General features: G+C 46.1%; 1 protein-coding gene across 4 annotated transcripts; it reads right to left on the minus strand.

The window, feature by feature from the left end:
• Nucleotides 1–11,121: 11,121 nt before the first annotated feature.
• ERICH1 (glutamate rich 1) lies at nucleotides 11,122–56,350 on the minus strand. 4 transcript variants are annotated; one of them, XR_005721514.1, is made up of 7 exons: nucleotides 56,255–56,350; nucleotides 47,505–47,651; nucleotides 36,080–36,214; nucleotides 28,884–29,378; nucleotides 26,306–26,500; nucleotides 22,944–23,073; nucleotides 11,122–11,953 (listed from the first exon to the last, which is right to left on the minus strand). XR_005721514.1 is itself a non-coding variant. In XM_040243196.1 (6 exons), exons 1-6 carry the CDS (start codon nucleotides 56,274–56,276, stop codon nucleotides 23,000–23,002), a joined length of 1,068 nt encoding a protein of 355 aa, XP_040099130.1. In that variant the 5' UTR covers nucleotides 56,277–56,350; the 3' UTR covers nucleotides 22,650–22,999. The 4 variants fall into 4 exon arrangements, 1 of the variants encoding a protein (XP_040099130.1); XR_005721515.1 differs by lacking the exon at nucleotides 36,080–36,214 and having other exon boundaries at nucleotides 56,255–56,349; XR_005721516.1 differs by lacking the exon at nucleotides 47,505–47,651 and having other exon boundaries at nucleotides 56,255–56,344.
• Nucleotides 56,351–72,089: the final 15,739 nt, after the last annotated feature.

The following is a 72,089-nucleotide window of genomic DNA, read 5'->3' on the forward strand; positions in this document are numbered from 1 at the left end:
ACTCCAGCTCTCCCCATCTATCATGGCCACCCAAACACACCCACATCCCCTGTGATCCCTCCCCTCCATCGAGGCCTTCCCCAGGCTCCACCCCAACAGGGCTAACACAGAACAAGTGCAGGAAAGGTTTCTGGAGCACCAAGCAAACCTCTGCAAGTTGGATGAGAGGGGAAAGCAGGCAGCACAGAGCTCAGAAAACTCAGGAAGGATGCCCCAGGATGCAGCGCAGCTGCGCAGCTCATGTGGGCCTCTCAACAAGATGTCTCTGCAACGTCTGACTCTGCCCTCTTGCTCAGGCACTAAAGCCTGGGTTCTTGCTCCCCTTTTTAATGCTGGCTAGTAATTTTATGAAGAAAGGCTGGATCTCCTAATTCAAAATTGGGGCTAATTCAAAATTCAAGCATTGGGACTTCCCTGGTTGTCCAATATTTAAGACTCTGACCTCCCCATGCAGGGAGTGTGGTAAGGGAACTAAGATTCCAAATGCTGCAAAAAAAAAAAAAAAAAAAAGTTATGTGCATAGATAAAACATATCTTATTAAAAAATAAGAATGCACATTGGAAACATGAGTGGCATCTGAAGGAAATTAAAGAGTCAACAATTTACCAACTTGGCCAACTTGGTGTTTTAATTACTGTTAGTTTCAGATTCCCTTCAGCCACGGCTGCAGCAGCTGCTGAAAAGGCAGAGGAACCAGGAAAGCAGATGTAATCTGCTCATGGTCCCCAAAGAGCCTGGGCTACAGCTGGGCTGCAGCAGGAGCCCTGCCGGACACGTGTTCATCTTCAGGGCGACAAGCAGAGCTGGCCTGCTTCTCCTCCAGGCCTAGACCTTCTAATAGACAAGGCCTCTGTGGTCTCTAGACAGGAAACGACACGCCACAACTTACAGTGATAAACCCTGTTTTATTCTCACACTCAAACCTCAAAGCTGCAGGCATGCTGTAAGGGCATCAAACATAGCAAATAATGAAGCCTGCAGAGAAATGTATATGTGTGTTAGCACAGCCAGGAGTCTCAGGATCTTCTGACATTTAAAAAATCTAGCATGAATTTCATTAGTGTTCTTTTGCCCTTTGCTCACATGGACTTCAATTTTTATAAAAGTATGGATTTCATGTTTCAAATTACAAGTGCTCTGGTGCACCAAATACCCACGCACATTGAGTAGAAGATCTTTTCTTTGTTGAGGTTGGTTGTCTGGTTGTGCAGTTGGTTGTGCTGTTGGTTGGTTTAGTTCATTGTAAATTTGGTTGTGTGGTAGGTTGTTTAAATGACTGGCTGGTTGAATGGCTGTGTTATTGATTGCTTTAGTTGGTTGTGTGGTTGGGTTGGTTGGTTGAGTGATTGGCTGGTTAAGTAACTGTGTTGTTGACTGGTTTCACTGGTTGTGTGGTTGGCTGAGTCGTTGGTTTGGGGGTTGGTTGGTGAGCAACTGGAGGGCTAAGTATCTGTATTGCTGATGGGTTTAGCTGGTTGCATGGTTGATTGGTTCTTTTACCATCCCAGCTGCTGAATTAATTGTGCTGCTCACTTTTCCCCAAACGACCTCTCCTGATCTGCACATGGTTGATCTCTGGTGTGCTTTCTATCCTCATTCATCCTCTTATCTCTACTCCCTCTCCCCTCTCTCTGCCACGGGCAGTCTTTCTACCATGGGCCTTTTTACATAAATACATTCTTGCAAAATCTCTTCTATTGTTTTATGGGCATGGATTTTTGTGAAAATGTTTTATTGGCCATGTCATCATCATGTTTCTTACTTTCCCCCTGAGCATGTTCTTTTAGCACTGCACCTGTGAGGCTACATGTCCATCTAATTTGCTGCTTCTAACACACACACTACATCCCCATCCACAGGTGGACACCAGGCAGCCTTCTGCTTGCAGACACCACAAGTGATGCTGACATGAGGACCTCTGTGGCAAGCTTGAGGACCTGTGTGAACTTCCCTGAGAAATGTGCCCAAAGCAGAGTTGCAGAGCCACAGGTGAGGCCCACGCTTGACTAAAGTGGTTCTTGGGTCCTCTCCAGGCTGGCTGCCCTGCCCACACCTCCTCCAACACCTGGTCTGAGCCTGCTTTCCAAACTCTCCTGGTTGCTTTCATTTGTTCTCCCACAAGACTTACAAGTTCTGTGTGCTCAGCTCTGGGGGGTTACATTTGCACCGTAGGACCCCCTGTGCAGTTTTCTTCCTGTACTTCAGAAGCTGGAGGTCCTCCCAGGCTCAACCGCCCATCCTATTTTTGGCACTCCCGTCTCTCACTTCTGGTCCATAGCAGCCTCAGACCTGCCTTCCCTCCTCACGCTCTGCACTGAGTCCCTGGCCATCATCCACTCTTCCACTCAGGAAGCGTTCACTGAGTCCCACTGTGTACCGAGCCCTGACCCACTGTCAACAGCAGGTGACACACTCCCAGCCCTCCTGGAGGATCCTGGCACCTGCAGGCGGGCTCAGTCACAGGTCACACAGACACACAGCAGGCTAGCCTGCATGGTGAGAGCCAAGAAAGATGAGTTCAGAGGCTGGCAGAGCTGGGGACTAGCTGGGGGCCCAGGCGTGTGAGGAGGAAGTGGCCTGAGGGATGAGCAGTGAGTGGAGAACGGGGCAGACACCCCCAACACCCACTGTTGGGAGGGGAGTCCTGCTCGAGCTGCACCTGGCCCCATCCAGGGAACCTCTACTGTATCTTCTCCAGAGACTCAGGAAAGGCACAGATGCTGGGCGGGGCTCAGGGCTCAGAGCTTCTTAACTCATCCTCATTTCAGCCATGACATTCACCTTCTTTGTAGGACCTGATGTGGCCAAGTCCTGAGCATCTGGGCTTAGTCAGCATGGGCTGTCAGTTGCTCAGGCCATGTAACAGTGGACCACAGACTGTGGGCATGTAAACCATAGACATCTATTTCTCAGTCCTGGAGGCTGGACCTCCAAGATCAGTGTTGGAAAGGTATAGTGATTAAGAGCTTCCTGGTTCACAGATTGCATCTCCTCACTGTGTCCTCATGTGGAGGAGGGCCTGAGAGCTCTGCAGAGTCTGTTATCAGGGCAATGATCCCATGCATGGGGACCCCACCTTCATGACCCTATCACCTCCCAAAGGTGCCCATCCAAAACCATCACTTGGGGGTTAGGATTTTTGGAGGGTCACAGATCATAATAAGTTACAGTAACGAGATACATAGATGAATTTGGGTGGGGGGACGGCAAACGTTCAGTTCACAACACTGGCTACTCTTCCAGATAAATCATGTTGGTTCCTGTTTCTTGTACCAATAGACCAGAATTAGAGCTTCCAGTTCTGCCTTCCCCATTGCTGTAGGTCATGAATTCGTGCCTTTAAAAAGCCTCTTCACTGCGCTTTGCATGGGGTGGGGGTGGGGTGGGGGGATTCAGAAGGGGGAGGGAAGAGAAGGAGGGGGAGCTGTCTGAACACCGTTTCCAAGCTTCCTTCCTAGCTTCCTTCTGCGACACCTATTCCTGGCAGCCTTGTGTCTGTACTGAGTGCAGCTGACCGGTCCACCTGCTACACCAGATGCTCACGTCTACCTTGATCACGACCCAGTCGTCCTCACACCTGGGATCCAATCAGGCCTCTCAGAAGCCCCTCCTGTGAGAATAGATCCCCTGAGAGGGGGTGCCCATCATGCAACACTCCCTCAAGCAGGCCTGGCTCTGAGGAGGAACCCTCTCTGTTCTCTATGTCGAGGGCAGGGCGGAAACTGCTACTGACCTTTGGTCACATGGGTCTGTCCTGCCCCAGAGCCCAAGAAGGCGGGGGCTGCTGGGGTGGTGACACTGATGTAATTTAAACTTGGTTTCCGTTCCAGGTTCCTGACACAGAGCCTCCAAGACCCTGGATTCTCCAGCATGACATGTGACTTTTTATGTGCAAGGAGGTGACTCTTGGTGAGGTCCCAGGATTGCGATTGGGCTGGTGGCCATGGGACCGTCCTGTGACTAGAGGGCTGGGCTTTTCAGCCCTAACCTGACCTCCCTGAGGAGAGCAAAGAGCTCCTCCCCCGCCCTCCCCATCCTGTCCTTAGTGCCACTGGTATTACTATTCATCTGTTTATATCACTGTTCTCTTGAAAATTTACATTAGTCCCAATCTGCTGAGTGGGAGACTCTTGAAGCTGTTTTGCTTTCACTACGATATGTCCTTTCACAGCTGTGAGCATCTACTTGCTTCAGGAACAAGATACTCCGCACTCACCTCACACTTGTCTCCACACCTGGAACTGGCTGCTTCTCCAAGGAGCCTGGTTAACCGGGCAGAAGTGGGGGCGGCAGCGGTTCTTAACTCTGCCTCTCAGGGTCCTGGATACACTGGAAAGGTGCTGAGGACACTGTGAGTTGTGCTTGTGTGTATCAACATTTACCACGCTAGAAATTAAACAGAAATTTTAAAATACACATTTATTAATTTTAAAAGAACAGTAATAAACCCCTCATATGTTAACAGGAATAATACACTTAAGTAAAAAGTATAATTTTAAAAACAAAATTTTTAGCAAATTTACTATAGAATGGGAAAAGAGAAGAGTATATTAACATTCTTGCCTGATAATTACGGGTAATTTTTATACAACAGCCAACCTCAACAAGTGGAAGTTTCTTAAAGGCTGACTGTAATTGGAATATGAAAATCACGTCAAATTCAAGCTTTCAGGTAAAGATCTGAATTTTGTCACAGGCTACAAGTACTGTCAGTATGTATTATATATCACACAACATATAACATTGTATATATCACACAACATGTAACACTACACACATGGCATGTGATACACAATACTGCATATGACATGCAATGCATGTGTGTGCATACATACATATACACATATATACATGTGTTTGTATAACCTGTCTTTAACCTTTGCAGATGGAAACTTCGGCTGGGTTCCAGGTGGTGAGGGCTTGCTAGGTTATTTCAAGACCTTCCGTGGTGCCCACGTCTCCCACCAGCCACCCCTCTTCCCTCACAGCTTTACTGGCAAAGTTTTGTTTGTTGTGAAGTGTTTGAATTTCTTTGTAACCTGACTTGGGAGGACAGTTCAGGCACTTTCGTCCTGTGTGTTTCCCTTCACCCAGCCAGCCAACCAAAAACTTGTCACAATTTTGTTTTTTATCGTTTTCCTTCTCATCTGCGTTGATGACACCAATGAGACCCTCCACCAAGCGGCTGCCCAGTTAGGCCGCCCAGTTGGGCTAAAAGAGGCTCAGACCTTTGAGAACAGGACAACAAACCTTCTCGCAGCATCTGTGCCCTGCCCCGCTGGGAGGCCTGAGCGCACCGAGCCCTCCAGCCTGGGGGCTGCGTCCATCCTGACACAAGTGTCTGGCCCGGAATGCAGTCAGGTGAGCTACGTCCACATGCACGGCTCATTCCTCCTGCTGCCCCTGTGACCTCTCTCCTGCTCAGGACTGGAGGAAGCAAGGAATTCTGCTGGCCGATCCTTCCTCTTCTTCCCAAGAGCACAATTACCCCTCACTTCTCAGTCTTCTGCCTGGAATGCCGTATTTGGTCTAACGGCAGACACTTGGGACCCCTGACCCTCCACACCCCACCCAGGCCCTGACCCCACACCCCTAGACCAAGACCAGGCACTAAAGGCAGATAAGCCTGTGCTCTTGGTTGATCCCCCTCACAACACCATGGACGTGGAGGGAGAGGGGCACTCACCATATCTCCAGGGACTGTGCTTCCTCAGGCCCAGGGTGCACAGGCCTCCCAGAACTAGCCTGGCTTGCCTTGACCTCTGGGGGCACCACGTTGCCACCCGTGGGCCCCAGAAGTGTGGGGGCCAGCACCGAGAAGCACCTGTGTCCCCTGCCCAACCTGTGTTAGGTACCTGGGGCCCTTCCAAGCCTCTCCGACCTCCAGGACCAGACATCTCTTCCACAGGCCCCTCCTCACCTCCTGAGCCTCACCTCTCTGCCTCTCTCTTCTCTGTTCTCCCCACAAACCCCAGATGAACACACCTGGGGAGACCTCGCCCTGGTGGGCTTCTCAGGAGCTGGGCCTTTGGAAGTAGATTAAGGTCAGAGGAGGTCACAGGGCATACCCCACTCTGAAGGGGTTGCGTTCCCCTCTCCCCACAGAGGAAAGGCCAGGTGAAGACCCAGAAGGTGCGCCTGCAGGCCAGGCAGAGGCCCTCGGCACCCAGCAGGCCTGGGTTGGGACTCCAGCCTCCAGGATGGAGGGGTCAGCGTCCCCCTGACATCATGCAGCTGCAGGTGCACATGGCTCTTGGTGAGGTGTCCCAAGGGCTGCCCACTGGCCCCCGGCCCTGCTCTCCAGCTGTGCCACCTCCTCATCTTCTGGCCACCACTCTGCTCACGCCAAGTAATCACATGTGGGCCAAGTTCTACTGATGACCCGGGCAGGCAGGAAACCCCCTTTCCTACTGACAGTTTGCTAAGGCACACTTCAGCCAGATTGAGATGCTTAACTCCATCAGGTAACAGGAGCTGAAGTGGGGTGTTTACCAATAGCCTCCTGGGGTTCACACTCAGCCTTCAGGGGACAGATAATCAGGAAAGGGAATCACGGCGTTTTAGGAGGGCTTCTTATAGCATTTCATTGGCCGCTGCAGTGCTGGAGATGTGGGCCTGACAAGCGACCTGGGATCCACCCTTTAGCTCTGGACCTGGGCCAAGGGTCAGGGTCCGTATAACCTGAGTCATCCCATGTGGCACTGACCCTCCACACACTGCCACCCAAACAAGCACAGCTTCTGCCTAAAAGCAGACATTTCCCCTAAAAAGTAGCACAGACACTCCTCCTCAAGGTCTACAGGGTGTGGGATCCCCAAGGCTGCCCCGATGGGCCAGCACCAGGGAGCTCAGCCCACACAGGATGGGCCATCTGCATGCATTGGGTGATCTGTCTGTCTGTAGCATCCAGCACAATCATCTTCCTACTTCAGTTGTGCTCTCCTGGTATCTTCCCCTCCCCACCTGATGGTGACTTAGCAACACAAGTTGCCATGGGGACTGATCTGCAGAGAAGGTGAACAGTTCTTGGTACAAAAGTTACATGTGCCATGTGTATGATAGACCATGGCAATCCTGAAACCTGCAGGGAACACTGCAGTTGTGTGAAAACTGCCTTGTGTTCATACATGAAACAGAGGTGGTACTGAGCTCAGATGGGGTAAAGAGCTTTCTCACCTGCATACCTGTTGCTGGAACACCTGCAGGTCAGGTGACACCTGGGAAACTGCAGGATGGACTTCCAGCATGGGGGCTGGTCTCCCCACTCTCCTTTAATGCAGACTGACCACCCGATTTCTCTGATGTCCAGAGTCCCCCAAATTATAAGGCTCCTCTTTGGAGTTTGGCTTCCCCAGAGAGAACAACTGTAAGGACCTTTAGGAACTATATTCTTTGGGAGAAGTGTTTTTGCCAAGCTCAGCACCTCCTTTAATATGGTTTCAGTGTCTTTCTCTTGAATATACAACCTTTTACTTATTGAATCAAGTAGAAGGAAATGTAATGCCTGTTAGTTTTAACAGGCCCATCTTCCTTTGAGTCTTTTACTATAAAATTCTTCCCAACCGTCAGCATGGCTGTCATCCTCCACTATCTCCTGGAATTTGCTCAAATTCATGTCCACTGAGTAGGTGATGCCATCCAGCCATCTCATCCTCTGTCCCCACCTTCTCCTTTTGCCCTCAATCTTTCTCAGCATCAGGGTCTTTTCCAGTGAGTTAACTAGAAACATGAGATTATCAGGTGGCTGAAGTATTGGAACTTCAGCTTTAGCATCGGTCCTTCCAATGAACATTCAGGACTGATTTCCTTTAGGATGGACTGGTTGGATCTCCTTGCAGTCCAAGGGACTCTCAAGAGTATTCTCAAGCACCACAGTTTCTTCAGCACTCAGCTTTCTTTATAGTCCAACTCTCACATCCATACATGACCACTGGAAAAACCATAGCCTTGACTATACAGGCCTTTGTCAGCAAAGTAATGTCTCTGCCTTTTAATACACTGTCTAGGTTTGTCATAGCTTTCCTTCCAAGGAGCAAGGGTCTTTTAATTTCATGGTCATAGTCACCATCTGTAGTGATTTTGGAGCCCAAGAAAATAAAAGTCTGTCACTGCTTCCACTTTTTCCCTTTTATTTGCCATGTGATGGGATGCCATAATCTTAGTTTTTTGAATGTTGAGTTTAAGCCAGCTTTTAACCCTCCTCTTTTACTCTCATCAAGAGGCTCTTCAGTTCCTCTTGGTTTTCTGCCATTGGGTGGTATCATATGCAGTATATCTGAAGTTGTTGATATTTCTCCTGGCAATCTTGATTCCACCTTGTGATTCATTCAGCTTGGCATTTCACATGATGTACTCTGCAAATAAGTTCAATAAGCAGGGTGACCAATATACAGACTTGACTTACTCCTTTCCCAGCTTTGAACCAGTCTGTTTTTCATGGTCAATTAAGGTCAAGCAAACATTTCTTCATCCACAAAGTGGGGATGATAATAACTGTTAAATTCTTGATAGATTGTGAGAACAGAAGAATATTAGATGTAAGGGATTTATCACATACCTGGCAGACAGTAGGTGCTCAATAAATATTAGTTCCCCTCTTCTTCATTCTCCATTATGAATATAATAAAAAACTGGATGAGCACCTAAATCTGCAATGAGAATATTGCAGAGAAGAAAATGGATTATACTGTGGAGTCTGTGAGGACAAACTGATGAGGCTGCTCTCTGATTTCTGCAGACATATTTACTTGATGTTGGTTCTGTGATCACTGCCTTGATGGCAGATTCCTGGCAGTTGTTGTCAGTTACTGTCTACAATCATGTTGGAATGCCCCAACCCCTTAACAAAACATTTATTATTTTAGGACATTTCTAGTAAGGGTATTGTTTGGTTGCTAAGCCATGTCCAACTCTTTACAATCCCATGGACTGTAGCCCACCAGGCCCTTTTGTCCATGGGATTTCCCAGGGAAGACGACTAGAGTGGGTTGCCATTTCCTTCTCCAGGGGATCTTCCCAACGCAGGGATCGGGAACTCACGTCTCTTGAGTCTCCTGCATTGGCCGGCAGATTCTTTTACCACTGAGCTACCAGGGAAGCCCTAGAAAGGGTAGTGGTGACTAAATCTGAAGAGGATATTCTTGGGCATAACTGCCAGTAAAAATGTATCAAAATTTTGAACCAACAGCATAGCTGCTGACTGAAATATCTCCTTGTTGGTGCAGACAGAAAATAGCCACAAGAAGGTGAAGCACCTCCCTCTTTCATCTGCTCTCACCTCCCAGCATTTCTGCCTTCCTCTGGTATTTCCAGACATCCTCATCCTATCTCTTTTAGCTCAGGTATCACCTTTATGAAGCCCTCTTTCTCTCTTGATTCTTCCACGAAGGTAATTTCTCTCCATCTAATTCTGATAACATATCACCTATACATTCTCACCTACACCTTGCTCATCTCACTTTCTACTTTCTATCTTTAAAAGTGCTGTATGATACTAAGCAAGTCCCCTAAGTTCTCTGGTCATGAGAGAATTCTCTCTTGCAAAATGAAAGGAGATGAATGATTCCATCTGAAAATCCATGGGGCCTAGAAGGTGAAGGTGACCAAGGGCATCTGGTCTACCCTGGTGACTGAAGACATCTGGTCTATGTAGGACATGGACCTGAAGGGCTGGCAGCAGCTAACCACACTAACAGCAGGTCCTTTGGAAGGAAGACCTAAGTAGTCACCTTAAGTGGCCTATTAAGTGACCAGTGCAAGATCTGTGCCAGGTGCTATGGGCCAGGATGGTACCAGAAGGGTCATTGCCAGTGGCTGCATGCAAGGACAAAGGACTTGAAGCCCCGTAACCAGTTGGTTTTAAATGAAGCTGAAGGGAGACAATCCTGGCAGCTTGACTCTACCAGGGGAAGCCTTCCAGACCCTGGTCTTTCCCAGGTCTTCTACTGGCCTCCAAGGAATTGCTGGCAGGTGGGCAGAGGCTCAGGGGGAGCTGGGGCTTGTGAGGGCCTCAGGGAGGTGAGAGTAGCCTCCACTGGCAGTCAACATGAAAACCAGGACCTTGGTCCCATAGCCACAGGAACAGAATCCTGTGCACAGCCTCTAGGTCCCAAACCCAGGACACAGCTGGCCAAGCCTGGGCCTGACCCATGGGCACTGGGAGGCAATGAAAGATGCTGTTTTAGCCACTAAAATTGTGGTAGTCTGTCATGTGGAGTGGGTTTTGGGGACCCTGCAACTCCTCGAGTTGTGCAGTGTCTCCGTGTGTGGTGGGGAAGCTCTGTGCACCCTTCATACTTTGGAGGGGACCCAAGTTTTCACCAGATTCTCTGAATGAGAAGACAAGCGCCACAGAAAAACTGGGCACTGACAGTGCTGGACAGAGAGGAAAACCCAGAGCCGGCCAAGTGGGGATGAATGAACCCAGGACAATTTCTTCTGAAAACACTGAGCCTCCGGGTCTGGGGGACAGTGGCAAGACTCGGCCACCTCTTCCATTCACTGAGGCTTTTGGGTTTAGGAAAGCCTGGGGGTTTGCCTGGCACACCCACCTCACTGTCAGCAAGCATCGATGAGCACTCCTCATATTCTTGAGAGCTTCCTTTGTCTGCATTAATTGGTATGGTTTACAGAAAACAAGTGGCACGGACTGAATAAGCATCCTGCATGATTGTAAAAGATAAGTTGATCTAATTATCGTCCAACTGCAATCATGGTGGGAGAATCAGATTATTGTATTTATGCTGACACAGAGACATGATTTATTTGTTTTTGTGTTCTAGATGAGGCATTTTTCTTCTTGAAAGTAGGATGATCCACAAAACTGATTAACCCCGACTACCCTACCTGTTCAGTTACACCCTTGTTCCTCTGTACCTCTGGGGTGTGTTCAGAGAGACTTGTCCTGGTTGGTGACCTGTCCTGGTCTACCAGTGAGCTGATAGAAGGGTTTACAGGGATTCTGTGCTGACACCAGAAAGAATCAAGTAAAGGTCAAGTCCTATCTGCAAATAACTTTTCCCTGGAATCCATCAACAGTGTGTCCACCTGCTGGGCATGGAAAAGATATAAATTGTGTATAACTAAAAGATGCAAATTGGAGGTGGAGAAATAACAGGAAATTATGAATCAGCCAATAATTTATTTTCATACCGGCAAATGCGTCATTAATTGGGAGGCATCTTAATAGAGGAATTACAACCTGGCGAATCAGAAAGCCAGGTGTCCCAACCAAGGCAGTGGGATGTTCTGGAGAGGAGGCAGCAGGCTGACATCACCTGCCTGCCAGTGACCTCTCAACCCTGCGGTGAAGGGGACATGATTCCCCGGCCTCTGACCTCACCAATGTGATGTCTGAGGGAAGGAGGAAGAGGCAGTGGCAGCAGCTGAGTATGTCTCCATTGAGGGGTAAGTGACGGCTGTTGTGGGTGTAGACAGGAAGCTGCCACAGCTCCTACTTCAGGGTGTGGCTGTGTTCTTTTTCCATCTCCATGGGGAAAATGGATCATCATCCATTATCAAGGAGGCAGCCCCTGGGGTACAGTGGGCCCATCCTGCTTGGTGGCCCACCCTGAATGATGGACCTCTCCTGGTTGGTGGCCTGTCCTGGTTGGTGGATTTGTCCTGGTCGGTGGACTTGTCCAGGCTAGTGACCCATCCTGGTCAGTGGACCTGACCTGGTCGGTCACCTCTCCTGGTTTATGGCCCTGTCCTGGTTGGTGGCACATCCTGGTTGGGCCTGTCCTTGTCCAGGCCTGGTTTGCGGCTCCACTTGCCAACTTTTATTAAGCCTGGGGAGCTTCACAGAAACCAGTCTTAAGTTGACAAATCTCCAGAACCAGTAGGGCATCCTTGCTGATTCATCTGCCTCTAGGAGGTTGCACTTAGTGGGACAGACACCTCTTAAGAACACAGTGAGGTGAGGGGGAAAAGGAGCCCTGGAGAATGGTGCATCCATGGTGGAAGCAAAGAAATAAAATTATCTTTTCCACAGATGATATGATCTTATATGTAGAAAACTCTAATGATTACATACACTCACACACACACACACACACACACACACACACACACACACACACAGCTGTTAAGAGCTAATACATGAATTCAACAAACTAGTGGGATACAAAATCAGTATGAAAAATCAGCTGCATTTCAAAAAATCAGTTGCATTTCTGTATACCGGCAATGAACAATCTAAAGAGAAAATAAAAACAATTCCATTGATGGGACCATATCTCAATATAATAATAGATATTTATAACAAACTCACAGCCAACATAACATTCAATGGTGAAAAGTTGAAAGCCCTGTCACTAAAATCTGGAACAAAACAAGGATGCCCACTCTTACTACCATTTCTATTCAACAGTGTTGAAGGTCCTCACAATAGCAATCAGACCAGAAAAAGGAAAAGTATACAAACTGGAACAGAAGAGGTAAAATTATCATCATATGCAGATGGCATGACACCATATACAGAAAATCCTAAAGACTCCACACAGAAACTACTAGAACTGATAATTTCAGCAAAACAGCAGGATGCAAGATTAACATATAGAAATTGGTTGCATTTCTTTAGACTCACAATGAAATGTCAGAAAGGGCAAGTAAAACAAACAATTCCTTTTTAAAATTGCATTAAAAAAATACTTGACAGAAAACAACAAAATTCTGTAAAGCAATTATCCTTCAATTTAAAAAATTAATTATTAAAAAAAAACTTAGGAATAAAACTGACCAAGGAGGTGAAAGACTTATATGCTGAGAATTATAAAACACTAATAAAGGAAATTGAAGATGATTCAAAGAAATGGAAAGATAACCCATATTCTTGGATTAGAAGAATTAATATTGCTAAAATGGCCATACTACCCAATCTACAGATTGAATGTGATCGCTATCAAATTACCCATGACATTTTTCACAGAACTAGAACAGATAATCCCCAAACTTATATGGAACCATAAAAGACCCAGAATTGACAAAGCAATTCTGAGGAAAAAGAACAGAACAGGAGGTATAATCCTCCTGGACTTCAGACAGTACTACAAAGCTGCTGCTGCTGCTGCTGCTAAGTCGCTTCAGTCATGTCCGACTCTGTGCGACCCCATAGATGGCAGCCCACCAGGCTCCTCTGTCCATGGGATTTTCCAGGCAAGAGTACTGGAGTGGGGTGCCACTGCCTTCTCCAACTACAAAGCTACAGTAATCAAAACAGCACAGTACCAGAACAAAACAGATATATGGATCAATGGAACAGAACAGAGAGCCCAGAAATAAAATCCACATACCTACAGTCAATCTTCAGCAAAGGAGGCAAGAACATGTAATGGAGAAAAGACAGTCTCTTCAGTGTTGGGAAAGCTGGACATCCACATGTAAATCAATGAAGTTAAGGACACACCCTCATACAAAAATACACTCAAAATGTAAGACATGACACCATAAAATTCCATGGACAAAACATTCTGTGACATAACTTGTACCATTCAGTCTCCTAAGACAATAGAAATAAAAGCAAAAATAAACAAGTGGGACTCAATCAAACTTATAAGCTTTTGTACTGCAAAGAAACCATCAATAAAACAAAAAGATAGCCTATGGACTGGGAGAAGATATCTGCAAATGATGTGACTGACAAGGGCTTAATTTCCAAAATATATTATACAAACAGCTCATACAACTCAATATTAAACAACCCAATCAAAAGATGGACAGAAGACCTAAACAGACATTTCTCCAAAGAAGACATACAAATGGCCAACAGGCATATGAAAAGATGTTCAACATCACTAATTATTAGAGCAAAGCAAATCAAAACTACAATAAGGTACCACCTTACACTGCTCAGAATGGCCCTGATTAAAAAGTCGACAAATAATAACTGCTGGAGAGGGAATGGGAAAAGGGGAACGCTCCTACCTTGCTGGTTGGAATGTAAGCTGGTACAGCCACTATGGAGAACAGTATGGAGGTTCCTCAAAAAACTGGAGTTGCCATATGACCCAGTATAAAGAGCTCATAATTCAATGACAAAAAGCTAATAATCTAATTCACAAATGGGTAATAACTTCAAGCATGTCTCCAAAGAGAAGAACAGCTAATGAGTACATGGAATGTAAACTGAAACTACCATGAGATGCCTTTACACAACCACGAGGATGACTGTTACCAGAAAAGTGGAAAATAACAAGTATTGGTGGGGACGCAGAGACTCAGGACTTCTGTTTGGCTGGTGGGGATGAAGATAGCACAGCTCCTGTGGACCACAGCACGGAAGTTCCTCAAAAGGTTAATGAAGAATTATCATCTGACCCAGCTATTCCACTCCCAAGAGAACTGAAGAAAATGTCCACACACAATTTTGTACGTAATGTTCACAGCAGCATTATTCATAAGAGGAAACAGGGGCAACAACCCAGTGTCCATGGACAGATGGTAGATAAACAGTGTGGAACATCGTTCAGCCTAAAACAAGGGAAGATAGTCATGATGACCTCATGATGCTGTGAATGTACTTAATGCTACTGAATCACACACTTCAAAATGGCATATTTATGTTACATGTATTTTACCACAATAAAAAATGTATATTTTTATAGATAGAGACAATGTTGTCCTATAACACTACTGGTGTTTTTAAAACTCAATCTCACTGAAAACTGGTGTTTTTAAAACTCAGTCTCACTGAAAACTGGTGATGGCTTCCACAACAAGAGGAAACAGGGGAACAGTCCTAAGATGGCGGAGGAATAGGACGGGGAGACCACTTTCTCCCCCACAAATTCATTCAAAGAACATTTCAATGCTGAGTAAATTCCACAAAACAACTTCTAAATGCTGGCAGAGGACATCAGGCACCCAGAAAAGCAGATCATTGTCTTCAAAAACAGCTAGGAAAAATATAAAAGATGAAAAAAGAGACAAAGGATGTAGGGAGGCAGCTCTGTCCCAGGAAGGGAGTCCTGTCCTGGGAAGGCAGTATTAAAAAGAGAGCAGTTTCCAAACACCAGGAAACACTCTCACTGCCAAGTCTGTGGTGGGCCTTGGAAGCACAGAGGGGAACATAACAGGGAAGAAAAATAAATAAATAATTAAAACCAATAGATTATGAGCCCAACGGTAACTCCCCCAGCGGAGAAGCAGTGCAGACGCCTGCATCCACCACTAGCAAGTAGGGGCTGGGCAGGGAGGCACGGGCTGCAGTGCTTTTTAAGAATCGGGCTGGAATGCCGCGAGTGTAACCAGAGCGAACTAACTTGGGCTAGCATACCAGACTGTGGGCTACCACGCGAAAAGCTCTAACATAAGACACAGCCAGGACCGCACACCAAACAAAGGATGGAACAGAAATAGCCGGCTGTAGACCATCCCCCTCTGGTGACAGGCAGCCAGAGCCGTAAGGGCTGGAAGGGGGCAATCGCAGGCCTGGAGAGACTTTACTTACGAAACTGCAAGCAGGCTTCTTTGGTAAGACTTCTTGGGGTCCTGGACAGTCACCATCTGCCTGACAAGGGGCACTAGCGGTACACCCAGAAAACTGAGCAGCAAGGACGGGAAAGGCAATAAGTCGCAGCGACTGTGCTCACCAAACACCTGAGCTACTCGGTTCTGGGAAGGGCACAAAACGCAGGCCCAACTGAATCTGCACCTCTGAGGGCTACCTGAGAGCCAAGCCTGAGCGGCTTAGACCTGGGAGGTGCATGCAGCCTAGGGCCGGCCTGACGGTTCCTGGCGGAGCAATGTAGAGCCTGAGTGGTATGCACCGTGTGCAGGGGCATGCCCAGCGTGGCTGAGACACTGCGAGCACACACCAGTGTTATTTGTTTGCAGCATCCCTCCCTCCCCACAGCACGACTGAACAGTGAGCCTAAAAAAAAAAAGTGTCCACCACCGCCCCCCTTGTGTCAGGGCAGAAATCAGACACTGAAGAGACCAGCAAACAGAAGAAGCTAAACAGAGGGAACCGCCTTGGAAGTGACCCCACACTGCCCACATCACCAGAGGAAGTAACAGAAATATCTTTACTATTTTTATGACCATTCTCTTTTTTTTGTTGTTGTTGACCTTGTTGATTGTTTTTTCTTCTTTTCTTTTTCTTTTTTTTTAATTTTTAAAATTTTTAAGTCCTCTATTTCTCCTTTAGTTTTTATAACCTACTATTACTTTTCAAAAAAAAAAGACCCTATTTTTAAAGCAAACACCGTATATATACTTTTTTGTGGTTGTTGTTGTTGTTTTTCAATAATTCTTGTGACTTTGTTTTTCTTCTTCTTCTTCTTTTCTTTAATATTATATATTTGAAAATCCAACCTCTACTCTAGATTTTTAATCTTTGCTTTTTGGTATTTGTTGTCAATTTTGTACATTTAAAAACCCAATCTTCAGTACCCAATTTTACCTGAGACCGAGATTACTGGCTTGACCACTCTCTCCTCCTTTGGACTCTCCTTTTTCTCCACCAGGTTGTCTCTGCCTCCTCCCTCCCCCTTCTCTTCTCTACCCAATTCTGTGAATCTGTGTGTTCCAGATAGTGGAGAACACTTAGGGAACTGGTTACTGGCTGGATCAGTCTCTCTCCTTTTCATTTCCCTCTTTTATCCTTCTGGCCACCTCTATCTCCTTCCTCCCTCTTCTCTTCTCTGTATAACTCCATGAACATCTCTGAGCGGTCCAGACTGTGGAGCGCACATAAGGAAGTGATTACCGGCTAGCTTGCTCTCTCCTCTTTTGATCCCACCTCATCTCATTCCAGTCACCTCTAACTACCACCCCCCTCTTCTCTTCTGCATGTAACTCAGTGAACCTCTCTGGGTGTCCCTCAATGTGGGGAAACTTTTCATCTTTAACCTAGATGTTTTATCATCGGTGCTGTATAGATGGAGAAGTCTTGAGGCTACTGTAAAAATAAAATTGAAAACCAGAAGCAGGAGGCTTAAGTCCAAATCCTGAGAACCTCAGAGAACTCCTGAATCCAGGGAACATTAATTGATAGGAGCTCATCAAATGCCTCCATACCTACACTGAAACCAAGCACCACTCAAGGGCCAACAAGTTCCAGAGTAAAACACACCACGCAAATTCTCCAGCAACACAGGAACACACCCCTGAGCTTCAATGTACAGGCAGCTCAAAGTTACTCCAAAACCATAGACATCTCATAACTCATTACTGGACACTTCACTTCACTCCAGAGAGAAGAAATCCAGCTCCACCCACCAGAACTCCGACACAAGCTTCCCTAACCAAGAAACCTTGACAAGCCACTGATACAACCCCACCCACAGCGAGGAAACTCCATAATAAAGAGAATTCCACAAATTCCCAGAATACAGAAAGGCCACCCCAAACGCAGCAATATAACCAAGATGAAGAGACAGAGGAATACCCAGCAGGTAAAGGAACAGGAGAAATGCCTACCAAACCAAACAAAAGAGGAAGAGATAGGGAATCTACTTGAGAAAGAATTCTGAATAATGATAGTGAAAATGATCCAAAATCTTGAAATCAAAATGGAATCACAGATAAAAAGCCTGGAGAAGATGCAAGAGAGATTTAACAAGGACCTAGAAGAAATAAAAAACAGTCAATATATAATGAATAATGCAATAAATGAGATCAGAAACACTCTGGAGGCAACAAATAGTAGAATATCGGAGGCAGAAGAAAGGATTAGTGAAATAGAAGATAGAATGGTAGAAATAAATGAGTCAGAGAGGAAAAAAGAAAAACGAATTAAAAGAAACGAGGACAATCTCAGAGACCTCCAGGACAATATGAAATGCTCCAACATTCAAATTATAGGAGTCCCAGAAGAAGAAGACAATAAAAAAAGACCATGAGAAAATACTTGAGGAGATAATAGTTGAAAACTTCACTAAAATGGGGAAGGAAATAATCACCCAAATCCAAGAAACCCAGAGAGTTCCAAACAGGATAAACCCAAGGCGAAACACCCCAAGACACATATTAATCAAAGTAACAAAGATCAAACACAAAGAACAAATATTAAAAGCAGCAAGGGAAAAACAACAAATAACACACAAGGGGATTCCCATAAGGATAACTGCAGATCTTTCAATAGAAAATCTTCAGGCTGGAGGGAATGACAAAACATACTTAAAGTGATGAAAGAAAATAATCTACAGCCCAGATTACTGTACCCAGCAAGGATCTCATTCAAATATGAAGGAGAAATCAAAAGCTTTACAGACAAGCAAAAGCTGAGACAATTCAGCACCACCAAACCAGCTCTCTAACAAATGCTAAAGGATATTCTCTAGACAGGAAACACAAAAAGGGCGTATAAACCCAAACCCAAAACAATAAAGTAAATGGCAAAGGGATCATACTTATCTATAATTACCTTAAACATAAATGGGTTGAATGCCCCAACCAAAAGGCAAAGACTGGCTGAATGGATACAAAAACAAGATCCCTATATATGCTGCCTACAAGAGACCCATCTCAAAACAAGGGACACATACAGACTGAAAGTGAAGGGCTGGAAAAAGATATTCCACGCAAATAGAGACCAAAAGAATGCAAGAGTAGCAATACTTATATCCGATAAAATAGACTTTAAAACAAAGGCTGTGAAAAGAGACAAAGAAGGCCACTACACAATGATCAAAGGATCAATCCAAGAAGAAGATATAACAATTATAAATATATATGCACCCAACATAGAAGCACTGCAATATGTAAGACAAATGCTAACAAGTATGAAAGGGGAAATTAACAATAACACAATAATAGTGGGAGACTTTAATACCCCACTCACATCTATGGACAGATCAACTAAACAGAAAATTAACAAAGAAATGCAAACTTTAAATGATACAATAGACCAGTTAGACCTAATTGATATCTATAGGACATTTCACCCCAAAACAATGAATTTCACCTTTTTCTCAAGTGCTCATGGAACCTTCTCCAGGATAGATCACATCCTGGGCCATAAATCTAACCTTGATAAATTCAAAACAACTGAAATCATTCCAAGAATCTTTTCTGACCATAATGCATTAAGATTAGATCTCAATTACAGGAGAAAAACTATTAAAAACTCCAACATATGGAGGCTGAACAACATGCTTCTGAATAACCAACAAATCACAGAAGAAATCAAAAAAGAAATCAAAATATGCATAGAAATGAATGAAAATGAAAACACAACAACCCAAAACCTGTGGGACACTATAAAAGCAGTGCTAAGAGGAAAGTTCATAGCAATACAGGCATACCTCAAGAAACAAGAAAAAAGTCAAATGAATAACCTAACTGTACACCTAAAGCAACTAGAAAAGGAAGAAATGGAGAACCCCAGAGTTAGTAGAAGGAAAGAAATCTTAAAAATTAGGGCAGAAATAAATGCAAAAGAAACAAAAGAGACCAAAGCAAAAATTAACAAAGACAAAAGCTGGTTCTTTGAAAGGATAAATAAAATTGACAAACCATTAGCCAGACTCATCAAGAAACAAAGGGAGAAAAATCAAATCAATAAAATTAGAAATGGAAATGGAGAGATCACAACAGATAACACAGAAATACAAAGGATCATAAGAGACTACTATCAGCAATTATATGCCAATAAAATGGACAACATGGAAGAAATGGACAAATTCTTAGAAAAGTACAACTTTCCAAATCTGAACCAGGAAGAAATAGAAAATCTTAACAGACCCATCACAAGCATGGAAATGGAAAATGTAATCAGAAATCTTCCAGCAAACAAAGGCCCAGGTCCAGACGGCTTCGCAGCTGAATTCTACCAAAACTGTAGAGAAAAGCTAACACCAATCCTACTCAAACTCTTCCAGAAAATTGCAGAGGAAGGTAAACTTCCAAACTCATTCTATGAGGCCACCATCACCCTAATACCAAAACCTGACAAAGATGCCACAAAAAAAGAAAACTACAGGCCAATATTGCTGATGAACATAGATGCAAAAATCCTTAAAAAAATTCTAGCAATCAGAATCCAACAACACATTAAAAAGATCATACACTATGACCAAGTGGGCTTTATCCCAGGGATGCAAGGATTCTTCAATATCTGCAAATCAATCAATGTAATACACCACATTAACAAATTGAAAAATAAAAACCATATGATTATCTCAATAGATGCAGAGAAGGCCTTTGACAAAATTCAACATCCATTTATGATAAAAACTCTCCAGAAAGCAGGAATAGAAGGAACATACCTCAACATAATAAAAGCTATATATGACAAACCCACAGCAAACATTATCCTCAATGGTGAAAAATTGAAAGCATTTCCCCTAAAGTCAGGAACAAGACAAGGGTACCCACTTTCACCGCTACTATTCAACATAGTTCTGGAAGTTTTGGCCACAGCAATCAGAGCAGAAAAAGAAATAAAAGGAATCCAAATTGGAAAAGAAGGAGTAAAACTCTCACTGTTTGCAGATGACATGATCCTCTACATAGAAAACCCTAAAGACTCCACCAGGAAATTACTAGAGCTAATCAATGAATATAGTAAAGTTGCAGGATATAAAATCAACACACAGAAATCCCTTGCATTCCTATAGACCAATAATGAGAAAGTAGAAAAGAAATTAAGGAAACAATTCCATTCACCATTGCAACGAAAAGAATAAAACACTTAGGAATATATCTACCTAAAGAAACTAAAGACCTATATATAGAAAACTATAACACACTGGTGAAAGAAATCAAAGAGGACACTAATAGATGGAGAAATACACCATGTTCATGGATCAGAAGAATCAATATAGTGAAAATGAGTATACTACCCAAAGCAATCTACAGATTCAATGCAATCCCTATCAAGCTACCAGCGATATTTTTCACAGAACTAGAACAAATAATTTCACAATTTGTATGGAAATACAAAAAACCTCAAATAGCCAAAGAAATCTTGAGATAGAAAAATGGAACTGGAGGAATCAACTTGCCTGACTTCAGGCTCTACTACAAAGCCACAGTCATCAAGACAGTATGGTACTGGCACAGAGACAGAAATATAGACCAACGGAACAAAATAGAAAGCCCAGAGATAAATCCACACACCTATGGACACCTTATCTTCGACAAAGGAGGCAAGAATATACAATGGAGTAAAGACAATCTCTTTAACAAGTGGTGCTGGGAAAACTGGTCAACCACTTGTAAAAGAATGAAACTAGATCACTTTCTAACACCATACACAAAAATAAACTCAAAATGGATTAAAGATCTAAACGTAAGACCAGAAACTATTAAACTCCTAGAGGAGAACATAGGCAAAACACTCTCCGACATAAATCACAGCAGGATCCTCAATGATCCACCTCCCAGAATACTGGAAATAAAAGCAAAAATAAACAAATGGGATCTAATTAAAATTAAAAGCTTCTGCACAACAAAGGAAACTATAAGCAAGGTGAAAAGACAGTATTCTGAATGGGAGAAAATAATAGCAAATGAAGCAACTGACAAACAACTAATCTCAAAAATATACAAGCAACTTATGCAGCATAGTTCCAGAAAAATAAACGATCCAATCAAAAAATGGGCCAAAGAACTAAATAGACATTTCTCCAAAGAAGACATACGGATGGCTAACAAACACATGAAAAGATGCTCAGCATCACTCATTATCAGAGAAATGCAAATCAAGACCACAGTGAGGTACCATTTCACACCAGTCAGAATGGCAGCGATCCAAAAGTCTATAAGCAATAAATGCTGGAGAGGGTGTAGAGAAAAGGGAACCCTCTTACACTGTTGCTGGGAATGCAAACTAGTACAGCCACTATGGAGAACAGTGTGGAGATTCCTTAAAAAACTGGAAACAGAACTGCCTTATGACCCAGCAATCCCACTGCTGGGCATACACACTGAGGAAATCAGAACTGAAAGAGACACGTGTACCCCAATGTTCATCACAGCACTGTTTATAATAGCCAGGACAGGAAAGCAACCTAGATGTCCATCAGCAGATGAATGGATAAGAAAGCTGTGGTACATATACACAATGGAGTATTACTCAGCCATCAAAAAGAATACATTTGAATCAGTTCTAATGAGGTGGATGAAACTGGAGCCTTTTATACAGAGTGAAGTAAGCCAGAAAGAAAAACACCAATACAGTATACTAACACATATATATGGAATTTAGAAAGATGGTAATGATAACCCTGTATGCCTGGTGTCTGCTATTGTTTAGAACGGACTTTTGGACTCTGTGGGAGAGGGAGAGGGTGGGATGATTTGGGAGAATGGCATTGAAATATGTATACTATCATGTAAGAAATGAATCGCCAGTCTATGCTTGATATAGGATACAGGATGCTTGGGGTTGCTGCATGGGGATGATCCAGAGAGATGATATGGGGTGGGAGGTGGGAGGGGGTTCAGGATTGGGAACTCATGTACACCCATGGGTGATTCATGTCAATGTATGGCAAAACCAATACAGTATTGTAAAGCAAAATAAAGTAAAAATTAAAAAAAAAAAAGGAAACAGGAAAAATAGGTTCTTGATATTGTTCCGAAAGTAGAAAAGAGGAAAAAAGAGAAGAAAACAATAAATAAATTCAATTACTGTAGAATCAAACTACTTAAAATGGACATTTTAATACCCAGACAATATTCTTAAACTTTCAGGCATAAGTGATTTAAAACTTTATAAAAATATATATATATAGCTTCAAACTATACAGTTTATTCAGTTTAACAGAATTTCCATCTTAAAATTTAAGACATACAAAATTTCAAAGAAATTTTCAATTTTATCCCAATTTATCACTTGAAGTCTCAGATTACATTTACCTATTATGTACAAACATATAAATAAATAATATGGCAGAATGTCCTCAGAGTTCCCAGGGTCTGGGTTATAAAGAAAACTTAGAAGAGAATTTCATCTCCTCTGTGTATAGGAAGTAAGTCTCAGACCACTTCATACCTGTCTTTTCTAGTTTCTTGTCAAATATTAGCTCTTTTTAAACAGATACACTGATTTCATTCATCGTTTTTCTCAGGAAGGATATGTGTGATCCAGTAATTAAAGAAAGCTGAGATTACTCGGGCATATTCTGAAAAGCAAAAAGAAAACAGACCAAAAAACAAAAAGAAAAATTATAAATTATTATTTTGCAACTATTAGTTCTTAGGCCAAAAGTAAATCCTGAATTAATCAAATGAAACACAACTTAGGAGTTGAAATGACACTAATAGCACACTTGTGAATCCCACAAAAGTATAGGTCAGTCTGGAATGTTTGTATTTCACTTTATAACATCACACCCAATACTACATGCTTAACACCTGAGCTCGAAAAAACTGCATATGAAGTGAAAGAGAAACATAAGTTTACACCAAAGGTGGACAAAGCAGCAGGAAGTTAGAAGCATACTTCTAAGTGAGATGAGCTGCGATGGATGGCACTCAGGTTTCAGGAACTGTCCCAGGAACGGCTTAGCAAAGTGCCTGAGCTGAGGGCACGGCCCCTCGTTTCAGGCCTTGCTCTTTGTAAAGACGCTCACGGCAGGGAATGCCAGGTCCAAGGCTCCAACCCCAAGCCTTAGACTTTGGTGCCCTCAGGACAGCTGATTGCTGCTGAGGCTGAGATGCATTTCTGAGAAGAGGCTGGGACTGTGGGCTGGGGTCCATCTCGTGCTCCATACAGAAGTGTGCCAAGATGCCTCCAAATGCATGGTCTGTCCTGCCCTAAGCAAGCCCCCTGGCCCTCCAGCCTCACGCATGATGATGCCTAATATGGTCACAGAGGACTCAGGAGGGTTCAGGGCTGGGGTACCCGCAGGGTCTTCATGGTGTGCAGAGAACAATACAAACCCCACAGATGATAACTGTATGTACATGCAGATAACAGAATGCAGTATGTCAGACCAACTGTAGAAACACGTGCACTGGCTATGGATATGCTGCCACACCCAATTAATGAAACACCCACAAACTAGGAAAACTAACTGCTGAGGCAGCAGAGAGAGAAAGGGCCCAGTGTCTGCTATTGAAATGCTACTATTTCCAGGCTGATCCCATCGACAGGAGAGATGCAGCTACTGACTAAGCTTCATAAGCTAGTTGTATGAAAAAGAAAACAATTTCAGAATTCTAAAGCTGACTGAATTAGACAGAACCAATATTTGAAGATAAAGCTTCACTATTTGTAAGATTTTATTATATAAAGTAGCATGACATGGAAACACTTCTAATGCATATCCTACACAGACACACAAAAAAGGAATTTATTTTCACAGAGAAGTGCTTCAAACCTAAATTTTAGTTCCATCAACTGATTAAATAGGTGCTTCCAGGCAAAACTTGTCCAGTGATTTTCACTAAAGCCCCCAGCGCTCCCCCTGCTCCCCTGATGCATCTCAGCCATGTGTGGGGAGCACCTTCAGTGTGAGGAACTCAGCTGGACTATAAATCATTTGTTTTCATACCTTATAAAAACACTGTGTTAGTTTAACTTAATAAAATTGGCCTTTTGCAAAAACTTCCTTATGGAAGTAAAAATGCTAAAACACTGAATACAATGGGCCCAACAACCGGCAGGAAGGAAGAATGCAGACATGGGGTCATGGGTTTGGGGTCCTGAGCGGTCAGGGGGTCCCCCCACTGGTGGGAGCCCGGCTCTCGAGCACTTGGCCCATACCTCAGGACCTCCTTTTGGAGCTGCTCCCGTAAGAAATGAGCCCACTCCCTTCCTTGGCACACACACCCTCAAAGGCACCATCTTCACCCCCCAGCTCTCCGCTTCACACTCCAGATCCCACCAGGACAAAGCCCCTGTCCCCCAAGCCCCACACTGCTCTGTGAAGGGGACTGGCAGCGGCTTGCCGGCGCATGAGCCCCACCCTGGACAAGGACAGGCACCTCCAGCCAGTCCCGGACCCTCTGACTGCCTCTCCTGCTCATGATGGGCTCAGGCCAAAAAGAGCTCTCGCCCAGGCAGCAGGGAAACCCGAGTCCACCTTCACATCTGGCCCAAATCTGACCACGCTTGGGGATGGCCCTCTTGCCAGGAGCATGACCAAAGCCCCCGCTGCCCCCAACCCCTTCTCCAGTCTGAGCACAATGGCCCAAGAGGCCCTGCTCAGCACAGCCACATGCCACAGGCCTCCCAGTGGCCCCGTCTCCCAGGACGAGGGCCAACACACTCAGCAGGGCCCCCAGGGCCCGACATAACCAGGCCCCGGCTTCTCCCTGACCTTCTCCTGCTCATCCTGTGTCTCCTCCAGGGGCGTAGCTGTACAAAGCACACCTTGCTGACTTCCCCATCCCCACAAGAACACGACCCTGAAGGGCAGGGAGCTCCTCTACTCTCTCCACTGAGGGCCTGCGGTGGGACCAGTGTCACAGGTGGGGCAGTTAAGGCCCCTTATGGATCAGCTCTGGATCAGTGGAGGCAGGTCCTCCTGAGGACCCTGACTCACAGGGTGTTGTCAATCCCCCATCCACACTGCTTTACCGTTGGCTTTACTATCAGCTTTACTGTCATTTCATGTGATGAAACGTGGCATGTAGCTTTTTCAACATGTCGGTCTGACTCCTCAGCTGTACTCAGGTTTCCGAGGAGGAAAGCCGTGCACTGCACTCACTCGGAGACCACTGCCCTAAGGTGACCAGCAGGAGCTTCTGCCCACTCAGCTGGCTGCCTGTCCTATGCCTATCTGGGTCTGACAGGGGCTCTGCTCCACGCTGCTCCCAAACACAGTCCCGATCCTTTGATCCTCAGTGTCTGCAGACTTCGGCCCATTTCAAGCTGCTAATGTGAAGGCCCCACCCCATGGCACTGTGAACACACAAGCACAGTCAGCCCCAGTGCCTGACAGTTTGCATGGAACAGGTATCCAACAAAGGTTGAGGAAGTAAACAAAAGAGAAATCATCCAGTGGTTCAACTCCCCCTTTTAACTTCAGGGCTTTAGGAAGGCAGACCAAGATACCTGAGGGACAGAAAATGGACCATCTTTACATCTAGCAGAGGAAAAAGAAAAGGGAAAAGAAATGAACTCTTCCACTTCCATTTAGACCAGTAAAAATTCAGTCCTAAGAGTAGAGCTCACAAGTCTGGAAAAGCAGATTGCACATGCATGTCTGCATATATCAGGAGATATTTTTACAGCAAGAGAGATGCAAGGCACATAACCCTCTGTGGGAACCTACTCCTGAAGCATATGTGCAGCCTTACATTTTCTGATACAGGACTGTTTCGGTGGAAAAAGTTTTTCAGAGGTGAGCCCGAGACAAGTTTCTAAAGCAGCACAATGAACCAAGGGCAAATAAACAGAGCACATACCGAGTGGCATCCTGCAGTGTTCTGGGAACACGTCCAGGGCACTCTTCAATCTCTTGGTGTCACGCAAAAGTAGCAGCGTTTTCATGTGATCCAGAATGAACACGTCTGAGGGGGACACACTGTGAGTTTCCAGTTGTTTAAATAATTTGTTGGTGCTTTCCATAAAGACACCAGAATCGGAATCCTTGGAGACACCTAAACAAAGACAGGGTCACTGAGAATTGCATTTTTACTCTTGTAAACTGAAGATAAGCTTTCACCTCTTAAAGAAAGCCTCAAACGTATATTTCTACTTAAGAGTGATGTGTTTGGGATACAAAAAGTTGCCATGAGGGACATTCAGAGCAGAACTCTGAAAATTAAGCAACAAAATACAATTATTGAAGCACAGTGGAAACGTGGTGTCTGTTAAGGCACCGACTCATAAAGCATCTGGGTGTCCCGTGTCCTAGAAGTCACACACAGAGCACAGGGGAAAGACACCACACCAAGCTCTCTGACGGCATCAGGAACTTCAGACAACAAATCTGCTGGGTGTCTGCGATGCTTTGGGGAAGCCCAGGAGGTGACCGTGGCTCTTCTGTTGCCCACAAGCCACAGCACCCCCCCGCCACATCACATCGTGCTGAGGCTGTTTCTGCACTAGCCCCAGCTGGCGCTCATAGAATGTCCAGAGCCTGTGACTCTGTGGCCTTTGCCAGCTCTGAAAAGCTCCTGGCTGCCACCTCATCCCATCCCACTGCCCAGTCCCATGGGCGAGCCTCTTTGTGACCTATGTGGTTGCTATGCCTAGAAGCTCTGTTTAGTTATCCTAATAGGTTCAAATTTTCTCACGCAAGTCTCTGATTTGTATCCTTGTCCACCTTCTCCCCACTTCTTGGACATCTCAGTCACAGCTGTTTTAGATCTGCCATCTGGTAACAGCAGCATCTCTACTCCATGGACCCTTTCTACTACGCTGTTCCTCGTGGTTTAGGTCGTGCCATCCTGTCTCTTGCTGCACCTCACACATTCCATCGAATGCAGAGAAAATCTCAGGAGCTCGGCTCATGGCATTCTCCTTGCCTCTGCTTGGCAGACAGAGAAGGAGCCGTCGACAGAGCAGACAGCAGGGGGTTGCATGTATGGCCGGCAGAGGTCCAGCTGCACCTGAGCGTGTGGCCAGCATGCTGTGCGGGAGGGTCAGTTTAGCCCTGCCTGCTTGGTCCCCAAGACACCAGAGGCTGCCCTCCTCCCATCCCACAGTTCAGGGCTGAGCCACGACTTTAAAGGGGACCAGTGTGGCTCTGCTTCTGATCTTTGACCTTCCTTTGTCACAGAGCTGCCAACTCTGGGCCCTCCACCTTCCTTCCCAGACCCAGGCAGCCCCAGGGCTCTGCTAGACACCCTGCTCCCCAGGGCTGCACTGACCCTTCCCCTGGACCCTCACTCGAGCCCATCTGGACGGGCAAATACCTGAGGGGCAGAGGACAAACACCCGAGGGGTGGAAGGCAAGCACCTGTAGGGAGGAGGGCAGCAGGTGTCTGGCTCCCCTGGCCTGTGCTGCGCCTTCTCTGGGACCTGCCCTTGGCCTCCTCAGCAGCTCCTGAAACCCCAAGTTCACCTTACACATCAGACTCCTTGGCAGAAGGGTCATCTGCCAGAAGCTACTCTCTCAGGCAGAGATCATCTACTGAAATCTCTCTGAATCCTATTTCTGTTCTGCAGTGTATCCGCCTCCTCCTATTAGTGTCATGTGGGTATTTGCTAAGGATGTTTTCAACTTATTATCAATACAAAGTGTGGGTAAACAAGCAAAGAGAGAAAGGGTTAATCTTCTTAGTTAAAACGGATCCACTAAGCACAGTTTTTTTGCATCATTGTTTAAGTCCATTCTTTACTCCTCCAGTTATTATATAGTCAGCATTTCTCATCTCGTTTGTGCTACAGTCTGGATGCACTAAACCACTGGATTGCCAGAATCTACCAGGAACAGATCAGAACCAGGGGAGGCGGAAGGTAACTCAGCACTCTGCTCTTGGCTCCTGATCCTTAGGGCTGCTGTCAGACTCTATCCAAAGGTAAGGAATCATCACCCATCAGAACAAACTCCAGAATAAATTTCATTTCCTATATCAGTACAAATAGTGCTCAAGTATCCTGAACACAGGAAAATCTCAAATCACTGAGTCACACATTGGGGAGTAAATCAATGTGTACACTTCCTTCAGGACTCTACCAGCTGATGAAAACGAGCAAGAGTTCATCAGTCCAACCTGGATTTATATTCTCTGCAGACATACAGCTGAGAATACCAACATATTCAGAGAAATGAGGATGAGGAGACCACCCTCATCTGGACCCATACCGCTAATGGGCTGGCTATTAACCCTGGTAAGCCTCAAGCAGGGGGTCAGCTGAGATCTTTGCTGGGATGAATTTAAATATTTGCATTTTTGCCTCAAAACTAACAATTTATTTTGAATACTGAATATTTTAATGTATTTTGTATTTTAAACTTTTAAACATTTTAAATTTGCTCGTTTTTTCCAAGTGAGTGGATGCCATTATTCAACAGAACAACAGGAAAAAACATACCATCATAAAAATAAATTTCTTGTGTTGACTTCAAAAAGTTCAGGATACCATCTGCCTTTTCATTGGTACTTTTCACCTCTTCCTCCTCAGCGTCCGGGACTCCTCCCTCCTCAAGGGGCAGGACCTGCTCCTCCACAGCACCCGCAGCCCCGCCCCCTGGGGCACCCCCAGCGTTCTCTCCATCAGTCACTCGCACATCCTCCTGCTCACTGCTGGTCTCCTCAGGCTGGTACATGAAGTGCACGCTAGAGGCTCCTGTTAGTGAGCCAGCTGCTTTCTTCCTTTGCATTTGCTGTTTCTTTTTGAGTTTCCTTTTTTTATTTTTGCTTATTGTGGGGCCATCTGTGTGCCGTGGTTGCAATTTTTCTTGCAGAAGACTCTGCTGTTTCTCTGATTCGGCTGGTTTTACATGGATGTTATTGGGGTTTTTAAATTTTTTCTTTGATTTATGCTTTCTAATTCTTCTTCTCTTTGGCAGATCGTGAAGATCCTGATCTATAAAAATAAAAATTCAAATACATCAATTTTCTGTAAAGTGGAATCATAACAAACTCACTAGGCTAAATAAATTTTCCATTAGGATTTTGTAAATTTAGTAGAAAAGGAACTTAGGACATTTACTTCAGTGATTATTAATTTTATTCAAACCAAGTACACTATCCAAGATCCTGGGATTTATCATAAAGTAAATTAACAACCTACTTGTTCTTCCAAAAAAGGTGTGTGTGTGTCTGTGTCTGTATTTATTCATTATTGCAGTCATGACATATGGTGATTTTAAGGATGTAAGAGCTGTTGCAATTTTATCCAGAGTAAAATTTCACTCCTAGTTTTGGGGAAAAAAACCATGAATTCTTATGCTTTTTAAGTGTGCTTTAGTACCTTCTAAAGAGTTACTTGTATGTGGGGATGAGAAGCAAAGTGATGACTGAACTGTCCCAGTCAGCAATGGGTCACACCTGAATGAAGGGAAGACCTGGGCTCTCAGAGAAGTTGAAGGTCTGGAGTAGACATGTGGCGGCAAGGCCTGTGGGAGGACATGGGGCCTGAGACGAATCACCCCCTGCCAGTGCTGCCCTGGCCATCCTATCTTGGCACCCTGGTGGCAGTGCATACCCAGTGCACACTCAGCACACACCCACTCTGCTCCAGCAGACCAAGGACAGCGGTGCTGCCACCCATACTCAGAGGCTCTTATAGGTGATCCCTGGGCCCACCACAGGTCACGGTGAGACTTCTGAAACATTGTGTCACCCCATGGAAAGAAAAGCCCTCTACCGGAAAGTCCCACTCTGGAGCCTTGATCTGCCACTGACGTCAGACGGAAGGTGCCGTGGGGTCGATGAGGGGCTCGAGACTCAGAGCCCACGGGTCACCCCTGTGGTCCCCGAGGCTGTGGCCACCCTTGTTCTGGGCTCCACATCCATCTAGGTGCCCACAAGCCTCCCTGCCGCTCCCGGTGACATGGAGGCCCTGCCCTGCAGCCAGGAGTGGTCGCCACATCAGGCACTGCTGCTAGAGACAGGCAGAGTCCTCCCTGGCCCTGGTCCTTGATTTTCTCTTGAAGTACGTGACAACTGAAGACCTGTTGCTGCCTGGAACTTCGCATGAAGCCTGAATCACTGCTCATAAAGTCATGACACGACAGTCATGTAGTCCCACACACGCTGTATTTCCTCTCTCCCCTCAATCACAGTGGATGACTAAGCACAGTACTTTCCTATTTCATTTGAAAGGTGATGTTAACTGACATTAGGGACCTGCTTAGTGTAAGAGCCCACAGCTGATTCATGAGCACCTCCGAATAGCTGGCCCTTGAGTTGGTCTTGTAAAATATTAATGTTTGAAAAATAACAGCAGCTTATGAAAATTTTTTAATTCTCCAGGTTCAGTTAAAAAAGGGAAACATCAGATTTTTCTTCATTAGGGTCCATTCTTGCCTTTATTTATTTGGAAAATAGTCACCTATAGGATGCTCCATCATGTCACTGGAAAGCCATCTGGGGACCAGTGTGCAGTCATTTGGGGGCATCCTCTCTGTCTACCAAGAGTGGTATCCAGGGACTTGCTCTCACTTCTCCCCAGTATCTGCATTCTTCAGGCCCGTCCAGCCAAGCCAGTTGCCGACATTATCCTCCAGTCATTTCTCTCTCCAAGCAGTGAGAGCGCAGCATGAATGCAGCCCTGTGAAGATGGTGAGCCGTCAGCCTGCTACTCTGACTATAAAACAGGGATCCAAGGAGGAGGATGTGGCAAAAAAGGCTGTAAAATGTAAGCGTATCATACTTTTTTATGTAACTGTGGGTGTGCACTTCTTAAGAGGAAAACTTAATATGATACTAAGACAGTGAAGGTCCAGATGCTGGGGGTTAACTGTGGTTTCTTGGTGCTGTGATTATTTCTTTAGGTTATTTCTTTCACTGTACTTTTCTGATTCCCAACTGTAAGACATTGAGCAGATACAGCTTTCATAATAAGGAAAATTGAATATTTTAAACTTAGTGAAATTATAACAACTGAAAACATATGGGATGGCACTAAATTCTGCTTAAAGGCAAATTTATGATCTTAAATATGTCAGGAAAGAAAAAAGGCTAAAAATCAATGATATAAGCAAGAAGCTGGAAAAACACAACTTAAACCTGATGAAAGTAGAAGAAATAACAATAAGAGGCGCAGAAAAGAGAGGAAGAGGAAAGGAAAATCCAACAGAGAGGCAGCAGCCAGCTCTGTCACTGTGAAGAAAGACAAACAGCACAAGACAGGACGGACGGGCAGAGGAGACGTAAACACAGTCTCGGTGAAGGCATGTGTTAACACCCTGCCTGTGGACTCTAAAGGACCGGGAAGATGACCCTGTGAACAGCTCTGTGCAGATACATCAGCGAGCAATCCCCACAGCCAGCTACAGGCCTAGGTGGAATCACCTAACTTCTGGGAAACATTTAACAAAGAAACAAACGCCACACACAAAAAACATTTCCAGAGAATAGCGACAGTGACAGTGACAGCGCTTTGTGAGGACAACACAGTGTTCATTTCAAAACTGGAGGAGGACTCCGCAGGAAGGGGAGCCTGCAGGCCAGCCCTCCCATAAACGTCAACACTAGAGAAATACTACTTCTAGACAAAGTATCAACTGATTTACTGCAGCGCATGAAGGACTTAATCAGTATTAACATCACTACATCAGGGAAACTTGGTTGCAAACTAGAAACGGAGGGGAAATGCGAAATGTGACAGAAGGTGAGAAAAGCCCTCTCCCTGCCAGCTCTGAAGAATGCCCGGGCAGGGCAAGGGGGAGCAGGAGGAGTGTCAGAAGTGGAAGGAGGTGCTTCTGGGACGCCAGCCTGACGGCACCTCCGTGAACCCAGAAGGCCCCAGGCCCTACAGACCCACTGTGGGGGAGCATGCAGACACAGAGGCAGGACGCAAGCTCACCCGCCCAGCAACCAGGGTGGCAAGACGACACCCAGAACACCAACTGCAGGGCCCCCACCGGGACAAGAGCAGCCCCAGAGCAGCAGGGTGCTTTGCTGCCCTGGGCCTCTCCATGAGGGCTCCAGACAAGAATGAAACCTGCTAATAACTCTTGAGTGTGACTGCTGGGCCCATGAGTGACTGTGGTGTGTGCTGACTGCAGCCCTAGATCAGAGTCTACACTGAGAGCCCACCTAGGACTCTGTCTCACCTTCGCATGCATCTGGTAAAAGCCACACCTTCTCAGTCAAACAGAGGGCCTGCTCTGCTCCATACCTGGGAAGCTCTGGAAAGCATGCATCAAGATTTCTTCAGCCCAGACAGAGTCAATAAGATCTGAAAACTGATCTGCCTCAGAACTGCAGCCTAAATCTGTCAAAACACATTGAAAGGATGGTTGTTTAACTCACAGTGAATCCACATTAGAATTGTGCAGTGAGCTCATGCTTCCAAAAGCCACGAAGTTAATAACTATTTCAACTGGAGCTTGCTATTAGAATAATAATCATAATAGCTTCCCATAAAAACGACTTGATTTTAATGACTTTGCAGCTTGATCTGAACACAAAAACCATGTCAATACAGTCAAACCACTTGTAATTATGAACGAGGAGAGAGGACTGGTGCTTCCTTACTGGCTGTTTTTATAAATATTCAACTTGGTCATCAAATATTGACTGAAGACTTAACTCCAGCAGGCGCCAGTGCCTTAGGGAATTAAGAGCTGGCAGTTCTCACATTTGTACAAGCTTTGCAACAAACCCAATCTGATTGGCACGGCGAGTGTGGGGTTTGCCAGTGTAGGATTATTACCATCAGGTAGTCAAGGAAACAGGTTGGAGAAGCAAGGAAGGCCACACATACATTCAGCAGTAGGGCTGCAGACCCCAGGCCCTTTCCACATCCCCAGCCACCTGGCAAGTTGGGGCTCCAGCCCCCAAGAGTTGGAGGTGAGGCTGCGAGAGCAAAAAGTTGTAGAAATAACCACGTACTGGATGGAAGGCAAAGGGGGGGGGGCACCTGCATTTCTGAGGTGGGTGTGGGGTCAAGAAGGCCAAGAGAGGAAGCGGGGAAGGACCTTGTGAAGGAGAGGCCCCCACGCTGGGGTGACCGGGCAGAGGGCAAAGGGCCATGGGACCTGATGCTGCCTGCTGGCTGCACAGGGGGCAGGTCAGAACAGGGTGACAGCAGTCACGGCACGTCTCAGATGGACACAGGATGTGTGTGAGGTCAGCAAATGAGACACCAACCACTGCACAGCTGGGCCCCAGCAGGACTGACCAGCAAGAACGGGACTGGCAGGAGCAGACGGGAGCCCAGGGGCTGTTTCTGTAGGCAGGGTGGCGGTCACAGGAGGAGCCCACAGGAGCCCCACGAGGAGCTCCGTGTCCACCAGAGCCTGCTGGCCCTCTACTGAGAGCCACATGGCCCAGGAGCCACTCCTGTCACAAACAGCATAGCAGAGGCTGCTGAAAGTGAGAGAGGGGGGCGTGATAACCCTGAGTGGGAGAAACCACGCCACAGATGTCCGCGGAGGAATTAAAACCAAAGCAAGGGAGATTTCGTAGGAAATCTGGAAAAGGAAGACATCTCCAGAGGAAGATCCAAAACAAGAGCCTAGTAAGGAGGAACCGGAAAACGGCCCAGACAGCAGGCAGTGGGAGAGTATAGAAAAGACACCTGGAGGCACCTCACAGTCAGTGAAACCACAGACCTGAAAACAGATACTAGGGTGCCGGCACCCAGCAGAGAGCATAACTGTCACACTGATGACAGTGTTCATATGCCAAGGGCTTATCGAGCACCAGGGAAAGTTCTAGATGTCTTTCAGTGTGGGAAAGGGGAGCCTAGTTATAAACAAGTTGCTTACATAAGACAGATTTCAGCTACTTAAAAAAAATGATATAAATACATCTATATGCAATGAAATGGAAAAAAAAAAAATCTCCATAACACACCAAGTGTGGAAAGTGGTTTATAATGCAGGACATATAATCTGTACTTTTATAAAAGCTGCATGTGCACATACAGCATGTACAGGGAGAATTTTCAAAAAATGTTTATTGAGATCTTGCCCAGGTGGTCTTAGGTAATGTTTTACTTCCTGTGTGTTTTCTATAATGCTTGACTTTTCTATAGTAAGTATTTCTGTAGTCCAGAAAAACAAAATACTTTTCTTTAAAAAGAGGATTGGCGTAACAGAGAAGAAAAGGCCCTCTTTCCTAGAGGCTGGCCTGTTTTTCAGTTCATAAGAAAGTTGAGGTTCCTATTTCTGTGTAGAACATGTGATGTAACGTCTCTCTGTAGAGGTCCCAGAATTTCACCTGCTGGCAGTGGCAGGCAGGGACTCCTCCTTGGCAGGATGAACAAAGGATCTTTGCAAAGCTGCTGAGGCACTGTTAGGACCGCAGGAAGTGAATGCCTACAGCGGAGGGATGTGCCTCTGGCTGCACAGGGTCTGACAATCCAGGGGTCTGGACAAGGCCTAAGGCGAGGAGGGGGCTGGCCTTGGGGGTCACCAGCAGGCCTGCCGCCTGTACCCGGGCTGAGCCAGGGGAGGCAGGACGACGCGGGCACATATAGGGCAACGACCTGCACTGACGCTTCCTCCTCAACTTCTTTAGAAGTAACTACTGAACTGACTTAACGGTGCTGTGCATTCAAATGGACACAAATGGTGGACACTGTCCCACTGGACTTTTCTTCTCTTCTGACTCCAGTCCTCACACTCTCTGCTTAAATTGCCAGCAACAAGACTGTGGAGCTTTTTGTCTCCTGGAAGGACACCCCTCTAGCTTAGCAGTGCACCCAGAAGGCTCTCAGCTGGGGTGCCGTGCACAGGCCCGCCTGGGGAGGCTCAGGGGTGGAGCTCGCTATGGCAGCAGCTCCAGGGTGAGTCCGCACTTTGTTATTAAACACCCGAGGTGCACAGCGAGTATGTCACCAAAGCGATTTATCTTTATAAGGACATAGCTTAATTTTCTAATGAAACAATCTATTTTTCCAATAATTATCTTCCAAAGATTTTCAACAGGGCTTAAAAAGATAAATATATCACTCCTTAACTACCTCATTTTTGATTTTATGGTTTCTGATTCTTAGGAAGTCAGAAAGATCAATCTAGTAGAAAATCATATTTGCTTAATATGCAAATTAATTAAGACGTATGGTATAGAGTTTCATAGTTTATTACTTGTTAAAAACCATCTGGGGAAAATTTTATCTGAAAATTCCAAATTCCTCTTAAGGAAGTTTTAAAGCAATAAATTAAACAGAGAATTTTTAAGGCATGAATGTGACATGCAGCCTCTGTACCACCCCCAGAGCACCTCCTTCACTCATAAAACATCTGACAGCATTGTTCATTTTTCTACCAGACATGCAACCTAAGTTATTTCCATGATTACAAAACTGATAACAATCTTGGAAATTTTGAAAAAAATTGGAAAGTAAAGATAAAAAGTTCACTTAACAAGAGCAGCACTTTCAAGTTTGGACATATTAACGCCAGACTTCTCCTGATGTGTAATGTGTTAACAATGGGGCTGAGATCACACCCCAACCTGAGTCCCCTCCCAACCTGAGTTGGTGCTGTCACGCATCTTCACAAGTGTCTGTAATGACTGCAGGCCACATGGCCACGTGACACTCACCCCCATTAAAGTTCACGTGAGGTTGCGACACTGGAAGTCCCTTAGGGCTGTCTGCCACCTTACCTCCTGTGTCCTCACTGTTGGAAGAGCTCTCTGAACTTGAGCAGCTCGGCGGCTCCAGCAGAGGGGGCACCCATCCCTTAGGAGGCAGGCCCACGGTATAGAGCCGCTGCGTGGGCTGGACCCGAGTGTCACCACCTGCAGGAAGAGGCACAGACGGATGCTGTCAGATGTCCACGTGCCGAGCGGCTTCTCCAGCCAAACTCACTGAAGATGGGAAGCCACGGCCATAACTGCCGACTTTAGTAAGCCAAACATTTTGCCAGAACAGCCACTCAGCTATATAACCAGCCAGGAAAAAGGAACAAGCTATGATTACTTAAATTTACATTAAGTTACTTATTATATAAACTTCTGAGTTTTATGACATGATATAAAAACATAATTAATTCATGAACAGGAAGCAGAAAACAAAAAGACTCCACATAACACACCCCTCATTATCATAATATCAATCTCAACATTGTGGTGCCTAACCTTTTGGAACTTTTTCTCTGTAAATGCTAACATGTACATACTATGTGTCTGCACATACACCCACACAGACACACACTTAATAGGATCACATGATATGAGTTTGGGTGAACTCCAGGAGCTGGTGATGGACAGGGAGGCCTGGCGTGCTGCGATTCATGGGGGTGCAAAGAATCGGACATGACTGAGTGACTGGTCTGAACTGAACACATATTTTATCATTATACATGTATATTTATATGTATAATATCTTTCAGAAGTGAATGTGATAAAATATTAAGATGCATTTAACTCTATATGCTCTTAATGGCTATATGATGTTCCATGTCATTGGCAAATTTAACTGTAATTTAACCACTGTCTTAAATTTTGCATACAGAAATTGACTCTAAATTTTCACTATCAGAAGTGGCTGCCATGACCATCCAGGGTATATAAAACTTTGCACAGCTGACCTCATGGTCCCACTAAATAAACTCCTGGAAGTGGGCTGCTGGTCTGTATGGTCCAGAGCAGCATCAGTGCTGCTCTCCACACCTTCTCAGGGTAGGATCAGCGCTTCCATCTCCATATTTTCACTCAAAATATGGCAAAGTAATCTTTACCTAATACAAGGGGATATCCCAATTACTCTTTCAAAGAAAAATGAATACTTTATTTTATAAATGACAATGACAAGGACTGAGAGAAATCACTAGTGCACATATAACAATGTGTGGTTTCAAGACATTTAAATTGTAAAAGCCTTGAAACATTGCCAAATAATTCTGCCATCAGTGTATTTCACTTTTGTGAAGCTACAGTGCAAGAATGCAGTTCTTACGTTAGCCTTATCCGCCCGGTTGATTAATGACTGAGTCGTTCCCGCCGGGATCGAGGGCAGAGAAGAGACGTGCTTCCAGGCAGACTGTCCCCTGTTGGGCAACATCAACGCTTGATCATTTTTCTTAGAGTATTTTTGGAAACTTTTAATTGGATAAATTTTTCTCAATAAGAAAATCAAACAGAACTTGGAAACGTTATTGCTCACCAAATTATCAGGATAAATATGGGCGATGCCAATGAAGGGAGGCAGGAGGTGACTGCTGGGATGAAGGATACAGATGCTGGACACTGAGGGCAGAACTCTTTGCAAGGCTCCTGTGCTGACCAGGCGCTGCCCTGAGGCCAGGCCTGTGGGCGGTGGATGGGAACCTGCTCATGCGTAAGGTACGGTGGCTCAGAGCAGAGCACAACATCCAGGCCTGGCTTCTCTCGCCTCTTCTGGTAGCAGATGCTGTCAGGATGGCGGTCAGGGTCATGTTCACCACTGAGTGCTCAGGGGACAGCAGGGCCAGGGCATCCCCTCGCCCCTACACTAGGCTGCAGGGTGAGGCTCAGGAATCTGGAGGGGGCAAGTCAGCACCCTGTTGCTGCTCACAGAGGCCAGTGCCTTCCCAGAAACACTGGCGTGGCCAAAAGGTTTCAGAAAAGGCGACTTCAAAGGCACTCCTCTCCGTGGCTGACTGGCTTTGATCGTGGTTCACCATTCTTACCAGATCAGGCTCTGGGTCTGATATGCAGGATACCCACTTGAGTTTGCTTTCATTCCTAACCTCTGACTCCCCTCTGCACTGTGCTTGTCCACACAGGACCCCTCTACCACCAGCACACATGTGCCCTCTGCCAGGGCACCACCACCAGACTGCCCTTGGCTTGGCTGATGCCTTCAAAGTTAGTGTTCTTATGTTACAGGGCTCAGGGCACAATGACACTGTTTTTTATAACTCTTGTGGGATTATTTGGCTCTTTAAAATATATGCAGATATAACTGGCAAGTTAAAAACAATAATAAAAGCAATAACAAAAAAATAGAGTCCAATATGCACTCGTGAGTGACAGAAATTCACCAAAACCCACACACAGGTGGCTGTGGCCATTTACAGATCATGTCCTTTTCTTTAAGCAACAGTTAGAACTGGACATGGAACAACAGATTGGTTCCAAGTAGGAAAAAGAGTACATCAAGGCTGTATATTGTCACCCTGCTTATTTAACTTATATGCAGAGTACATCATGAGAAACGGTGGGCTGGATGAAGCACAAGCTGGAATCCAGATTGCCAGGAGAAATATCAATAATGCCAGATATGCAGATGACACCACCCTTATGGCAGAAAGTGAAGAATAAGTAAAGAGCCTTTTGATGAAAGTGAAAGAGGAGAGTGAAAAAGCTGGCATAAAGTTCAACATTCAGAAAACTAAGATCATGGCATCCAGTCCCATCACTTCATGGGAAATAGATGGAGAAACAGTGGAAATAGTGGCAGACTATTTCTTTGGGCTCCTGCAGATGGTGATTGCAGCCATGAAATTAAAAGACGCTTACTCTTGGAGGAAAAGTTATGACCAACCTAGATAGCATATTAAAAAGCAGAGACATTACTTTGCCAACAAAGGTCCATCTAGTCAAGGCTATGGTTTTTCCAGTAGTCATGTATGGATGTGACAGTTGGACTATAAAGCAAGCTGAGCACCGAAGAATTGATGCTTTTGAACTGTGGTGTTGGAGAAGATTCTTGAGTGTCCCTTGGACTGCAAGAAGATCAAACCAGTCCATCCTAAAAGAGATCAATCCTGAGTATTCATTGGAAGGACAGATGTTGAAGCTGAAACTCCAATACTTTGGCCACCTGATGTGAAGTGGTGACTCATTTAAAAAGACCCTGATGCTGGGAAAGACTGAAGGTGGGAGGAGAAGGGGACGACAGAGGATGAGATGGTTGGATGGCATCACCGACTCAATGGGCATGAGTTTGGGTAAACCCCGGGAGTTGGTGATGGACAGGGAGGCTTGGCGTGCTGCACTCCATGGGGTCACAAAGAGTCGGTCACGACTGAGCGACTGAACTGAACTGAACCAAAAGTGAACAAATAATTATCAGAATCACCATGCTGTGTCTTTTAACAGTACAGGGAACATTTTCTCAATCTCACCCAAGGGCTGACTGACAAAGGCCCTTTCCTTATTAGGCTGATTCTTCCAACACTGAAGAGATCTTGGCACATCTACACCTCTGATTATCAGCAAGCTGCCGCCACCATAGGCATCAAACCTTCAAGGGAATTCTCAAATGACCTTTTATTTGACCTGCACACAATTTTTGTCTATTTGATTGTGATTTTGTTGTTTTGTCTTCAGTCAAGTTTTCTCTTTTTCTAGCTGCAAATAAACAGTGTTTTTCCTTCAGAATTCCCAAGACACAGTGCTTCAAAAAAAATACACTGTTCTTTCATGATTAAAAAATACTCAAGAAATTAGTATAGAGAGAACTTCAACATGACAAAGAGAAAGCATGAAAAGCACATAGTTGATGTCACACTCCACTGAGAAGGCCTGAATGCTCCCCCTAAGACCAGGAAAGATGAGAATTCACACTCATGCCACTTTGCTTCAACATTACACTCAAAGTTCCAAACAAGGCAATAGTCAAGAAAGAAAATAAAAGGCGTCCAACCTGAAGAGGGAAAAGTGAAATATCCCTGCTCACAGAGGATAAGATCTTATATATAGAAAATCCTGAAAACTACACACACACACACACACACACACACACACACACACACACACAAACTGTTAGTGCTAATAAGGTCAATATACAAAAATCTGTTTCTATATTTAAGAAACCATTACCTAATCCAAGGTCAAAGGGTTTATTAGTATTTATATATACTAGCTAATCCAAAAAGAAAACAATTCCATTTATAATAGTATCAAAAAGAATAAAATACTTTGGGACAAACTTTTTTAAGGTCACAAAGAGTTGGACACAACTGAGAACGCATGGACATACCAAGCATGGATGTACCTGTCTTATAATGAAAACTACAAAGCATTGTTTAAAGAATTTAAAAATGACAGAAATGGGAAGCTAGACTAAATTCATGATTTGAACAACTTAATATTGGTAAGAGAGCATTAATCCCCAGAATCGTCTGCAAATTCAACACAAAATTGTATCAAAATTCCAACTGCTTTTTTCCCCCAGAAATGGACAAGCTGATCCTAAAATTCATACATAACTGTGAGGGACACTGAATAGCTAAAACAATCTTGAAAATTAATGAAGTCAGAAGACTCTTACTCCAATTTCAAAACTTATTTTAAATCTACAGTGATTAAAACAGTGTCATACTGGCACAAGGACAGACATAGAGACCAGTGGAATAGAATTGAAAGCCCAGAAATAAACCCAAACAACTATGGGTAACTCATTTTTTTTTCTTCTTTTAATTTGGCCTCATGGAGTCTTAGTTGAAGTCCATGGGATATTTGTTGGGGCATTCAAACTCTTAGATGTGGCATGTGGGATCTAGTTCCCTGACCAGGAATTGAACCCAGGCCTACTGCATTGAGCACAGAGTCTTTGGCTAACTGATTTTTGACAAGAGTGCCAAGTGGGGAAAAAACAGTCTCTCCAACAAGTGGTGCTGGTATGACTGAACATCCACAGACAAGGGAATGAATCTGGACCCTTACCTTACAACATATACAAACATCAACTCAAAATAGATAAAGGACTTGACTGTAAAAGCTAAAAACCATAAAACTCATAGAAGAAAACTTAGATGTAAAGCTTGTGACCTTGGATTTGGTTTCTTAAATATGACACCAAAACCACAGGCGACAGAAGAAATAGGTATGATGGACTTAATCAAGACTAAAATATTCTATACTTCAAAAGGCACCATCAAGAAAGTACAAAGCTAATCCATGGAGCAGGAGAAAATATATGTAAGCCATGTAACTGATAAAGCTCCATTGTCTACATTATAACTAACTTGTACAACTCAGCAACAAAAAGAAAAACAATCCAACTGAAAAATGGGCCTAGGATTTATATACACATTTCTCTACAAAAGATACACAAATGTCCAACACGCATCATCAGAGAAATGGGAATCAATGAGGTGCAACCTCACCTACTAAGATGGTTATCAAGAAAACAGCAAGTGTTGGCAAGGTTGTGGAGCAACTGGAACCCTCCTACATGGCAGGTGGGGTGAAGAATGACACACTGCTGTGGAAAACAGCTTGCCAATTCCTCAAACTAGTAAACACAGGATTACCATGTGATCCAGCAATTTCACTCCAAGTTTTACATCCAAGAGAACTGAAAACACACACCCACACAAATACTTGTGCAGAGATGTTCATTGTTTATTGATAAAAGCCTGAAAGTAGAAAAAATCCAAATATCTATCAATTGATGAACAGATAAACAAAATGTTACATATCCACAGAATGGAACATTACTCAGCAAGAAAAAGAAATGAAGCAGTCATACTCCTTACAACATAGATGAGCATGTACAACTGCTCACCTATGTTGGATGTGACTGGTAATGGAAGCAAGGTCCAATGCTGTAAAGAGCAATATTGCATAGGAACCTGGAATGTTAGGTCCATGAATCAAGGCAAATCGGAAGTGGTAAAACAGGAGATGGCAAGAGTGAACGTCGACATTTTAGGAATCAGCAAACTAAAATGGACTGGAATGGATGAATTTAACTCAGACGACCATTATATCTGCTACTGTGGGCAAGAATCCCTTAGAAGAAATGGAGTAGCCACCATAGTCAACAAAAGAGTCCGAAATGCAGTTCTTGGATGGAATCTCAAAAATGACAGAATGATCTGTGTTCGTTTCCAAGGCAAACCATTCAGTATCACAGTAATCCAAGTCTATGCTCCAACCAGTAATGCTGGAAGAAACTGAAGTTAAACGGTTCTATGAAGACCTACAGGACCTTCAAGAACTAACACCCAAAAAAGATGTCCTTATCATTATAGGGGACTGGAATGCAAAAGTAGGAAGCCAAGAAACACCTGGAGTAACAGGCAAATTGGGCCTTGGAGTACAGAATGAAGCAGGGCAAAGGCTAATAGAGTTTTGACAAGAGAACACACTGGTCATAACAAACACCCTCTTCCAGCAACACAAGAGAAGACTCTAAACATGGACATCACCAGATGGTCAACATCGAAATCAGACTGATTATATTCTTTGCAGCCAAAGATGGAGAAGTTCTATGCAGTCAGCAAAAACAAGACCAGGAGCTGACTGTGCTCAGATCATGAACTCCTTATTGCCAAATTCAGACTTAAATTGAAGAAAGTAGGGAAAACCACCAGACCATTCAGGTATGACCTAAATTAAATCCCTAACGATTACAGAGTGGAAGTGAGAAATAGATTTAAGGGACTAGATCTGATAGAGTACCTGACCAACTATGGACGGAGGTTTCTGACACTGTACAGGAGACAGGGAGCAAGACCATCTTCAAGGAAAAGAAATGTAGAAAAGCAAAACGGCCTTACAAATACCTGTGAAAAGAAGAGAAGCAAAAAGCAAAGGAGAAAAGGAAAGATATACCCATTTGAATGCAGAGTTCCAAAGAATGTCAAGGAGAGATAAGAGAGCCTTCCTCAGTGATCAATGCAAAGAAATAGAGGAAAACAATAGAATGGGAAAGACTAGAGATCTCTTCCAGAAAATTGGATATACCAAGGGAACTTTTCATGCAAAGATGGGCTCAATAAAGGACAGAAATGGTATGTATGGACCTAACAGAAGAAGATATTAAGAAGAGGTGGCAAGAATACACAGAAGAACCGTACAAAAAAGATCATCACGACCCAGATAATCACGATGGAGTGATCACTCACCTAGAGCCAGACATCCTGGAATGTGAAGTCAAGTGGGCCTTAGGAAGCATCACTATGAACAAAGCTAGTGGAGGTGGAATTCCAGTGGAGCTATTTCAAATCCTGAAAGATGATGCTGTGAAAGTGCTGCACTCAATATGCCAGCAAATTTGGAAAACTCAGCAGTGGCCACAGGACTGGAAAAGGTCAGTTTTCATTCCAATCCCAAAGAAAGGAAATGCCAAAGAATGCTCAAACTACAGCACAATTGCACTCATCTCACATGCTAGTAAAATAATGCTCAAAATTCTCCAAGCCAGGCTTCAACAATACCTGAACCATGAACTTCCTGATGTTCAAGCTGGTTTTAGAAAAGGCAGAGGAACCAGAGATCAAATTGCCAACTTCCGCTGGATCGTCGAAAAAGCAAGAGAGTTCCAGAAAAACATCTATTTCTGTTTTATTGACTATGCCAAAGCCTTTGACTGTGTGGATCACAATAAACTCCAGAAAATTCTGAAAGAGATGGGAATACCAGACCACCTGACCTGCCTCTTAAGAAACCTGTAAGCAAGTCAGGAAGCAACAGTTAGAACTGGACATGGAACAACAGACTGGTTGCAAATAGGAAAAGGAGTACATTAAGGCTATATATTGTCACCCTGCTTATTTAACTTATATGCAGAGTACATCATGAGAAATGCTGGTCTGGATAAGGCAGAAGCTGGAATCAAGATTGGCAAGAGAAATATCAATAACATCAGATATGCAGATGATACCTCCCTTATGGTAGAAAGTGAAGAATAAAGAGCCTCTTGATGAAAGTGAAAGAGGAGAGTGAAAAAGTTGGCTTAAAGCTCAACATTCAGAAAACTAAGATCATGGCATCCAGTCCCATCACTTCATGGCAAATAGGTGGGGTAACAGGTAACAGTGTCAGACTTTATTTTTTCAAGCTACAAAATCACTGCAGATGGTGACTGCAGCCATGAAATTAAAAGACGCTTACTCCTTGGAAGGAAAGTTATGACCAACCTAGACAGAGTATTAAAAAGCAGAGATGTTACTTTGCCAATAAAGGTCCATCTAGTTAAGGCTACGATTTTCCCAGTAGTCATGTATGGATATGAGAGTTGAACTATAAAGAAAGCTGAGCACCGAAGAATAGATGCTTTCGAACTGTGGTGTTGGAGAAGACTCTTGAGAGTCCCTTGGACTGCAAGGAGATCCAACCAGTCCATCCTAAAGGAAATCAGTCCTGAATATTCACTGGATGGACTGATGTTGAAGCTGAAACTCCAATACTTTGGCCGCCTGATGTGAAGTGCTGACTCATTTGAAAAGACCCTGATGCTGGGAAAGACTGAAGGTGGGAGGAGAAGGGGATGACAGAGGATGAGATTTTTGGATGATATCACCGACTCAATGGACATGAGTTTCAGTAAACTCCAGGAGTTGGTGATGAACAGGGAGGCCTGGTGTGCTGCAGTCCATGGGGTCACAAAGAGTCAGAGATGACAGAGAGACTGAACTGAACTGACAGAAGTCAGACACAAAAGGTCACCTATTACACAATTCCAGTCACAAAATGTCCAGAACACACAAATCTGAAGAGACAGAAAGCAGGGAGGTCTCTTCTATACATCTGAGACTCAATTCCTGCTCTGCAAATAGGTTCATCAGTACCATTTTTCTAAATTCTATATATGTGTGTTAATATATGATACTTGTTTTTCTCTTCCTGACTTTCTTCACTCTGTATAACAGGCTGTGTTTATTCACCACAACAGAACTGACTAAAATTCGTTCTTTCTTATGGCTAAGTAATATCCTATTGTACTTATGTACCACAACTTTATCCCTTCATCTATAGATGGATATCTAAGCTGCTTCCACATCCTGGCTAGTGTAAATCATGCTGCAATGAACAGTAGGGTACATGTGTCCTTTACAACTGTGGCTTTTGGGGGAGGGAGAGAGTAGGACAAATGGAGAATGTAGCATCAGCATTATATACACTATCATGTATACAAAAGATAGCTGATGAGAAGTTACTATACAACACAGGGAGCCCAGCCTGGGATGGGTGGAGGGGAGAGAGGCTCATGAGGGAGGCAAAAGTGAAAAGTGAAAGTGAATGTCACAATCGTGTCCAACTCTTTGCAACTCCATGGACTATACAGCCCATGGAATTCTCCAGACGAGAATAACTGAGGTGGGGGGGAAATGTATGTATAATTATGGCTGATTCTAACTGTTGTACAGCAGAAATCAACTCAACATTGTAAAGCAATTTTCCTCCAATTATGAAATAAATTAAAGAAACAAAAAAGTAGGGAGGCGTGAGTGGGGATAACTGTAATGGATATGGGTTTCTTTTGGGGTGATAAGAATGTTCTGGAGTTACTGGTATGCTTATATAACATAGTAAGTATACTAACAATCACTGAATTGTACATTTTGAAATGGTTATGGTAAACTTTAAAATTAAATGAATTTTATCTTTTAAAAAATATTATGCTGCTGTACACTGCATGGAGTTTTCAGGAAGGCAAATAAGTTAGGCTCCTTTGCATCTGTAACAAAAATGAAAACTCCCAGAAATGCCTCCTCTACTCATTGCCTGAAGCCGTGAGGAAGGGTGGGGGACTCTGCCTTCAACCCCCAGTCCAAGGATCCTCGCGGCCAGAGGGCACTATGTAAGGGGAGGAAAGGCAGGGTGTACAGAAATGGAGGGACCAGATGCCCCTCTAGGACCTGATGAGACCATCCTAGCCACACTGCATTCTTCTCACTGCTCCCCCGCCCTCTCCCACCCAAGTTTAGGCCATGGTAGGTGACCAGTGTACCCTGCGCGGGGTACACAGAGGCTATGACTCAGATACAGGGTCTGCGGTCTGAGAAGCACACAGATGGACAGACACCAAGACCACGGCTGAATCCCACCTGCAGTGCCCTCTCATCTCTCCCGGCTTCGGCACCACGCTGGCCACACAACCTCTCCCTGGACCCCGTCCTAGCCTCCAGCGGCACCACACAGCTGCTGGCACCAGCCATTACAGCGCGGCTCACATGGGCCTTCATATTGAACAATGACTGCCTGCTGGAATGATGCGATCCAACCTGGAGCTTCTGAGGAAAGACAGTGCCCAAATTATTGCACTAATGAATGTGTCTGTCTGTGTCCTCAGTCGTGTCTGACTCTTTGTGACCCCGTGGACTGTAGCCCGCCAGGCTCCTCTGTCCAGGGGATCTTCCCGACCCAGAGACTGAACCTCCATCTCCTGCATTGGCAGGTGGATTCTTTACCACGGAGCCACCTGGAAAGCTCATTGGTGAATAATCACTGTTAAAACCATCAGGTTAGAAGAGGAAAGAAAACTCAAATAAACCCTAAATACAAATTAAAGGAAAAAAAAAAACTAAGAGCATCAGCTCAGTCACATTTGGACAGATAACCAGGAATGCAGAGGGGCGTCCACTCCACTTGCACAGCACATCTCCCCCAGGGCGCCTGCCCTTCTAAGCTACGTTGTATTCACACAAAACCAAGTGTGTGTCTTGCAGGTGGAACAGGTGTCAGGGTAGTTTTCTGGGTGGCACCACAGGTGGGCCTTGTTCATTCTCTCCCGATTCTGGGGGCTGGCTGTCCAAGATGGAGGTGTCACAAGACTGGTTCCTGAGGCCTCCTGCCTTGGCATGTGGATGGCCATCTTCTCCCATGCCCTCATATGGTCATCTTGCTGTACATGTCTGGGTCCTGATCTCTTCCTATCTCACCAGTCGCCCTAGATTAGGACCCACCCTAAAGGTCTCATTTCACTCCATCTCCAAACATGGTCAACATCCTGAGGTTCTGTGGTCAGGACATCAACACATAAATTGTAGAGGGTACAGTTCAGCCCAGGACAGGACTGTCTTTGAAAGGGAAAAGCACAGTTAACAGCAGCCACTATGCTTGACTGTGACTCCAGGGCTGAGAAGCTGAGAGTCCCTCCTATACCTCTGGCTCTCCGGCAGAACAGTGGCAGGAACACTGTGGGCAGTGGTCCTGGGGCAGCAGGGCCCAGTCACTGTACCCAGGAACAGCATGGAGTTGAACCCAACACCAGTGATGAACCTGACCCTGTCCCCGGCTGGGGGCACTTCTTCCCTCACAAGTGAAGTAACCATCCCCAAAAAGTCTGAGCAGAATGACCCCGTTGCCCCCGTGGTACTGCCACAGTGGCCTGATGGCAGCATTCGCTCTCCAGGGAAATAGCGCTCACCTGTCTCAGGAGGGACACTCTGGCCCTTCTCTCTCTCAGGAGCCACTTTCTCAGATGGGTTTCTGGAGGCTGGAGTCACAAGGGCCTTCTTTTCTTGGCCGTGTGAAACCTCAGGATAAAGTTTCTTCAGTACTTTTCCAACAAACACTACAGAGGCAATCAATTTGCAAAAGAAAGGAAAGTATTACTGATTGAAGTTTTATTTAAATTGCAAATGAATTTTATATAAAATAAGACATATCATGACATCCCCATCTCAGGGATAAGTGACTGCCCCTCCACAGGACACAACGAGAGTGGTGCCTACAAGACCCCCAGCACTGTCCATCACAGCACCCCCACTACTGACCCAATCACAGGACCCTCAGCACTGTAGGCATCAGGGGACCCCCAGAAATGCCCACATCATAGGACCTCCACAGCATTGTCCATCAGAGGCCCCCAGCACTGTCCTTGTACTAGCTACCCCCACAGGTGTGAGCACAGGTGGGGAGGGTGAGGCTGGGAACTGGTGGGGCACGTGGGCTCACAGTTCTGTTCTTCCTCCACCTCGTCGCTGGTTGAATTTACACACAGAGCAGACTGTGAGCTGTTTTCAGACCCTGGTTTGTGGTCCTGGGCTGCAGAGCAACCCGGGAAAGGCTGGGTCCATGCCAGTTCATAGCAGACAGGCTGGGCAGCCCCGGAGCCCCCTCTGGGGCCCCCACAGGGACAGCACAGTTGGCATAGCACCCACAAAGATGCAGATTCTTCACTTGGCTTATCTCAGGGCACTCTCTGCCCTGACTGGAGGGGAAGCGCTGCCATAGTGAATAAACATTTCTGTCCTGATTTAAGTGTGAACAACAAGCAGGGACAATCTCAAAAGAGCAGCCAAGAAAGATGAGGGGAAAGGTTAATCCAGTCAATCTGTTTTGAAGTGAAATGAAGTGAAAGTTGCTCAGTCGTGGTAGACTCTTTGTGACTTCATGGACTATAGCCCACCAGGCTCTTCAGTCCAAGGAATTCTCCAGGCAAAAATACCGGAGTGGGTAGCCATTCCCTTTTCCAGGGCATCTGGGTCAAATCCAGGTCTCCTGCATTGCAGGTGGATTCTCTACTGTCTGAGCCATCAGGTAATCTGTTTTAACCTCATTAAATTTAGAAACAAATCAACAGAGAGAAAGAGAAAACTGCTCTAGTGACCAAGCACCATGGGGCAGAAACCAAGAGCAGGACTCTGGAGACAGGCTTGAGGTATTCAGACGACAAAGTGGGGGACAGACATTAGGGCCATTGAGGAGGCGGTGATGTGAGGAGGGGGAAGTGAGAGGTCAAGTGTGACGGGGTCGCTGAGCCCCCTGTGGGTCGTGGAGGGCAGGCTGCTGTCCCCCAGAGGGAGCACAAGCCTAATGGCATAGACTGCTCTTCCTTTCATCCTGTGCGCAGATGGCCCTCACTGCAGAAATAAGCCCCTCCAATTGGTGCTAGTTGGAAAACACACAATTTGGGTCTAAAAACACAACAGGCCTCCTGAGAAAGCTACTCAAGCCCAGGTGGTGCTTGGCCAGGCGCCTAGGGGAGCATGGGGTCCTGGTGTCACCTACCTGCCCACCCCCTGGGAACCCCTGCAGGAAGAAGCCAGTCCTCGTGGGGATGTCCTCATTTCCCCGGCCACGCGGAGGCCCTGCCTCCCAGCTCTGCCAGGTTGGGCAGCACAGGCCTGTGAGCATGTTCCCCAGGCCACTGAGGACGGCCAGGGCAGCACCTGGGTCACAGGGAGGTGGTCTGTTCCATTAGACCAGCGCTCCAAGACCTGTCCAAAGGGCAGGTTCCAAGTTTCCAATAGAAACTGAATGGTCACATGCATTTCCTTAAATAGCAGAGGGGAAAAACTTCTACTCCAGAAGACCGGATGCAATTTCTGGGGGAACCAAAAGCAGTTGACAAAACCCTAACCAGTTATCCTGCTCTAAAGTGAACTGGGGGACACTTGGAGCCCGAGAGCCACCTGGGCTGGCAGCAGCTGATGCGGGCATTCCGCTGAGGTCACAGCTGAGCTCCGCACACACGTGTGTGTGAACACATGACTACACTACAGGAAAACCAGACATGGGTCATCACCAAGCAGCGCACGCATCCACTGCGGAGTACCACACAGCCTAAAGGAACCAAAATACACAGCAATCCCAGGGAGAATCTGGCACGGTCACCAGGAAACACTGAGATGAACCAGTCACCTGACAATTTTGCTTCCACTGGTGCCCTGACGCAGTGGCGAGGGCATGGCACACAGCAGGCCAGCCATGGGCGGAGACACAGGCTGTGTGGCTGTGCCACTGTCCCTGAATTCAGCATGTCACCTACACATACTGTATCTATGGCCTAACTGGCGGCCTGTCAAAAGTGGGTCTTGAGGCCCTCTGGTCTCTACTCACTGCCTTTCGGTGTCCCTGCATGACCCTGGGGTGTTGGGGTTGGCCCAGGCCTGCAGGAGGTTCAGGATATGTGGTCCTTCCTCAGGGACAAGACTCAGCCCAGAGGTGAGGCTGGGAGCTCCAGGGCTAAGGTCCTGGGACCAGGCTCTGGGTCTCTGACTCGGGTGGGGTCTGGGGGCTTCAGGCTTGCCTCACACCTGGCTCTGGAAGCTGACAAATATATGTGTCTCATACGGGCTTCACAGGTGGCTCAAAGGCAAAGAACCTACCTGCCAAATGCAGGAGACAAGGGTTTAATCCTTTGGTTAGGAAGATCCCCTGGAGGAGGAAATAGCACCCTGCTCCAGTATTCCTGCCTGGGAAATCCCATAGACAGAGGAGCCTGGTGGGCTACAGTCCATGGGGTTGCAAACAGTCAGACATGACTTAGCAACAAAACAACAACACATGTCTAAATACTTGCAGTTGTCACAATTTAAAGCATAGTCTTTTAAAAAATAATATGATTTTAATTTTCCAAAATCAACTTTAAAACAGCCATGTGTAACAAACAAAACTGAAGTAATACTTTCTACCAGCTAATACTGCTGGAGGATTCCTCAGTGAATTTCACTTCTTATTTACAACACAGAGAATAAGACCACTCGATGCATGAACGTTGTCCTCTAAAGAAAACAAGCTGTCAGCGAGGACGTGCCCCCAACCCCACCCCCACCCCCCATCAGCTCATCTGCTTTTCAGAGGATGGGGTCGCTCCAGAGCAGTCACAGAAGGAGCTCATAGTTTAAATAGAAATCACTAGCTATTAATATTTTATACCAAAAGAAATGTACAGCCACTGGACTCTAACTTCTTGGGGCCTCTAGGGCTATGAAGGAGATGGGTGCATGAGAACTGCCTACCAGTTTACTACAGATAGGGACTTGTGGCCACAGCTATGTAGGGATTCAAGTCAAAAGCAGAAAAGAAATGAAAGATTCCTTTTTTCAGGGTACTGGCATGCAGTAAAGCATCATTTTTAAAAAGCATCTGTCACCTTTGGTTTGTTGAAATGCACCTTGTGACTGTGTGTATCGGTGTTTGTGTGTGTGTTGCCTACTGCAAATGTAGCCCTAAAAATCAATTTAGAGGTTAAAAGTCTCTTTTCTGCTTAATTTACACTGTGCTCAAAAACAAACAAAAAAGAGCTGGGTGGTCAGGTTATGGAAGGCAGCTCTGTGTCACCACAGGGACCCAGTAACCTGCCTGCTCCTCCCCTCCTCACACCTCATCCTCTTGCTGTGCCTCTACCCCTCTCCCAGCAGCAGGAGCAGGTTCTAACTTGAAACTCTGGTGTCTGTCAAAAAATAATCAGTAGAACATAAAAAAGAAGAACGGACATGGATGCCCGCAGGAGATGAGTACAATCACTACGCAGACGGGCGCCTGGAGTTGGGACACAAGAGACACAGCAAAAGGTCACCATGGAGAAAACCATCTCATCTGAAGTTAATATGATGGAATACCAAACAGAGTGATCAAGTCTCTGTGTCACAGGGGAATCAAGCCATTTTGATATGATTTTCAGAGAGGACGGTCATCCACACTTGCTGTTTCAGGCTAAAGACAAAGAAAAATAAATCTTCAGTCAAATCTTCTTTGGAAATTAGATACCTGGGAAGAACTGTGAATACATGTACCTCAAAAGGAAATAGATGGCTTGATTGCTGGTGGTAAACTATTCAATTCTGACCTCTTCTTTCACACAGCTACATGTTTAGAATCTAACAGCTGGGGGTAAAAAAAGGCAGGGGTTTGCTCCATGTTTAACAGAGGTGTTAGTGGCAGTATTTCAAGTTATTAGGCCTTCTTTGCAGTGGTCTTAGGAAGGAGGGTTTAACAGGCCCCTGCCTAAGGGACTTGGTTCCCAGCACTACTCCCAGAGGGGAAAGCCTCCTCATCAGGGGATCTGGGTGAATATATTTTCTATTAGAAAAGGCTCTCATAAAAACAAAAACAATAGAAATAGAACTTTTTCTTCCATAATGTTCCACTCTGAAAAAAAGACAAAGGAAAATGAAAACTGGGCGTTTAAAGAAAAAAACCCTCCTGAACTTTGAGGCCAGTAAGTTACCCCATCAACATCAAAAATATTTTCCTTTTCCTTAAAAAAGTTTACTTTGATGGTAAAGTAACACACATTTCCCTCAACATCTATGTTCACGTCTACGTTCATACTTCATTTAACATGGATGTAAAACTACACATTTCTTTTCATTACATTTATACTGGAGAGCTTTCTGGTAATAGAAATGATATTGATTCAGTTGTGATTCTCTTACCATATCATCCCTATGAACCACTGTCTCTCAGAAAAGCACAATTCTCAGAGGACAAAAAAAAAAAAAAAACGTGTAGAGCTAATCTGGAGACATGAGGAAAAAAATTAGCCAAAAAACTGTATTTTCAAGGGTGGATGTTAAATGGAAAGCAGTAAAACTGATGAGGCCACATATTTATGGAAATTACACAAAAATAAAGAAGACCCTAAGTATTAACAAATAACTTTAAAAATGTGATTTCTAGATATTTCATTATGAAAGAAAGCTACCAGAATAGGTTTATGACATACCTTTAAAAAGTGATTATCTAAATGGAAAAGTGATTATCTAGAACTTAAAACGAGAGTTGGCAGGCTTTTTGAAATCATATATAAATGAATAACTACTTCTGAAAATAAGATCAGAAATGGAATTTCATTGAAAGTTTCCCAGTGGCCAGTTTGATGACAGCCTCCCAACTATAGCCTGGCTTGGTAGAGAACATCTTCCAAAACAAACACACACCAAGAAAATCATAAAGAGAAAGGAAGAGTTCCCCAACCTCAGTAAACAGTGACGCAGATGATACCCTTTTCCACTTGATATCTGTATAGCTTAAGAGACACTTTAAATTTTCTTAAGTTTAAGGTATTTCTTGGAATCTTAAATAGTATTTTCAATTCCCTATTTTCAGTAAAGAGAATATTTATCTGCCAACCTCTCTATAGCTTTTTCCACTACAATATTCAATACGGGTTTTTTGTCCTGTAATATGAAAAGGCTGCCTAGGAATAAAAGAATACGTACATAATAGTATTGTATCAATTCACAAGAAAGAGAAGCTCAATATATATGCAAATTCAATAAATGATAGTTTCTTAATGAGTTTCATCATAGAATTATAAATGGAAAAACAATTAGCTAAGATTAAGCAAGAGTTGGCAAGCTTTCTGAAATATTAATTAAGAGGAAACTAGTTCTCAAAATAAGACTATAAATAGTATTTAAATGGAACATAACTGGAATCCTACGCCATGACCAATCTGAGGTGACCTCCCCATCTAAGCAGTAGACATACACTAAACACTCAGTTTCTTACAAAACTTTAACACTTAAAAATATTTCAAACTCTGTCCAAAATTTTTCCTCACAATTTTTTAGCAGCAATTACTATGCCATTAGCCATTCTGAAACATTTTAAGTGCATGTAAGGCTGTGATCATTTTGTGCGGAGAGCAAACACTGCTCTTGTTTTGTCACACAAAAAAAGAATCCGAGGATGGGGCAAGGGATACCTGGATCCAAGGATGCAAGGGATCTGGCAGGGCAGGCTGAGGGGACGCTTGAAGGCAACTCACAAAGTTGCCTCATCCCAGTTGGAAGATAGAGAACCCATTCCTTCTACTCCAGTACTGTTACTGAGGTGCAGTGTTCTCCTACAGAGGAAGAAGACTGGGAATGCTATCTACTTTTTTCCATATTCTGCCTTACAGAGACATTAGTTTCCTATTTTATACAAATATTAACTATAGTTGCCACTGGGCTTTTCCTTTCAAAGGGCAAAAACACAGCATCTGTTTTAATGGAGAGAAGGAAAGAAAATAATCATGGCCTGAACTAATCCAAGTAAAATGAGAAGCATATCCAAAACCTTCACCTTTACTTGAAGCCACACAACTCCTAGAAGAAAACATAGGGAGAAAGTTCTTTGACAACAGGAGTCTTAGTGAAGTTTTTTTTTTTTTTTTCTTGGATTTGACACCAAAGCAAAGACAACAACAGTAAAAACAAAAGAAACTAAAAAGCTTCTGCAAAACAAAACCACCAACAAATGAAAAGGTAACCTACTGAAGGGGAGAAAATATTTGCACAGTATAAATCTGATAGGAGCTAATATCTAAAATATATAAAGAACCATACAATTCAGTAGCAAAAAGGCGCCAAATAATCTGAGTAAAAAATGGGCAGAGAAACTGAGCAGACATTTCTCCAAAGAAGACATACAGGTGGTCAACAGGTACACAGAAAAGATGCTCAAGATCACTAATCATCAGGGAAATTGAAATCAAAACACAATTAGATATCACCTCACCCCTGTCAGAATGGCCATCATCAAAGAAGACAGGAAATAACAAATGTTGGTGAGGATGTGAAGGAAAGGAAACCCTTGTGCACTGCTTGTGGGAATGAAAATTAGTGCATCCACAATGGAAAAGAGTCTGGAGGATCCTCACAAAATTAAAAATTAAACTATGATATGATATGCAATTCCACTTTTGGATCTGGGTATTTATCCAAAGAAAATGAAAACACTAACTTGAAAATTCAGACACATGTACCTCAATGTTCACTGAAGCTATTCACAATAGCCAAGATATGGAAACAACATAAGTGTCCATGGATGGATGAATGAATAAGATGTGGAATACTATTCAGCCCTAAAGAAGGAAAGTGCCATTGCCAATAACGCAGATAATCCTGAGGGCATTATGCTAAGTGGAATAAGCCAAAGAAAGACAAATACTGCAAGATCTCCCTATTTGTTGAATCTTAAAAAAAAAAAAAAAAAAAAAGGAGCTCACAGATACAGAGAATAGACTGATGGTTACCAGAGGTGATTGAGGGATGGGGCAAATTGGTAAAGATGGTCAAAAGGTACACGCTTCCAATCATAAGTAAATAAGTCCTGGGATGTAGTTGTACAGCATGGTGATTACTGCTAACACTACTGTGCTGCATATTTCCTAAGACAGAAAGTAGGTCCTAAAAGTACTTATCACAAGGGATTTTGTAACTATATGAGGTGACGGATGTTATCTTACTGGGTGATGGCTTTGTAATATATAGCCCATCATGTCACTATGCTGTACACCTAAAACCCATACAGTGCTGTGTATTGATCATATCTGAATAAAACTGAGGAAAACATAATCTTCCCTTTTTTCTCATTTTAATGCTGATGATTATAGGGTAATGAGAAGTTCGCTGGGCTTTCCACGAGGTGTCTGAAGTTCCCTGTATCTCTGACATTCATTCTAAAGCATGTGCCAAGTTAGCCAATTAAATGTATCCATTCTGCCTTTGAGTGTTGGCTGCTCTGTCCTGTCTGACTCTTTGGGACCCCATCGAGGACTGTAGCCCATCAAGGTCCTCTGTTCATGGAATTCTCTAGGCAAGAATACTGGAGTGGGTTGCCATTCCCTTCTCCAGAGAATCTTCCTGACACAGGGGTCAAACCCCCGTCTCCTGCATTGCAGGTGGATTCTTTACAGTCTGAGCCACTAGGAAAGTCCCATTCTGCCTTTGGTGCTGGTTAAAAATATGCCATCACTTAATAAACACTAGTAATGTCCCCAGAAATTCAGGGTCCCTGCACTTAAATGGTTTGAGAGTCTGAATGTGGGGTTTGGGGCAGGTCTTCACACCCGTCCTCCACAGTCCCAGGTCCCAGACTCCTACAGCCGCCGTCCCTCACAGTCCCGTATCCTCACAGTTCGCGTCCCCGCAGTCCCGAGGCCTCAGACTCCGAGTTCCTCACAGTCCCGGGTGCCCCGAGCCCCGGTTCCCAAAGCCCCGGATCCTCAGAGCCTCGGTCCTCACACTCACGAGGCCTCACAGCCCGCGTCCCTCCCAGACCCCCTCCCCGCCTCTCAAAGCTTTGTGTTCCTCACAGGCCCCATCCCCACAGACCTTGTCCTCAGAGCCCCCATCCTCACAGTCCCGGGTCCCGGCCCCCACAGCAACCCCCACACCCCGCGCCATAGCCCCCATCCCTCAGTCCCGGGTCCCTCAGAGCCCCAGTCCTCACGGCCATTGTCCCTCACAGCTCCCATCCCCACAGCAACCCTCACGCCCCATGCCACAGCCCCCATCTGTGAGACCCTGTCCCCACAGCTCCCTCGTTCCTCACAGTCCCCGTCCCCACAGCCCCGGGTCCCCACAGTCCCGAGGCCTCAGACTCCCCATTCCCCACAGCCCCGGGTCCCCTTTCCCCAAAGCCACCGGTCCCCCGACACACCCGTTCCCCGCCTACCGTGCCTCCGCAGCGCGGCCATACCAGCCTCACGCCCCCGGGGACCCCAGCCCAGGCAGGCGCCAACTCTGCTGCACTTCCGGCCTCCGCCTTTGTAGACCCGCCCACAACAGCAGGCTTGTCAAATCAGAATCCGGAGCCTCTGCCCTCTGGACGCCAATCAGTCTCGCACCGGCTGCGGATTGGCTCTTACGCGCTCCGGCACGGCCCAGTACTCCGAGCATGCTCGGAGGGAAGGGCGTGAACCCGGCAAAGCGGAGAAGGACCTTGGGGGAGTCTGCGAGGGGATGAGGTGTTACGGGCTCATCAGAAGAGCGTCACTGGAAGGGGGTGGGTACATCAGCGGGAGGTGAATGGGTGTCAGCAGGAGGGGAGTCAGGGACTGGGTCACTGGGAGGAGGTCAGCGAGGGGCGGGATTGTGCTCCTGGGTGGCCGCCTGCAGTGTCACTCTGGGTCCCAGCGCTGCACTGGGATGCGGGCAGTAGGAAGGGTCCGCTGAGCGCCCACTCGGCCAGGGCCCTGAGGTGCGAAAGAAACTGGGACTAAAAGCAGAAAGGAAACCGGGAAGAAGGGAACCCAGGGGCCGCCCACTGACCCCGGGTCCTTGTGGCGCTGATCTCTTCTGTCCACTGTTAAGATCTGTGCTTTGTGCTCCCGTCCAACCATCTCACCTACTCCGGGACCTTGGTTTATAGTTTACTCCTCTTCCTTGAGTCCGTTTCTTGGAGAACATTATTTCCTGAGAGCCTGTCTGTGTGGAGCCCTGCTGTGGAAGCTGGGGTTCCTCCTTAAGAGCAGGGAAGGGGTTTCAGACTGGGTAGAAGGGGGTCAGGAAGGCCTCCTCGAATGTAATTTGAGGGAGCAAAACTCGTGATGTCCAGGCAAAGGGCACTCAGCAGAAGCCCAGCCCTGGAGCAGCAGGCACCGGTGCGACAGGAGCCCAGGGAGGAGGGACGGTGACAGTGCCCTCAGACAGGAAAGCAGGCAGTGCTGGGCAAGGTCGTGTAGGTGCAAGGGATTAGGGGGAGGGTATGCTGGTTTGCAGCAGAGGACCCACTTTGAAGAAGTTGGCTGAGCCACTGAGCTGAGAGCAGACTGTGGAGAAAGCAGGGGCACCTCGAGTCCACAGCAGTGAGAAGGACATCGGTGGCTAACGCCAGGGTGGTGGCTGTGGGAAGAGGTGGTTGGAGTGGATACGTGTGAAGACAGGGCAAGAGAGGTTTTCTGACTGACTGAGAGTGGCTGTGGCAGGAGAGGTGTGGCCTGGCTCCAGGTTTTGGTCTAGAAACTGGGAGGCTGGAGTGGTTTCCAGGAGTTGAGAAACCTCCTGGGGGTGGGGGGCAGTCACTGTTGGGTGGCGTGCAGTTTGGGGCGCTCCTTGGATGTGTGAATGTGGGCATGGATCAGGCAGCTGAGTGATTTTCGACGAAACAGAAAGGACCTGGATGGGATAGGCAGCTGGGCCAGTCGGCTGCAGGTGCATTTAAAGCCTTAAGGGGGAGTGTAGACAGAAAAGTGGTTCAAGTATAGCTCTGAGGGGTTCTAACTCCTGCAAGGTAGGGAGATGAGGAGGGAGTGGGCAGGAGGTAGGGAAGGACAGTGAACTGTCCTGAAGCCAAGCCATGTCATCACTGGTCGGAAGTGATAATGAGGACCCATCACAGACAACTGTACTCATCTAGTGAAAGTTCTCAGTGACCTTGATTACAGTCATTTTGTTGAAGTGGTAGAGGGAGAAGCTTGCTGGGAATTCAGTAGAGAGAATTAACTGCAGGAGAGAAACGCAAGATACTGGATGCAGACCTCTCTGTTGGACCCAGGATGGGGCAGCAGCTGGAGGGTCCGTAAAGACAGAACACACGTACACACATATAATTGAAAGAGAGTTGTTTAGAAAATACACTCACCGTACACACCAAATTTATGTGCTGAAAGGTCTGATTAAGTTGAGACTGAAAATGAATAATGGAACACAAATAACACAATTTAAAAATGGGCCAAAGACCTTAACAGACATCTCACCAAAGACAGACAGAGGATAAGTAAGCATATTGAAGGTTGTTGTTGTTCAGTCCCTAAGTTGTGTCCGACTCTTTGCGACCCCACGGACTGCAGCACACCAGGCTTCCCTGTCCTTCACTATCTTCCGAAGTTTACTCAAACTCATGTCCAATAAGTCAGTGATGCTATCTAACCATCTCATCCTCTGCTGCCCCCTTCTTTTGCCTTCAATACTTCCCAGCATCAAGGTCTTTCCCAATGAGTTGGCTCTTTGCATCAGGTGGCCAAAGTATTGCTCCACATTATATATGTCATCACAGGTTGCAATTTAAAACAATGAGACACCACTACTCATCCAAGAGAATGCCCAGATTCAGACACTGACAACATAAAGGGAGTGGAGCAGCAGAAACTCTCATCATTGCTGGTGGTGCAGCCACTTTGGAAGACAGTTTGGGGGTTTCTTACAAAATGAAACATACTCTTATGATCCATCAATCTCATTCCCTGGTATTTTCCCAGATGAGATGGCAACTTATGTGCACAGAAAACCCGGCACACAGATATTTATAGCAGCTTTATCTATAATTGCCATAACTTGGAAGCAACCGAGGTGTCCTTCAGCAGGTGAATGGATAAATAAACTCAGGTGCATCCAGACAATGGTATATTATTCAGCTAGAAAGAAATGAGCTATCAAAAGACATGAAAAGACATGGAGGAAACTTAAATGCATCTCACTAAGTGAAAGAAGCCAATCTGAGAAGGCTACAGATTGTATATGATTCTAACTCTATGACGGTTTGGAAAACACTAAACTATGGAGAGAGTAAAAGGATCAGTGGTTGCAAGGGATTGGGTTGGGAGGGAAGACACAGAGAGGACTTTTAGGGCAGTGAAACTACTCTGTCTGATATTATAATGGTGGAAATGTTATTATTCATTTGTCTAAACCCACAGAATATACAACCCCAAGAATGAAGCCCAGTGTAAACTAGGACTCTGGATGATAGTGACATGTCAACATAGGTTCATTAGTTGTAACAAATGGACCACGTAGTGGGGATGTTGATAGCAGGGAAGGATGTGCACATGTAGCAGAAGAGGCATACAGGAAATCTCTGTACCTTTCCCTCAGTCTTTCTGTGAACCTAAAACTACTCTAAAAAAATTAAGTCTATTTAACAATAGATGGTGAACGAGAGAGGGAATGTCCAGGAATACTGTCCTTGACTAGGTCACATCATGACCTTGTTGTCTACCTCAGCTTCCCAGCAGTGTCAAGCAGCTCTGGTCTTTCTAACCATACAACAAGATCTTCTCAGAAACCCTCTCTTTTCCTCCAGCCCTGTTCCTTTCATCTCTTTTACACCCAAACTTGTCAAAAGAGTTGACCTCAAAGTCAGTCCCCACCTCCATCAAAGGTCAGTCTCAACCTTCAGTTGACTCTGCTGCCCAGCTGTGTCTCCATCCCCCGCCACTGTAACTGCTCTTGCTGAAGTCATAGAACCTCACATTCCGGAGCTAGCCCACACTTGGCAGTGTCCACGTACCATTCGGTGGTCTCCCAGAACCACCACCCACCCACCCAGCTGCAGAGACCTGGGATTCACTGGCATCCTCTCCTCTTTGTCTCTCCCCCATGACCCACTGGAAAAATCACAGCAAGTGTGTCCTTCCTACATCATTTCTTACTTACATTGCCTGGTTCATGTCTTCCTCTTCTCTCACTACGGTTTATCCAGGCATTTTTAAACTGATCTCCACAATCCCACTTTTGTTTCCTCACTCCCACCCCACTTCCATCTCTTCTCCTCACAGGAGTCAAAACACCCTTTAAAAAATCTCATTGCGTTTCAAAAGTCAGTGGATGTAACCCATCACATTGACAAACTAAAAGAAAAATCACATGGTCATATTAATAGCTACAGAAAAAGCATTTGACAAAATCCAGTAAAAATCCCAAATTCATGATAAAACTGTCACCAAACTAGGAAGAGAAGGGAACTTCTTCAACCTGATAAAGAACACCTGCAGAAAACCTATAGCTAACATCATACTGGAATGGTTCTGGAGAAGACTCTTGAGAGTCCATTGGACTGCAAGGAAATCAGACCAGACAATCCTAAAGAGAATCAACCCTGAATATTCATCGGAAGGACTGATGTTGGAGTTGAAACTCTAAGACTTTGGTCACCTGATGTGAAGAGTCCAATCACTGGAAAAGACACTGATGCTGGGAAAGATTGACAGCAAAAGGAGAAGAGGGCAGCAGAGGATGAGATGGTTAGAGAGCACCACAAACTCAGCGGGCATGAATTTGAACAAACTCTAGGAGATAGTGGATGACAGAGGAGCCTGGCATGATGCAGTCCATGGGTTCACAAAGAGTCAGAGATGACTCAGCAACTGAAAAACAACAACATCATACTTAATGGTGAAAAACTAGATGCCACCCTGCCACCAACAGGGACAAGGCAAGGATACCCTTCTCACCCCTTTTCAACATTGTACTGGAGGTCCTAGGTAATGCAATAAGACATGAAAAGGAAAGAAAAGGTATATAAATTGATAAGGGAGAAATACAAGTTTGTCCACAGATGACATGATTCCCTATGCAGAACATCTTATTTCCCTGCTAAAAATCCTACATCAAATTTCACCTTATATAAGATACAACTCAGAGTCCTTAAAGTGTCCTTTGAACACCCCTGACTTGTTCTCCAGATGCACTCATATTTTCTCTCTTGCTCCCTCTGACTGTTCTTCCCCTAGGTTGTCACACCTGCTCTTCCTCCTATCTGAAAGTGTTTCCCTGCCCTGCTCTCTTCTTACCTGAATCCCATTCCTTCTCCAGGGCTCTGGTAGAAGTGGCTTTCTGACTGCATGCTGGTTCTTCTGCAGAGACCCTTGCACTCACCTGTAGGCACTTTAAACCCTACAGGTCTTTCTCTGAAGCTGTGAGACTTACTCAGTCAAGGAACCTGGGGTGGGGGGAGCAATACGCAATTATTGGCAGATGGAAATCAGATGGAAAAATGTCCAGCCTCAACTGAGGGCAGGCAGTTCTGAGGGGCATACCATGTGGTGCCTTTGGGGATCCCCAGCCAGACTGAGATCCCACTCTCCACAGGGATGGCCAGCTTGATAACACATCCTATTAACATTCCTTTGCTCCTTGTCTCACTCTTCCTGCTTCCTTTCTCATTTCCTGCATCACCCTCCCTAATGAACTACCTGCACCCAAAGCCACATCCCACAACCTGCTTGTCAGAGAACCCAGAGGAAGATAAAGTCTTAATGAAGATTTCCACAAAAGGTTCTCCTCTCATCTTAGAGCTGCGTGATTGCCATTTATACATTGAATAGCACCCTCTACTTTCCTTTAGAAAAGTAATTATAATTTGTGATTGTATGTTACTGTGTTATTTTAAAAAAGTGATTGGAAGCTCCAGGGGCCAGAGAAGGCTTCTCTGTTGTGCTCACATATGGATGGACATGTTGGGCACTCAGCACACTTTTCTTATTTTTGTTTTTGCTCTTGCATGAATGAATAAATGAATTTTTTAAAGATGAAAGGATGAAGGACCTACTGTATAGAGAGGGAGTTCAATATTCTGTGATAACCTATATGAAAAAGAATAAATACATGTATATGTATAACTAAATCACTTTGCTGTACACTTGAAACAACATTGTGAATCAACTATACTCCAATATAAAATTAATTCACTTAAAAAAGATGAAAGGATGAGGACAAATATGGAGAGGAGGGGACTAAAGGGAAAGTATATTTTAAAGTAAAAAATTGATCTAGAATTTAGATTTGTGGTTGAGGCTTGAGACATACAATTCACTGGTTTTGACAGAGGAGAGAAGTTAGAAGATAAAAACTACCGAGAAATGTGACTATGGGCAGATTTTCTTAGTTCATCTTGTATCCACTCCCTCAGCATTTGGAACTCTGCTGTGAAGATAAGCTTCAGTTGATTAAGGGGAGTGATCAGTTATATGAAGAAATATTATGGAGACAGTGCTCTTATTTAAAGACCTTGAAATTTTCATAAAAGATTGGTTAGTCTTATCCCAAATAATTTTGGTCTCCTGATTCTCTATTCCTCTTCTGTTTGTGTTTGTCGCTCAGTCGTGTCTGACTCTTTGCGACCCCATGGACTGTAGTTCTCCAGGCTCCTCTGTCCATGGAATTCCCCAAGCAAGAATAATGGAGTGGGTTGCCATTCCCTTCTCCAGGGGGAAGGGATTCCTGATTCCTATTCTAATTCCTGTCCATTTTCCTATAAACTTTCTTCTTGGTGTTTTCTCTTATTCTAGCAGCTTTCACGTGTTTGTTTGTTTAATCTCATTTAAACTTCACAACAGCCCAGTTAGAGACGTGGTAAGCTTCGTTTTGCAGGCTTATGAAAACCCGGGCTCCGGGACTTGCCCAAGGTCAGGTAACACGCTGCCATAAGCGGGAAGGAAGCCAGGTGGTCTCCGGTTACCCGTGCCGCGGCTTCACGCTAGGCCGTGGTAACTTTCCTTCCCCCTGGCTATCCAAATAGACAACATAGCTAAATTTTCCAGTTCGCTGCAGGTTGTGAGAGCCCGTTTTCCACTGAACCATTCTCCTTCCTCATCCCTGGGCTGGTGCGGTCTGCGCTGGGAGCGGACGCGAGAAGGCGGCCAGACCCCCGTCGCCCCAGGTTTACCAACAGTGAGACGCTGCTCCTGGGCCTGGGGACGCCATGGGGGCCCTTCCTCCCTGCGAAGACAGGCGGCACGTTCCTCTCCGGGGAAGGGCGCGAGTGGAAAGGTGGAGGCCGGTTTAGGCGCCCCCGAGAGCAGGAGGGGCAGCCCAGCGACGCTCGGGCCACCATGTAGGATACACATGTCTCCGCGGTCCTCTGCGCCGCCCCAGCATCCTGGGTGTGGAGACTTCACCCCGTCCACGAAACCCTCGCACCATGCGCCCGCGTGCCATTCCTCCCTCTCCCGAACCCGCCGCGCTGTGCCGGGTGTCTCGGTGCGCGTCGGACCCGCTCGCTGAATTTCCAGCCGCCGGAGCACCTGCTCCGCGCGCAGCCGGGAGGCCGCTGCCCCCGGAGACCGCTCGGGAGCCTCAGGTCCCCCGCCGTCCCGGCGTGACCCGCGGCTCCCCGCGCAACAGTTGGCGGGCCGGGCGGTGCGCGCGCTCCCCGGGCCATGCGCGCCAGGCGCGCCGGGCAGCAGGGCGGCAGGCGCGGGCAGGGGTCGCGGCGCTGAACCTGGCACCCCCCCAGGCGCGGGCCCAGCCCCTCTCCAGATGCTGCCGCGCGCCGGCCGCCCCCCCCGTGCGCCAGTGCCTCCCCGGGCGCCCAGTGCGCAGGCGCCGGCCGTGAGAAGCGACCGTGCGCCGGGCTCCAGCGGGTCGGAGCAGCGGTAGCGGCGGGGACTCGGGGACTGGCGGACTGACGGGCGGACGGGCCATGTCGACCCGCATCTGCTGAACTGGAGTGCCCGAGGATGTCTGCGCTGAGGAAGGTGCGAGCCGCCGGGGCCGGAACCGCTGGGACGGGGCTCGGGGCGCGAGAGCCGTCGGGGGTTGGGTGGGGGAGGTGGCGAGGGCGGCCCGGCGGGACGGACAGCTGGGACCCCGAGAGGGCGGCGGGGTGGGGGCCGAAGAGCCCGAGGCAGCCTGTGCGCTGGGTCCCCTCACCCTGGGCTGCCGGCTGTGCGGGAACGGGCGCAGAGCGCGGCTTCGCTGAGGGGTGACATTCTCAGCTCGGCCAGGCAACCTAGGGGACCCGCGGAGACCCGGGAGGAAGGTGCACGCCGAGCTCCGGCTGGGCACCGCGAGGAGATGGGGGCGGCAGGCAGCAAACGGCGCCCCCTCCCCCGCCGGGCGCAGGCGGGGGACGCCGACCGCCCCTGGGAAGGCGAGGAAGGCGCCGGGAAACCGGGCTGCGCGCAGGGGGCGCGGGGGGCGCGCAGCAGGGAGGCCGGAGGGGTCGTTCGAGCCGGGGTGCAGCGCCCGTGGCGCCCGGGGGGCTGGTGGAGCGCTCTGGGAGGGTGGCCACCGGCTCTCCAAGTGGGAGCGGAGCGCGGGGGCTTTTTCGGGGCGGTTGCTAAGCGAGGCGCTACCCGGAGCTGGATTCTGTAACCAAGCCTCCCCCGGCAGCGGCTGTTGCCGTTCTGGGCTCGCTCGCTAACGGTAGCAGGAGAAATAAGGAAGATGTCATTATTACAGCCTGGGCGGCGAGGGGTGGGGGCGGCGGGCACGGGGGCCACCTGGAGGGCCAGCTGGGTGCCAAGGCGCCCGGCCCCCCTCTCCAGCGTGCGGCGCCGAGAGACGCGGAGCAGAGTGGACGGGACCCGGCGGGGGCTGGGCGGAGAGTCGGGGGTCGCGAGGGGGCGGCGGGGCGCAGAGCCCCCGGCCCCGCGGGTGTGCAGGGGGAGGGCGGTAAGAATGAGCTCCGGGAGCGACCTGCGTCGGAAACTCAGGAGTCGCTTCTCCGGCGCTCGCGCTTCTCGAGAACGTGGTCGGGTCTCCTGCGTGTCGTTTCCACCAGATGGATGGCGACTCGGCCGGGTTCGGGATTCCGAACTCGGAACTTGTCCGTGCGGCTTGTTCGTATCGATCAAAAATAAAGCGATCGGCAGCGAGTCCTTCCTGTGATTAATTCTGCCAGCATGGGCTGTGGGTGGTTTTGGAGCCGGAAATGTAAAGCGCACCTGCTGTTTCTGGCATTCGAAGAGAATTTCTGACTAGGACTCTCCTGAGGGGCCTCAGCCCCGGGGGTCTTGGGCCTGTGCCCACGGCTACCAACTCGTGCGTCCTGTGGCCACTGTGTCTGATTGGAACTCGCGGGCCTGGTGATTATGACTTAAGGAAGACTCTTATTTGAAGATGACATCGATTTTTATTAGTTATTAGAAAATTCCCCGGCGTCTCAGCGTGGCCTGAGGGACCCCAGCCTCTTCCAAAAGGACCCTTTCTCTGCCTTGAAACCGACACCACAGAGCCCTCTCCCCTCCCCCCACACCTTGGAAGGAGCGTTTGGGTTTGAGTTAAGGTGCAACATCGTTTTCATTTTAACTTCCTTTATACTCTCCGCAAAAGATAATAGGTAACCAAGGCAAAAAAATTGTGAAATGATGAAAAAATGGTAATTTTTGGCAGGTCAAGTTGTTACTCTGGTGTTTAAAAAAAATGTCATTAATCAGGATTTTCCAGTAGCCAAATTGTCTTGTGCAGGCGGCTGGGTGACTCACAGATTTGGCTCTGATAGTAATTGTAGAGTGTGTGTACCATTTCCTTTTAGATGGTGTGACTTTCTCATTACTTGGAACGGAACAAATTAGAATATTTTATGCCCCACATCTGTCAGCAGGACCAGCGGGCTGTGGGGGACACTTCCTGCTCCGGCACATCTGGGCTGGGAGAGTCCCGGCCCCAGTGGATGAAGACAGTGAGAAGCCACAGTGCTGGTCTGGAGCCTGAGGCCCCCTCCCCCCACCGCTCCCAGGTCCCACTGGGCTGCGGTCAGCGTTCCACCAGTGGGGGCCTGTTCTGTGTGCGCTCGCCGCTCCTGTCCTCTGGGGCTTTCCATCCCCAGTCTCCTCTGCCCTTGGTTAAGAAATAAGCCCTGGATGACTTGCCCGAGCGACCAATCCTGTTGTATCTGCATAGTACATTTCAAGTTAAAGAGCAAAGTGAATTCTGTGTAAATGACCCGCGGTGATGAAGTAACTAGCAGCACAAAGATGTTTTGTGAAATATGTATTCTATTTGACTTTATACAAAGTGATGCTGCTAGAGACAGAAATAAACATGTATTTATTCACCAGCGTGTTAGTGCCTTAGGTTTCTTGTGTTGTAGATGAATTAATAACAATGTATCTTATTTTTAGAGAATTTACATGCTTTTGCGTCATTTCTCCCCAGTGACAGAATGTGTCCCCCTATGGCAGGCTAATGCGTCTCTCATTTTTGCCTATTTCATTTTTGAAATTGGTGGAAATTTCACATTAAACACTAAAAGTGAAAAAACACTGCAAAACTTGAGTCACATTGGATTCCAGACACCCAGAATCCAACCAGTTCTGAAACTAAATTCTAATGTTGTGAAGACTGTGAGAGGACTTGCTATCCGTGTGTTTAACAGAGTATCTTCCGTCATGTCCCTACATAATGAAGTTGAAGAAATGCTGGCATTCTTTTATATTTGAGGAAAAACTTCCATGATTTCTCAGTTCCTTAAGGAGCTGAGTGATACACACTTTGATCATAGATTTTAAAGGTAAATTAATTAAATGTATTATTTATTGACCCTTGGAACGGATACGCCATGGTCATTCACTGATAAAATAAAAGTAACAGTGATTCATCATTTTGTCCAGATGGGAGTCATATTTAAAGCACTGGCAGCATGTTTGTTATAAGAGAATTACAGGGGCAAGTGTTCTCTGCAGTTAAAAATCATTCTGATCAACTACAGCTTTACATACAAGTTACTTTTATCTTGTAACCATGTTCCCAGCGGGTCTTCTGGGCCCACATGTCATGAAAACTGAGCCCGATAGCATCCTGTTTATTCATGGCAGACACTCTCGTTTTCTGGGAGCTAATAATCACGTGGGCTTTGGTGTTGCTGGGAAGGGCTGGGGGTGCAGAGCCCCCTAAATTCTGCATCTGCGGCTGGGAGTACCTTCCCCTTCACAGCACCCAGGACTTAACTACAAACTACAGTTTGGCGTCAGTGCTAATCTCCTGAGCAAAGACAATGGGCATCCACGGCTGAGGCCAGCCCTTCCTTTCTGTAGGGGCCTGTGCGCTGGCTGCACCTGCCATGAAGAGCCGGTCAGGCAGCAGCCCCGGGGCCCTGGAGGGTACCCTGCCATCAGCACCTCCCGCTTCCAGCGGTTCCCACATGCCCACAGAAGCGGCAGCTGGGGTTACTCTTCAGCATACACACCCCTCTGGAATCATCCCCAGGAGCTTTTCCCAATCATCCCCAAATGTTGGTTCCTGAACATGTGTCTTTCTTGCTGAGTCTCTGAGGAGTGTGACTGGCCGGGCTGAGTCCAGTCTCTGTCTGTGGTCCATGTCTCCTGTTCTCTGAGATGACTGCACACTGACTTCCTCAGAGCCAGCCTCACAGCTTTTACCGTTAGGCTGTGGGGCCCGCCCTCTGCTTGGAGCAGGCGCCTAGTTGATAAGGAAGTCAGGCTGAGAACAGTTTGAGGAGAGGAAAGCTTTGGGAGGTAAATCTGAAAGGATGTAGGTCCAACACCACGCAGCCTGGGGTAAGGGAGTGGGGGCGGGTGTAGCCTGCTGGAAAGGAAGTCAGTGTCCAGTGGCCAGGACAGCTGGGCCACGGTGGATGGATGCACTTAGTCCTAGGACGCCACTGGTGTCCAGAGTCAGGGAGGGCCTGAAACCATCGTTTCTGCTTCATTTTCAGTTTCGTCAACCAAGAAATCCCCTTTTGAAGTCGGTTTCTGTCCCAACCACCCAATGGGATGTAGAGGTTTTAGTTTCTCTTCCAGTTTTCTCTTCAGTGCTCTCATCTTGCCCTTCACCCACTGATACCGTTCTCTGGTATCCCTTTTTGTGTGTATATCTAGAAAAAAAATAGAAGTAATTTTTGCTAAAAAGGAATAAATGTTTGCAAACAGCCCTGCATAAAATCTTATACCCATGCATAAAATCATATCAACATTGGTTAAAAAGTAAATCTATGTAAATAAGAAAGAAAGTGAAGTCGCTCAGTCATGTGTCTGACTCCTTGCGACCCCATGGACTGTAGCCTACCAGGCTCCTCCATCCATGGGATTTCCCAGACAAGAATACTAGAGTGCATTACCATTTCCTTCTCCAGGGGATCTTCCCGACCCAGGGATCAAACCCAGGTCTCCCACATTGCAGGCAGACACTTTAACCTCTGAGCCACCAGGGATGAAATCTATGCTGTGCTATGCTATTGTGTCTGACTCTGTGCAACCCCATAGACGGCAGCCCACCAGGCTCCCCCGTCCCTGGGATTCTCCAGGCAAGAACACTGGAGTGGGTTGCCATTTCCTTCTCCAATGCATGAAAATGAAAAGTGAAAGTGAAGTTGCTCAGTCGCCCCCGACTCTCAGTGACCCCATGGACTGCAGCCCACCAGGCTCCTCCGTCCATGGGATTTTCCAGGCAAGAGCACTGGAGTGGGGCGCCATTGAAACCTTTGTAAATCTGTGTACATATATATGTATTAGTTGCTCAGTCCTGTCTGACTCTTTGCAACCTCATGGACTGTAGCTCACCAGGCTCCTCTGTCCATGGAATTCTCCAGGTAAGAATACTGGGGTGGGTTGCCGTTCCCTTCTCAGGGGGATCTTCCCAACCCAGGGATCGAATCCGGGTCTCCCTCACTGCAGGCAGATTCTTTACTGTCTGAGTCACCAGGGAAGCCCAATGGTACTTGTAAATCTAAGTGCCATTATCTTTTTAAAACATGGGCCATACTCTGCACGAATGAAAAAAGTACTGAAATGATCTCCTGGGGCCCATAGACTACACATTTTAAGCCAGGAAACATAAAATTATCCTCTTGAGCAAAATGGAAACTTGTCCTACCAGTTTTGCACAATGCCAACCAACAGCTTTTTATATTGGCTATAGGTAGCAGTAGGCTTCTGGAGTCAGAACCCTGAGTGGCTGAATGGCATTGGCAGCTTTTTTGCCCTCATTATATTTTTATCCCTCATCACTACATGAGGGATACAGTATTAATGTGGTAGTGTTTTCAGGAGGATTAAATGAATTGATGAGCGTGAGGCAGTTGAAACAGTGTTCATAGTAAATGCCCAATACATGTCCACTATTTTGATTATGAAAAAGTAAGATTGGGGCCCATGTTGAGCCATCCTGCATTAGATGTAATCAAGCCACTCTCCAATTTCCCATAAAACTTAGATATTACTGTTTCTAGTCTTCTTTTATTTTCTTATATATCTGTTTTGCCACCTCTTTCCAAAAAGTTTTTTGACTCACCAATGAAAGGATGAGGTTGAAGAAATGAAATAAAATAGAAATAGACAGTCAGAGGCAACAAGTATGGTAACCCCCAGGGGTTAACACAGTCCTTTGAGTCTGAGTTTCTGGGATGTTGTTCAGTTGCTAAGTTGTGTTCAACTCTTTGCAACCCATGGACTGCAGCATGCCAGGCTCCCCTGTCCTTCACTGTCTCCTGGAGTTTGCCCATTGAGTCAGTGATGCCATCTAACCATCTCATCCTGTGTTGGCCCCTTCTCCTCCTGCCCTCAGTCTTTCCCAGCCTCAGGGTCTTTTCTAGTGAGTCAATTCTTCCCATCAGGTGATCAAAGTATTGGAGCTTCAGCTTTGGCATCCTGGAAGGCAACTTGACAAAAGCAGAAGACACAGCCCTCGCTCCATTCCCTTATTGAGTGGGCACTGCAGACTTGTTTTCAGTGAAGAAAAGATTTTCTTGCGTGCTGAATCTTAAAAGATGCTCTCTTGCAAGACTTTGTGTACAGGAGCAGGGATATAGCATATACACCAGTTATACCAACACAGAAGTATTTCTCACGATTACAACAGACTTTGAAGGAAACCAAAAGAAAACACACACCGACAACCCACAAGTGGGGCAGTGACCTTTTCCTTTTATTTCCACATTCCCTTCATGACCAGATGGGAAACTGCGGGCTCAGGAGCCGTACTCTGGGCTCCAGACCTTTCCCTGGTCTGTTTCGTGAACCGTTGATATTGTGTTCATGCTGTGTGTCTTAGGGATGATGCGGATTTCTTGGGTGGCCTTGTTTTATGTGCATGGTGCTTTCAGGTAGCAGCCCGGGTTTTGGGTGTGACTCCTGCAGGCAGAGGCGTCCTTGTAGCTTCTCCCTCTGTGCTGCCTGCTCCCAGTCTGCCCGGCCCACCACCCACTCGCCCGCCCTGGGGAGGGGAGCTCCAGCCCCCAGGGGCGTGGGAGCTGCTTCAGCAGCCCTCCTGCTGCCTTCCCTGTGCGTCTGCGATGGGGGGGGGCACACCCCTTGAGGGGACCCCTGTCCTTGTAGAAGGATGGCCTGCCGGCCCAGCCCTGCGCCTGCCTGTGATAGGACAAAGGGCATTTTCCTCGCCGTGCCTTTCCCAGACCAACCTGGCATGTCCTCCTCTCCTGTCACCATGGCCCCGGCTGGGTGGAAACACTCCCTCACCAGCTCCAGTTTTCCTTGTGTTTATCGTCTCAGACCTCGAGCTGCTTGTCCCCAGACCCTCGACGTCAGGACACGTCTGCCAGGAGAAGCGGGGAATGCACAGGTCCCCCCGTGGATTGCATCACTCAGTGAACTTTCAGGGGACACGAGAATCCACAGCTGGCTGACCCCTTCACACCCCTGAGAGACGGTCCTCGGTTACCTAGGGCTTCTCCGAGTTTTGTAAATCCCACCGAGACAGGAAACCTTACAAGCACGGCAGTGGATTTGCCTGTTTGATGAAATCTTTGGCTCTTTAAAAATAATTTCCGGGAGAGAATTCCCTTGTAGTACAGTTGTTAGGACTCTGCACTGCCAAGGGCCCTCATTTAATCCCCGGTGGGGGAACTAAGATCTCTTAAGCCATGAGGCATGCCCTCCCACCAAACCCAAATAATTTCCATTTTCTGACATTTTTTGTAATACTTTAACAGTTTCTAAAGAGATTTCTGAATATCTGTTTTCCAGTTCTATGAGAAACTTAGTACATTGCCTTCTCCATAGATACTTTAGAAGTTTTCATAAACAGGTGAGTGTTGTCCTTCAGCCTTCTGCTGTGGCCATTGCAGAAGACTCCTGTGTCTACTGCGTAACTGTCTAGACTATTACTGTGGTTATAAGTGAAAATGGAAGGGAAAGTCACTCAGTCGTCTCTGACGCTGGGACTCCACGGACTGTAGTCCACCAAGCTCCCCTCTATGGGACTCTCCAGGCAATAATACTGGAGTGGGTAGCCTATCCTTTCTCCAGGGGGCTCTTCCCAACCCAGGAATCGAACCGGGTTCTCCTGCATTGCACGTGGATTTTTTACCAGCTGAACTACCAGGGAACCTATGGTTATAAGCAATACACAATAAAGTATGGCTCCAAGTTGTGAAAGGTTGGTTCTGCAGCTCTTTAAAGCAACTGAATGGTATTTCTTAGTCTTCAATTCATCCATTTGCTTGTTTCTCTAGTGTTATTGTATTAAAAGTCATGGCAGGCATTCAATTAAAAAAAAAATCTTCCTTTGCATATAACTAGCCTCTACAGTTTCACGTCTGGAAGTGAAATTCACTTAAGATTATATCCTAAGAAAATAATCATGAATTTACAGGAAATTAGCTAAACAGAGGTTCACTTCAGGTTTGTTTTATAGTAAAATATTGGAAACTAGCAATAACCTGAGATTAGATAAATTCATTATGGTGTAGCACATTGTAACAAAATACACATCCATTAAAAAGGTGAAACTTAAATATTTGAGCAAACTGTGGGAGATGGTGAAGGACAGGGAAGCCTGGTATGCTGCAATCCATGGGGTCACAAAGAGTCAGACACAATTGAACGACTGAACAACCACAGTAGGGTGTCCGGCTCCCGTTAAGTGAAGCACGCAGGTGGACAGACAGCACATGGGCCGTCCTTGTCTCTCTGCTTCTCTGAGGCTGCCGTGCAGGTAACACAGCACGGTGTCTTGAAGGACCCAGCAGCTAGTGGAGGGGGGCAGGGGGGTCACCCAGTTGTATCGGCACCTTGCTTGGGGTGCAGGCCTCTGCTGGGGTCCGCTGTCTGGGTCCCTCTGCTGTATCAGAGGCCCGTGGAAGCACTTGT

The sequence above is a fragment of the Oryx dammah genome, unplaced genomic scaffold (genome assembly GCF_014754425.2).
Source record: "Oryx dammah isolate SB20612 unplaced genomic scaffold, SCBI_Odam_1.1 HiC_scaffold_7, whole genome shotgun sequence".
Classification (NCBI taxonomy): domain Eukaryota; kingdom Metazoa; phylum Chordata; class Mammalia; order Artiodactyla; family Bovidae; genus Oryx; species Oryx dammah.

Bases quoted from the DNA above. Each gene is read 5' to 3' on its own strand.
- ERICH1 (XM_040243196.1), bottom strand. From the start codon at position 56,276: ATGGCCGCGCTGCGGAGGCACG. The intron at 36,215-47,504 runs GTGAGCGCTATT...CTCTTCCTGCAG, and splicing joins GAGTGTCCCTCCTGAGACAG to GTGGTGACACTCGGGTCCAG. The intron at 23,074-26,305 runs GTATGTGCTCTG...TTTGCTTTTCAG, and splicing joins ACACTGCAGGATGCCACTCG to AATATGCCCGAGTAATCTCA.